This window comes from Poromitra crassiceps (genome assembly GCF_964638095.1).
Source record: "Poromitra crassiceps genome assembly, chromosome: 19".
Lineage (NCBI taxonomy): Eukaryota > Metazoa > Chordata > Actinopteri > Beryciformes > Melamphaidae > Poromitra > Poromitra crassiceps.
In genome coordinates, this window is record NC_139646.1 from 24631351 (window position 1) to 24703439 (window position 72089).

Consider the following 72089-nt stretch of genomic DNA (forward strand, 5'->3'; position numbering starts at 1 on the left):
TTATTGTTGCAACAGGCGACATTAGAAAAATCAACACAGCCTGAAGGGCTGAACGGAGAGAGACGCAGAAGCTTGAATTTTTTAAGTTACATAACGCTGCATTTACTCATTGGCAATAAAAAGAATATGGTTAATAGGCTCCATGACTGTTTGTATCTGTTCATCTTTTTATCATCTCTTTAGATTCTTTACATCTTATTTTGTCTATATCTCGTATATTTGTTCTAATCAATGTTACATGAGCACCAATCACACCAAGACAATTTCCTAGTTTGTGAAAACATACCTTGGCGTATAAAATTATTCTGATTCTGATGTTAATAGCTTCCAGATTCTTAAACATAGGACCTTTCCATGGCTGTCTTGTTCGTTGTTGTTTTTTAAGATTATTTTTGCCTTTATTTAGATAGGACAGTAGGCAGACAGGAAAGGTGGGGAGACAGAGGGGATGACATGCGGCAAAGGACCTCGGGTTGGATTCGAACCCTCGTCGGCCGTGCGAAGGACCGATCCTCCGTCAAACACGTGCTACCAGGTGAGCCACCTGGACGCACTTGTTGTTTGTTTTAAATGCTGCCATTTTGGCCAGGTCTTGCTCAAACTTGGCTTGTGCAGACCAAAGTGCCATTGCCACAGGAAGAAAAAAAAAATCTAAGAACTTCTACTGTTGCCAGCAGGGGCAAACGTGACTTACCATACACAGAGTTGAAATGATGTAGGAACACCTCTTCTAGGAGCAATTATATAAATCCCTGAGTATAATAATAATGATGATGATAGGACAGTACGTTCCGCAGTTCTATTTATTTACTAGATATTGCTCAATAAAAAAGTGATCTGTGCAAAATGGCACTTTCATATTGCTTAAGTTAGAGGGGAGGAATAACTTTATTTTGCGCTGGCTGAACTTGGCTTGTGCAGACAAAGGTGCCATTGCCACAGATTTCTTTTTTTACCCCAGAAATTCAAAGAACTTTGTCCTGTAACTTGCAAGCAGTAGCATGTGACTTACCATACACAGAGAGTTGAAATGTTGTAGAATGACCTCCTCTAGGATTAATTGTATAAATCCCTGAGTCATTTGGCTGTAGTCCTGTGATTGTAAAGAGTCCAGTGTTGCTGTCCCAGAGAAGTCTGTTCCTGTAACTTTCCTCCCATATCTCCATTATTCCCAAGCTACTCACCAGAGCAATAGTGTTTGGTTTATTTTTAGTATATACAAGTGGTCCCTCTCCCTTCATAGGGTCAGGTAGAGTGATGGATCCTCCCTCAGTGCATGGCAGGTTCTTCTTTACTTCCTGTGTCACAGCTGAGGTCATTACTGTGAAAATAATGAGTGATACAGTCAGGTCAAGGTCAAAACCATTGATGTGAAATCAAGAAAAGATCAGCTTGACTCGATATTATGATTTATTGTGATTTTCTTTTGTTTGCACAGGGGACAGGGGGTATGTTATTGCTGCCTTCCAAATTACCCAAGGGGAAACTACAATTACAACCCAAAAGAAGGTGACATATTGTTACTGATTGGCCCAAAGGGAAATAACATGTTTACTGTCTGATTACTGCCTTGTAATGTAATGTAACATTGTAAACCTCATGTGGAATGTCAGACCAGCGTCCCGCACGGAAAATAATTTGGTCAAGATGGAGCAAGCAGCAATAGAAAGGTAAAGTGGAACGTCACTTCCTGCTTCAGCACTGTACCAGAGATTTTCATCCGCCATTTATTTTCCCATAGACATTTCGTAAAATGCTTATAAAATAGTTTTACTTCGTCGAACCCAACTTTTCAGCTAACGCTATAATCGCGAGAGACCATAGAACATTTCACACATACCAAAACTTAAAAAAACAACATAGAAAAAATATGTTCTTTAAACCAGCATTTTTTTTATGTTTTGGTCCCAGTGAAATGTTATGCGATCTCTCCTGTTTCTAAATATATCTGTACCATTTGGTTTGAACCAGTCAAACTATTTTTATACGCATTTTACAGAATGTGTATGGGAAAATAAATGGCGGATGAAAATCTCTGGTACAGTGCTGAAGCAGGAAGTAGGCGGTCACTTTGCCTCTCTATAACACTCAGATATAAGAAAATAAGGCACCATGCAGTTATTCCTGCTCCATCAGCTGTTTAAACATTTTCCTTAACAGCACAGAGGCTTATTTAATGCTCAATATATTAAACATTTTGTTTTCTAAGAGCTTCTATTAAAATATCAAGATTATAATACTGGCAATATCAACATGAAATCTGTCTAAATCATTTTCATTTACTTCTCTTTATCAAACTGTTTCTTAGCAAGTTAGTCAAAACGAGAATCTAGTCCTACAAAGATTGATGACTTCGAATAAAATAAATGGCATTTTTTCAACATAAGTAGGATATGTGACATACTATTATTAGATAACCTACAACACAAATTAATTTGAGCACAGACTCTAAAGCCATAGAAGAGTTTTCAATGAGACACTTTCTAATCATGCAACAACAGCACACAAAGACACAATCAATTAAATAAGCAATGACATGTATAATATATACAAAATATGTAGCCTAGTTAAAAAGTTACCTAAAAAGATGATAATCTTCATCTCCGCCATTCAGTCTGCTTGAGATTGACAAGAGGAAGTGTTGTTGTTGTTACACTACAACACAAGACAAGGAGCTGTTGATCACTGATTGGGTCTTCCTCAGATTCCTGCCAGATGCTTTGTTTTCACATAACCATCTGGGCACAAGTCAGTTGGGAGACCGTTTGAAATAGCAGGCACTTTCAAAAAATACCTGGTAGCAGATGATTGGATGAACCATCTGCCTATCACATTTATCACAGGCTCGCTCTCGCTGGCCACACCAAAGCCCGCCCATAGCTGCCTCTGGACGCCGATTGGTGTGAACCACTGGTGATTTATTTGATTTGATTTGATTTAAGTTTATTTCAAATATGCAACAACAACAAACAATAAGTACAGATATAGCCTTAAGCCATTAAAATATATAAATATGAAAACTTGGACCAGGGACCTGGCCATGGAGGAAGGGGACATAAATTGGGATAATGTCTGTGAGAACATATTTCACTCATCAAAGAACCCCAACCATCAATTAATCCACTTTAAGCTGTGTCAGAGAGCCTACTATATACACCACTCGCAAGATTTCATATGAAACTGGTAGCCAGCCCTAATTGCCATTTGTGCTCTCTCAATACAGCTGGTACGTTTAAACACATGATATGGGAATGCCCAGAGGTCTATGACTTTTGGAAGAAAGTGACATCAATTCTATCTGATATGATTGACACGCCTATACCGCTCGAACCAATCTTTCTTTTACTCAATGATGATTCGCACATTGTATTGAGTGAGAGACAACGCAAGTTATGGCTCGCGGGGTTAACTGCAGCTAAAAAGCTGATAGTAGGCTACAGCATTGGTTAACGCCACACAAACTGTACATTAAGAAATGGTTGGGGTACTTTCAGGATGTGGTTATGCGGGTAAACAAGGCCAAGGATACCACTTTGCAAATGTGGAAGGAAGCTGCCTCTCTAATAACAGATCTATTGAGGAAATAGAATGCATCTGTACTACTGGTGTGACTACCGAGATCGGGGGGGGATGATAAGAATTCATACAATTTGTAAATTGTCTGATGGAGATTGTTGTTGACCTGCAATAAAACATAATTTATCACAAAAAATATAAATATGAAAGAAACACAAAGATCAAACCCAATTTTGTCAATACATATTTGAAAAGGAGTGGGAAGAAGTATACACTTATTTAATCCCACCCCTTTTCCTCTTTCTTCCTTTTACTAATTTCGAAACGACCTGTTCCCTTTATGGTCAGACTTATAATGAATAATAAAAATGAACTTAGTTAACAAAACATTTTTTATTAATTCCTTATTGGTATTTGCCACTTTGATGAACAAAACTGTAGGTTACCTTGTATAGTTAATCTAGCCATTTTATATACATATATACAACTACATACATACATATGCACATACTGTATATACATACATATATGTACATACATACATACATACACGTCACCACAGCAACACGATGACCTCCCCCAGACCAACAGGCCTACTATTTGCCAGCCATCTAGACTGCTCTTGTAAACAACTCATAGATATCAAACGCCTCTCCATCACTATACCTCTGAAAAAACCATTTGACTACATTTTATTTTAAACTGTTTTATGTTTGGACATTGCTTTAACTCCACAATCAGACCGTTCCATAATTTTACTCTGCAAATTGAAATACAAAAACTTTTCATGGTTGAATACTGCATCTTTTAAAATAAAAATGTCCCCTTAAATTGTAACCCCCATCTCGCTCATTGAACAATTTTTGAATATTTCATGGGAGTTTATTATTTTTGGCTTTATACATTATTTGTGCAGTTTGATACAGTACAATATCAGTAAATTTTAATAATTTTGACTGTAAGAAAAGTGTGAGAATGAGTATGGTCCAGATATCCAACCTTGTGAATAATGCGCAAGCTCTTTTCTGGAGGATAGTTAATGGGTATAATGAGCATTTGTAATTATTTCCCCAAACTTCAATGCAGTAGGTTAAATATGGTGAAACTAGTGAACAGTAGAGAATGTGGAGTGATTTGTGATCCAGGACCTGCTTTGCTTTGTTTATTACTGAAATGCTCCTTGCCAATTTGGTTTGAACATGTTTAATATGTGATTTCCAATTGATTCTTTCGCCAATCGTGACACCATTATTGATTGATTGATTGATTGACCAAGAAATTTTATTTCAGAAACTCTTTCAATATCCACCCCATCTATTTTTATTTGTACACATATATCCTTTTTACAATTTCCAAACAGCATTATTTTGGTCTTGGATAAGTTTAATGACAATTTGTTGTAATCAAAGCAACTTTTAAGTTTAATAATTCCCTTCATAATGTCCTCCAGCAATTGATTTAAATTATCCCCAGAACAGAAAATATTTGTATCATCAGCAAACAAAACTAATTTCAATAACTTGGACACTTTACATATGTCGTTGATATACATATGAACAATTTCGGCCCTAACACTGACCCCTGGGGGACACCACAAGCAATGTCCAAACACGATGAAGAGCAATCACCCAGTTTCACATACTGTTGTCTCTTATTTAAATAACTTTTAATTCAATCTAGCACCACTCCCCTGATGCCATACTTTTCCAATTTGTTAATTAATATATCATAGTTAATTGTGTCAAATGCTTTTTTAAATCAATAAATACTCCAATTGCATATTGTTTTTTGTCTATGGCATTTGTGATTTCCTCTATTGATTCTATTATTGCCAGTGATGTTGATCTGTTTGATCTGAACCCATAATGGCTGCGTTTCCCAAAAAAGAAGCTTCTTAAGGAGTTAAGAAGCTTCTTAAGGAGTTAAGAAGGCTCCAAAGAAGTGTTTCCCAAACGCCTTCTTAACAGCCTTCTTAACACATCGCTAAAGAAGGCTCTTAAGAAGCATCTTAACTGGAGCTATCCACCATCTCGATGTGAGAGGTCCTCTGCGGCCCACTAGATGGCACTCTGAGCCCACCAGTGGGCCACGACCCAGTGGTTGAGAAACACTGTTGTAGAATAACTAGGGGTGTCACGATACACTCAGTTCACGATACGATACGTATCACGATACTGGGTTCACGATAACGATACGATACGATACGATTTTAACAATTTTTTTTCTTAAACTTGAATAATGACAATATATGACTGGAAAAGTAGTATTTTATTTGAAATGCACAAATACAAAACATGCTGTTGTGGGAAATTGTTATTACAATAACAACTAGAAAAAACATGAGATTGGAGATAAGGCTTATCTTGAAATAGAATGAGTTACACCGTCACTTAGATTTACTTTGAACTAAAAGGTTTCTCAGCAGTATAAATTCTCATTATGCATCTTCAGTTTTTCTTCAAACTCAAACAACAAGACTTTTCTTAATCTATTTTTTATGCATCTTCAGTTTTTCCTGTCAAGTAAACAGTTTTGCCAGAAACTCAATTGAATGGTTTCTCTCCTGTATAACTTCTCATGTGTCTCTTCAGAGACTTGTTCAACTGAACTACTTTCCACACATTGAACTTCAACAAACAAAGACGTTTCTTAGTCTATTTAAATTTTTTTTTTTTTTTTTTTTTTTTTTTTTTTTTTTTGCGATATGAGATTTCATCTCAACGATGCATATCGTGACGTTTTACTATCGCGAAATTTCGTGGGACGATATATTGTGACACCCCTAAGAATAACCTAATCGTGGTCATGTTAAACAAGAACTTCTTCTATTAAACATTATTTATTTCAGACATGGACTGCAGTTCAAATTGCTTTATATACACAGCATACAACACAATTGCGAGAAACACTACAGAATTTAAGCGACCTTGGGTTCTGTGAAAGGTGCTATATAAATCCACAACATTCTTATTATAAAAGGAATCCATTCTGATTAGAGGAATATAGCCTACGGTAAAACATTTAAAACACAAGTAACCATACTGTACATAGAGGGGAGATTTTCAAGTGTTCCCCAATTTTAACACTAAAGGGTGCATGAAAGAAAGGAAAAAAGGAAAAAGGGAAAAACACAAGAGGAACAGTGGACACAAGTATCTCCTTTTGCCTGACGCGGCTGGATCTGCCAGTGTTTCGTCATTAAGAAGGTGTTAAGAATGCCCCAGACCCTTCTTACAAAACCTTCTTAACGAAAGATCATCTTAGCGCTAAGAAGTTTTTGGGAAAGGCAGCCTTCTTAACGAAAGATAATTTTAGGCTAAGAACCAATCAGGAAACGCGTTGGCTTCATTGGCTTCTTACGGGAACCTTAAGAAGGGTCAAAGAAGCTTCTTAGCGCTAAGAAGCTTTTGGGAAACGCATGCCTTCCTAACAAAAGATCATGTTAGGCTAAGAAGCAATTGGGAAACGCGTTTGCTTCTTAAGGGGGCCTTAAGAAGGGTTAAAGAAGCTTCTTAGCGCTAAGAAGCTTTTGGGAAACGCAGCCACTGAACTGGGATTTCTCTCCAACAATCCCTCAATTTTTTTTACCAGCTGTCCCAGGATCAGGAATTTTTTCTGCAAGATCGGGGCCAACGCTTACAAAGAATTTATTAAAGCTGTTGGCCACATCTTCTATATTATGATTCTCTTTGTCATCATCAATTAAATATTTTGGATAATTGTTAGCTGTGGTACTGTTTCTTATAATACTGTTTAATAACTTCCATATTCCTTAATATTGTTTTTATTTTCATCTAGTATTTTCTTATAATATTCTTTCTTATTTGACCTTATACTATGAGTTAACATATTTTTATATATTTTATATTTATTTTCCGCTTCTTTTGTTTTCAATTTTATAAATTCTCTATAAAAAAAATTTTTTTTTTTGTTTTTTTGCAGGCATTTTGTAATCCATGGGCAATTGGTAAATTTTCTTTTACTGCTCCACTCTTTTATTGGACATTCTTTATCATACAACGACCTAAACATTCCAAGGAAAGTGCTATAAGCACTATTTACAACACCATTTTGATAAATTACATCTCACTTCAGCGCCAGTAAGTCATTTGTAAATGAATTGCTGGATTCCTCTGACCTCATTTGTCTGTATTGTGTTTGCGTCTTTGGTCTATTTATCTTATAATTGCCATTGTATACCACAAAAACTGGCAAGTGGTCAGTGATATCGTTGATCAGTAACCCACTCACTGTCTTGTTCTCAATGTCATTAATGAATATATTGTCAATTAAGGTGGCAGAGTGGGATGTGATTCGGCTGGGTCTGGTGATTTTGGGGAATAGGCTCATACTGTACATTGTATCAATTAAATCATCTGTAGCTTTATGTTTACTGGGATTTAACAGGTCAATGTTGAAATCTCCACAGATAAAAACAACTTTGTTACTCTTCTTTGAAAACATACTTTCCATCCAGTCTGTGAAGGTTTAAATGCTTGCACCTGGTGTTCTACAGGTAATGATAAAGTTTTTACTCTTTTCCATGCAAATTTCAACTGTTAAGCAGTCAAGTAGGTTATCAACCACAGCTGTCATGTCCTCCAATACTTTAATTCTCAAGGTGTCATTCACATAAATCGCTACTCCTCCACCCCCCTTATTCTGTCTATTCAGGTTTCAGAAATTGCAATGATGTGGAATGGTTGTGAAAAGGTGTGTAAATAGTCCTTAATGGCTTTAAAGCTTTTATTCTTACTTCTGCTATTGAAATGGATAATGGATATCTATATCATGTTCCATATCTTGCAGATGGTGATCAGTGTATTCAGATGTTTTTAACTGTACATGGTCATATTCACTAATCAACTCAATTAAGTGGCTAGTGTCATCCGTGGATTGTTGAGTATTGTCAGTGTGTGTCATGGTCATGAATTCGGTCTTTTTTTTTACCTTACAGTCCAGTTTACACGTCGCTGTAGCTGGCCTGTAGCCTGGTGGTAGCTGGCCTGTAGCCTGGTGGTAGCTGGGCTGTAGCAGGGGCTGTAGCTGTGACCTGGTGGTAGCTGGGCTGTAGCCTGGTGGTAGCTGGGCTGCAGCCTGGTGGTAGCAGGGGCTGTAGCCTGGTGGTAGCAGGGGCTGTAGCTGTGACCTGGTGGTAGCTGGGCTGTAGCCTGGTGGTAGCTGGGCTGCAGCCTGGTGGTAGCAGGGGCTGTAGCCTGGTGGTAGCAGGGGCTGTAGCTGTGACCTGGTGGTAGCTGGGCTGTAGCCTGGTGGTAGCTGGGCTGTAGCCTGGTGGTAGCAGGGGCTGTAGAAGTGACTTGGTGGTAGCTGGGCTGTAGCCTGGTGGTAGCTGGGCTAGCCTGGTGGTAGCAGGGGATGTAGCTGTGACCTGGTGGTAGCTGGGCTGTAGCCTGGTGGTAGCAGGGGCTGTAGCTGTGACCTGGTGGTACTGTTGCTGGGCTGTAGCCTGGTGGTAGTAGCTGGGCCAGGAAGCTGGTAGCTATAGGCTGCTGCCACAGCAGAGGCAGTAGGCCGAGGTTTAGTGAATCCACCAGATATCAAACTTTACAAAGACCATCCAAAACATTTGTATTGTTTTTCCACTTAGCCTGTCAAACGATGTCCAGTAGCACACCAAATTGAATACTTTTAAGACTTAAAAGTGTAGAAACAAAGCTAAATTCCTGGAGTGCCAGGAGCCTCAGAGCAGAGCTCTCTCTCCTCAACCCCCTGTCTTCTTCTTCTTCTTCTTCTGTTTGGTTTTACGGCGGTTGGCATCCAAAATGTTGCATTACCGCCATCTACTGAACTAAACCTAAACTGATCTTAATTGAACTAAAATAAACAAAATAACCCCATATCCATATCCACCCAAAGTACTCCGATTCATAATTACTTTCCAGATGCAGACGCCTGAGTTTGCACAAATGCATCTCTCAGTATTTTATCTATCTCTGCTCCAGATACATCAACCACATCCAGAAATCTCTTTGCAGCGTCAACCACCATTTCACCAACCCCCTGTCCTCTGTCCATCTCTGCTCTATAGTGTACAGTAATAGTATTATATTATATAATCTGCTCTACTACAGAGGACAGTTCCAGAAAAAATGCAAGAGCGCTGTATAGCTGTGTCAATATACTGTTTTTCTAAGTTCTCACCAACACCTACCTCTTTGTGTGTTTTTGACATAAGTTATGTTGCTGTTGTTGTTGCTGTTGCTGTCATCCTCGCACATGGCCCATCCCCTAATCATGCTCGGGCATCGTTTTCAGAGAGAGAGAGAGAGAGAGAGAGAGAGAGAGAGAGAGAGAGAGAGAGAGAGAGAGAGAGAGAGAGAGAGAGAGAGAGAGAGAGAGAGAGAGAGAGAGAGAGAGAGAGAGAGAGAGAGAGAGAGAGAGAGAGAGAGAGAGAGAGAGAGAGAGAGAGAGAGAGAGAGAGAGAGAGAGAGAGAGAGAGAGAGAGAGAGAGAGAGAGAGAGAGAGAGAGAGAGAGAGAGAGAGAGAGGACAATTTGTTAGAGAGAGGGAGGTGAGGTGGGTGGCCACTGTCTGTGAATGGGAGGAACTTGGCTTCTTTACTTCCTCACGAGAACAGATAGGGACACATTTTTTGCTCGTGAAAAGTACATTATCTCTCCAAAATTTTCTGGATTTTTTTTTGAAAATTTCCTTTTATAGCCTATTTTCAATATATTTCCAACTTTACTGAACTGGAGCATGGATACAAGTCCTGATGGACCATGGGGTTACAGGAGATGAGGATTCTAATCTTTTTAGGTAACATTTTTTACTATACCTTTAATTTGCCAGCCCTATATGGTGAGCACAGGGAGGCCACTTTCATGTCAGAGTATATTATCTGATTTCAAATAAATTTGTGTTGTATTTTAAACCCCTGCTCCTGATGAGCAGTTGGCGCCTGCAGGGCTGCAGATGGCGTCGGTGTGTGAATGTGAGCATGAATGTAGACATACTGTAAACTTTACAATAGGCCTATGTCAAATGCTTTACAGTGTAAAGCATTTGAACGGTCGTCTGACTGGCAAAAAGTGCTCTAGTCTATAAATCCAGTCCATTTAGCATTTGGCCTGTATTCTTGTTTTGAATACCTTACTAAGAAAAGGTTTGATAGATAAAGAGAAGAAAGTGAATGAAAACTATTTAGACCTATTTCACATTGGTATTGCAAATATAATCTGATATTTTAATAGAAGCTCTTAGACGAATGTTTAACTTATTGAGAATTAAGAAAAAAAAAATTCAAAAGGAGCCTCAATGTGTTGTTAAGGATTTACAAGGAAAATGTTTTATTTGCATATAATATGACTATTCAAACAACTGCTGTAGCAGGAATGACTGGGGCTATGGTGCCTTATTTTCTCATCACATTTAATTAAATGTATGATTGTTATTGCTTTTTCCATCTTTACCAAAATCTTTCTGGTCTGACATTACATGAGATTTACAAGACAGTAAACATGTTATTTCCCCTTGAGCCAATCAGTAACAATATGTCACCTTCTTTTTGGTTGTAATAGGGTCATTTTGAATGCAGCAATGACATGCGTCATATCCCCAAGTTTTGTTTATTGCATCAGTGGTGTGGTGTCTGAGGTAGTCAAGTCAAGTCAAGTCAAGTCAAGTCAAGTTTATTTATATAGCCCTAATTCACAAGCATGTCTCAGAGGGCTTCACAGAAAATATGTCTAGCTAATTCTAGCTGACACAACAGTAGCAAATTACAGAATAAAGATAACATTTTGAACAATTGATAGAGAAATATAGAAAATATAGAAATGAAGGATGGAGCAGAATAGAGGTAGAGGTCTTCACGGGTCCAAAATGACGGACCTGGACCCTAGTGGACCCGGGAAATTTGTGTCTGTACTCGATTCGGCCCGTCTACACGACCGAACACATGATCATATCGATGCTTTCGCCTGGCGGAGATAACATCAATTCTGAATTCCTCTACCAAAAAAGTCCCAGAAACCATGTGCAGCATTGTAGGCCAAACCATTGAAACGATTATTTCCAACATGTAACTATTTATTTTCATAGGCCTACAAAAAATCAGTTTACAATGAGCATGAGAAACCCCTAGTTTGACCCCTCACAAGCTGCTTAACGCAGACTTAAAACGTCATGTATAATAATGATGAAATGGCATCTATAGCAGGACTTTAAAAAAAAAAGTCCCTTTAATGTCCTCGGTACGTTCCTCGAATGTCCCACAATGACATAGCACAGGGAAAAACAGAAAAAACAAGAAAGCAAGACTGTAAAAGCACCACAGGTGATTTTCTGCCATAATTTTCTCAAGCTTAATAAACTTCTTATGACGTTATATGATTTCTACCATTCATTGACAACATCCAGGTTGTACATCTCAATATAACATCACAGGTTTCTTGATTTGTGGCTTCTGACTTTGGCTGAAGTGCTCTAATGAAGAGAGAAATGTCATGAAAATTATCATATTAAGCTGTATCTGTCTTAAATTGATTCCATAGCTTCTCATTGACCTGCCTGTCCTCATTATTTTCACAGTAATGACCTCAGCTGTGACACAGGAAGTAAAGAAGAACCTGAAATGCACTGTGGGAGGAGCCATCACTCTACCTGACCCTATGAAGGGAATGGGATCACTTTTATATACTAAAAATAAACAAATGACTATTGCTATGGTGACTAGCTTGGGAATAATGGAGATATGGAAGGAAAGTTACAGGAACAGACTTCTCTGGGACAACAACACTGGGCTCTTTACAATCACAGGACTACAGACAAATGACTCAGGGATTTATACAATTGATCCTAAAGGAGGTGATTCTACATCATTTCAACTCTCTGTCTATGGTAAGTCACATTTCCTACTGCTGGCAAAAATAATCTGTGTCAATGACTCCATGATATGATGACGCTCTCCTGAGATGATGAGGGCGTCGTCAGTGAAGAATAGGATAGGAAATCCCCCATAGGGAATTCTTCAATCAGGAGTCATGACGATGGTGGTGGTCAGGGGAGGAGGTGGGGCAAAAACTGGTTCAGGATGATGATCAGCAACTGAGAATGACATATGGCACATACACAGCACATAGCAAACAGAGTACAAAACATGGACCCTGATATACTACACTGATTAGGTGATTGGGATCAGCTGGAGAGGAATGGTTTGGGCTGATTGGTTATTGCCACATGTGTGGCAAACTGTGAATGGGTGAGGAGACCGCATCAGAGAAAGGGGGCGAGCCCAACAATGAATGGGTTATACAACCTCAAAGAAAGGGGGCGTGCACTGTGATATGACGTGAACTGGGCGTTTAGCTGTTAAGTAGTCTTCATTATTGAAAATAGTCCAAGACATTATTTCTCTTCAGCACTATGAAAGTGCCATTTTGCACAGATCACTTCTTTTTTTATTGCACAGATCACTGTGCAATGCAGTAGAACTGTGGAAAGTACTGTCCTTTTGATGATGATTATCATGATACAGGTTGATGGTCTACCTGCCGGGCATTGCTGCCTGACGCACCTCCACCAGTGCCTTTTGTGCTGGTGTGCCCCTATGAACACCTCTGAGGGCCTATGCGGGTCATCAGCTGGGGACCACCAATCATGGATATTTCGCTCCTTTAACCCCAGTATATCTCATGGTGGCGGAGCGATGGCAGGGATCTCTCCCTGCCACGCCCTGCTGATGCCCTAGGTGTTGCGCGGCCCCCAACTCCTATGCTTCCTTCTTAGCCACAGCCAAAAACTGCCTTTCTCCGCCTCCTCGGCCAGCTCTCTTACGGCTTTCCGATGCCCCGATCCTGTGCATCCCATGTCGCGGAGTAGGCGAACAGTTGAGGAACCAACAAAGCAAAGATGATTACTATGCAGGGCCCGTAGTGCAGTGCCCATTCCCCTCATTCCCCTTCTCCCCATCCACCCCCCCCCCCCCCATGTGGGCCCCAGGTCCCCCAAGCACACTCTACTCCCCAAGTTTGAAGTTGATCCGACGAACGGTTCTCGAGAAGATACCTGAAGGACAGACATACATATAGACATACCGGTACATACATACATACATACATACAGTCAGTCCTGGAATTATTATTATTTTATCCTTGACAGGCGGTATATGCTTCTCCATGATAGCCTACTGTAGGCATTGCAAGGGTTTGGTTAGATTTTTATTAAATTGCACTACGTATTGTGAATTGATTCTGTAATTGTGTGTTTTTACCAGTTTATATTAAATCCTCTCTTTTTCATAAATGTACTTTGAACCAGTTTAAGTCACAGAAAACGTTCTCTTGGTTATCTTACCTCAGTTCATTCAAACCTCACTAGTGTCAGATCACTGCTAAATTGCAGATGCAATTGTTAGAAATTTGGTTAAAAGACACTACTCAGACTACAGTAGGGCTGTGCAATTAATGGAATTTTAATCTCAGTTACAATGTTGGCTTCCCACAATTATGAAAACAAGGTAATCAAGATAAAACGTTTTTTTTATATATTATTTATTTTAGGTTATTTATTAATCACAGTTTTCTACTTTTATTTTAATTTATTTCTTTGTTTTTCAGTTAAATTATATTTCAATTGAAAGAAAATCTGAATTAAAAAGAAGTTTCTTCTAGTTCAACAAATGTGTGATGTTGCCAAAGTCAATGAGTAATCCTCTTAAATAATCATGATCTCAATATCAGTCAAAATAATCATGATTATGATTTTTGCCATAATCGATCAGCCCTAACTCAGACTCTTTCTTGGTTCATCTTCCAGAACCTCATCGCCAGGGGTGGAAAGAGTACAGAAAGAATCTACTCAAGTAGAAGTACTTTTACTTGATGAAAGTAGAAGTAAAATTACTGGTTTAAAAATCTACTTGAGTAGAAGTAAAAAATAGCTAATTTAAAATGTACTCAGAGTAAAAGTTACTAAGTAACTTTTTTGGGGGGAGGGGGGGTATATAATCTCTTGCACGCAATAAAAAAGTATGGGAATATAAAGCTCAAACTAGGTTCTTTTTTCAAGTTCATCCTCAACTTCAACCAAATCCGATGGGGTTTCAGTTGGATTTAAGTCTGCACAAGTGTTTTCTAACTCATCCGTCTCCATCTCCTTTATGATTGAGCGACAACATTTCTCATTGCTGACTGTCTGTCTGTCTGATTGACTGCCTGTCTGTCTGTCTGTCTGTCTGACTGTCTGTCTGTCTGTCTGTCTGTCTGACTGTCTGTCTGTCTGTCTGTCTGTCTGTCTGTCTGTCTGTCTGTCTGACTGTCTGTCTGTCAGACTGTCTGGGCTCTATTCGCCCCCTGGCCTTAAATTTGCATTTATGGCTGGGCGCAGCGCTATTAGTGGGCATGGTCACGCGCATTCCCTAATTTTTCCTTGGCGCTAAATGCCAGAATGCATGGGTGCTAACCATTTAACCACGCCTTTTTAAGCATCGAATTATTCACAAGTGTTGGATTGGTGATCTCCAGTAGCCTAAACCAATCACATTCTTCCCTTCCCAGCTCCGATCCGCGGAGCGACTCCAGTCCGGTCAGAAAAGCCCTAGAAGCAAAAATCATGTAAGTCAGGAGGGGATGAGAAGATGCCTGGCAAAGATGTGAAAGAGAGAGTGAAAGAGAGCGAGAAAGAGTGAGAGAGAGACAGAGAGAGAGAGGGAGAGAGGGAGTGAGATAGAGAGGAGAGGGGGGAGAGAGTGAGATAGCGGCAGAGAGAGTGATTGAGAGTGAGAGGGAGTGAGAGAGTGCGAGTGAGAGAGAGAGAGAGAGAGAGAGAGAGAGAGAGAGAGAGAGGGGGAGAAGTCTGTATCAGACGAGCATGCAGACACAACTGAGAGTTGCTTTGGGAAGGCATGTCCACAAATTAGGGTAATACCGTTGGTGCATCCCTGGCGCACTGAATAAGGCCTGGTTTTGAAAAGCGTTAACCGCAAAATTAACACCCGTTGGGAGGTTCGCTTTAGCCTGGTATTTAAGGCCGAAACGCCCATTCTGGCCTATTCTGGCACTCTTCAGCGCAAAGCGCATTTCGGGGCTTAAAAACATGATGCTATCTTCCCGAGTCAGCGGTAGACAGGCGTAAAGCGTGTTTTTTTGCGTTTAAGGCCAGTTTAGCGCCTAAGGCCAGGGGGAGAATAGAGCCCTCTGTCTGTTTGACTGACTGACTGACTGACTGACTGTCTGTCTGTCTGTATGTCTGGCTGTCTGTCTGTCTGAAGCCGTTTTCCCACATGCGTACCGGAAAATTACCTGTAAGTCAATATCGGACATTTCCCTGAATTTCCCTTCACACCTTCACGCTCGCATGTGGGAATCTAGCAGCGAAATTGCCTGTATGTTGGGGGGCGGGGGGAGGGGGGAGCTTATTTGGGGGGTCGGCAAAACTCTGATGGTGAAATAAGTTCGCTTGTCACACAATAAATCACACTCGTTTGACTTAAGAGCAGCGTCAAGCCAGCGTAATAAACACAGCCGATTTCCCCCCTCCCCTCTCTGCTCGAGAGAGGCCAGTCCTTCTTCAGTCCTCCGCACTTCACAGCAGCCTGACACAGGACAGACACAGCGAGAATGGCAGCGGCTTGCAAGCTGCCCAACGCTTGTATGTATGTAGAGAAAGCAAATGCACGAAGCGAAATGTGGAAGTAGTTTGCTTTGATGTGCGCGAATGATTAGATGATGCACGCAGCACGCTGGAAGTGAACATTAAGCAACGTGTGTACACCTCGCCCATGATTGAAGGACCGGTGTCGCGGAAAATGACTGGACCCGTTTCTCACTTGTATCCGTTATCGCGCATACCGCTCTTCTGACTGGCTCGAAACTGGTGAAATGTCCGTGACGACGGGGTCGCGCTTATACCGGAACAACAACTTTCCCACATGAAGGCATTAGACCACGTTCCGGTCATTTAGCGGTACAAAGCGCATGTGGGAAAACGGCTAGACTGACTGACGTTCACCTCCTATAGATTGGATTGGACAGATTGGACAGTGTCGCGACCATGACGCTCTTAGCCCATGACAAAAAAGGGAAACACACGGTGGTAACGGTGTAAACAAAAGTAATTTATTTAGAATAATTCAAGTTTTAAAGATAAATAAACCAAAAATAACAATAGGATGTGTAAGTCAGTTGATCAGTGGTGTAAGTGAGTGAATGCGTGAGAAGTTATGTATGTGGTGTTGTAAATAGAAGGTTCAAAAGAATAACCAAACGGCCAAGCCAACAAAGGTCTGCTATCGAGCAGGGGAAAGCCTCCACTGACTGAGGAGCAGTCAGATGGTTAAGAGGCCTCTGGTGCAGTGATCAGGTGCACCCAGTAGTTGCCCTGATTGCTCCTCCTGTCAGGACCTGAGGGAAGACACACAGGGGGAGACAGACACAGGACCTGAGGGAAGACACACAGGGGGAGACAGACACAGGACCTGAGGGAAGACACACAGGGGGAGACAGACACAGGACCTGAGGGAAGACACACAGGGGGAGACAGACAAACATACAACACAGGCCCAGACAGCACATAGAGGGCCGTCACAGACAGTTTCTGGTCCGCAGTTCATAGAAAACTTGGGGAAACTTTGGATTTATTTTACTTTGTAACTGAAGCTATTTAAAATGTAAGAAAGTACTTTACTTCAAACAAACTTTACTACTGATTTTAAAACTTACTCTAAAAACTACAAGTACACAAAAAACGACTCAATTACAGTAGCCTAATGAGAATAAACAGAGTTACTGTCCACCTCTGCTCAGTGCCGTATGTGCACTGGATGGCGATACACTAGGAAAAAGTCAGTACCTACACAAATCGAGTTTATAAATTGCAGATGTGTAGTGGGAAGAAAAACATCAAGTTGTTCGGGACCTTGGTGTTCCAAAAAGAACAGATAAAGAACAGAAAATATTCATAAAATGACTCTTCAGCTCTTGCAGTAAATCCAAGTCTCCTGAAGCGTACGATCACACAGGGATCAGAGCTGTAATTTTACAGAGATTTTCTTCTTTTTCTGCTCTTTTTGGAACTCTAAAGATCTGTGCTTTAACGCCTTCAGGTTTTTTTAGAGAACACTGATACAAAGTTGTGCTTGGAAACTCCAGGGTTGGGTTATGAACTAAAACTTCACCAGAGTTTCTACTGGCATGGGAGTGAGTAGATAATGACTTGACTGAACATTAATTTTTGGGTGAACTATTTTAACTCTTTGTTTTGAATGTGAATGAAATCCCTCCAGAAGCTGCACCGTGGCCTGGTGTGAACAGATCCAGAGTGAGCGCTGACAGCTGCACCTTGGTGTGTTCTGTGGAGAAGCCTCATGAGACCACTCTGTCCTGGATCAAAGGAGAGGAGACACTGAACCAGACCAGCACTGCTCCCTCTCTGTCTCTCACTGTAGACAAGCAAGACATCAACTCCTCTTATAGCTGTGTGGCTGCCAACCCTGCTGATGACCAAAAGACTCTTCCAGTCAACGTCAAGGCATTATGCAGTGAGGACAACAATACAGACCAGACAGGTAATAAAGCAAATCACATCACTGCTTTTTAACTAAACTCTTATATTCACAAAGCTTATGGCATAATGTTTCAGTGTATTTAGCTGATGTTCATTGTAAATCTTTTTGACAGGTGAGAATAACCGAAAATACTGGTTATTCCCAATGCTGGTGGTTGTGGTTCCAAGTGTCATTGCCATTTTCATCACTGGAATATATCTTGAGAGAAAGAAGAGAAAGAGGGACAGACAATCACAAGGCATGTATTTATATATTTACTGGTGTAATTGTTCTACAAAATATTCAAGGACCAATTGTCAATTCATTTTGATAGAAAAGGCAGTTACAGGGATTCGATTAGCCCAAGATGCACCAGTGCTAACTTTGCAGAAAGGTTTGTCATGGGTCAAGGATGAAGTGATGAACTTTCCATGCCCACTGGCCAAAAGGAGGCGTGGCAATAGAGGTAGCCAATCATAAAAAGGCACCTGAGTTCCAAACGGATTCAGATAACACCACACGGTATGCACTCTAACAAGTGCCCTCTAGTTGTGTACATGTATGTGTATGTGTATGTGTATGTGTATGTGTAAGTCATAGTGTGGAGAAAGCATCAGACAACAGAACTTGACACTTCCCCCAGGCTGAGTTCTGCCTCACTGCTTGATCTTGGGCAGGGCTGGACTGGGACAAAAAAATTCGGCTTTGGCATTTTGGCCCCCAGACCGGCCCACCACAATCAACCACACGACACCACCCATCTTCGCGCTCCAGCCAACCGTGCCACTACCTAAGAACACTAAATCTACCTGTTTTATGGGCCGATCAGACAATTATTTCCCCCTTTTTTCTTTCTTTTTTGCCTGACCGGCCCACAGGGCATGTCGGCCGACTGGGCAAATGCCCTTTATGCCAGATGGCCAGTCCAGCCCTGGATCTGGGGAGAGTTGTTACTTCCCACATCAGATAAGTGTTCACATGACCTCAAACAGCTCACAAAAAGCTGACGGAAACACAGAATTTCCTGTTTTTGCAGTCCAGATTAAATAAAGCACTTATCATGGTGGAAAGCACCGACCGCACCCCCCCTTCCTTCCCCACATATACATGTGTTAATCTATTTTTTCAGTTAACCATTTACTGCACTCTAAACCTGCTGATTAAAGATAACATGAAGAGTTGGAATGTATGGCATGTAATTAGCGTTGTGCTAACAGGAGTGGTGTGTGAGTGTAACTTGCTGCACTAACATTTACTGTTTTTTATCTTATATAGAAGTGCCAGACGTTCTCTATACTGACGTGCGTATCTCTGATGTGAGGAACAGACAGGTATTCTGCACACAAACACACCTTAGGCAATAGTTAATTATTATGATTTGTCTCCCTAACCCACAGCTGTCATTAACCATGTTTGCTGAGTTGATCCTATCCTAAAGTAGCCTAAATAGATGTCAACTGTTTGCCTGCCTGGCCATGTTCTGGTAGCCTGGTAAACCATCTGGTCACGTGAACTCACCTTTGTGTTTTGTTCTGTGAGACCGGCTTGCCTCTGCCCTGGGGCGGGCATTTTCAGAATTCACAACGCAGACGGGCCAATCAGGGACCTGCCTCGTAGTTGACTTCGTAACCGGCCAATCAGGAACGCCACCGGCAAAACAGTAGTGGCTGCCTCCGTGGCTCTCCGGCTCGAGCAGTAAGGTCAACGTTCGTCAAGTTTACAGTACACAGCCATAAGTGCAGTTATTGCAGAAATCAACTCAATAACAACAATTAAACAAGAACAAGAGTATGCAACAGTGGAGTTTCTCGGCGGAAAATACGTTTTGCGAGTGGATTTGGTTTTGACTGGATTTAACCCTGATTGGCTGAACGACCGGCTACGTCCACCCACTGAAATGACTGTGCACAGCTCGGAGTCCAGACGGATCCACAGAACTAAACAGAATGTGAGTTCACAGATCCAGATGGTTTAGCAGGCTGACGTTCTGGTCTGCAGGATCTGTGTTCATTGTTCATATTTCACAAGGCCTTGTTGACCCCTTGTCGCAGCAGCGGTGTATTGTTCGGCGCTGGTGAGAAATAATTCATAATGATGGTTATGTATTGTTTGCAACCCTAGTTATATGATCACCAGTGGAGCCTAATGGCCAGACACCTGCGGCTCCCAGGTCGCTGACACTGACCAGAATGAGCTGCTGACGTTGGAGCGGCCATTTTATGCACTCTGGCCAGCAAGCGGCCTCATTGGCTGACGTGCATACAGAATTCACTGTGTAATCCTCTTCCTTGGAACTGAAAAGGCAATAGTGGCCACTATACTGCACTGGTGATCATATAACTAGGGTTACAATACATAACCATTGTTACATCTCCTAAAGGAAATCGCATACCCCCCCCCCCCCCCCCCCCCCCCACTCGTCTCTCTTCTTTTCTCCTATTATTGACTCATGCCTTTCCTCCCTGCTTCTGCTTCCTGCTTTCCTTCAGGCAGGAAATGTACCAGACTCCTCTCCAGCTGTAGACCGCTTAACGTCAGTCTATGACACACTGAAGGTCCATCGTATGGTGCTGCCGCTGACTGATACAGACACTGTTAATGTTTGAGAGCAAATGTGGTAACCCTTTCAAATTACATTCTACAGTAAATGCATTTATGCTGTATACGTTTTTCTTATTTTCTGTTTTTAATAGATTTTGGTGGTCAAAGGTCAAAGTTCAAGGTCACGGTGACCTCACGACCACCATTTTCTTACTCGTTAACATGATATCTCAGGAATGCCTTTATGATCTCATGATAGCCTGTTTCCTGCTCGTTAACATCATCTCCCAGGAGGGAAGTTCTTCAAATTAGGCTCAAACATCTACTTAGAGACTCAAGGATGAACTGGTTAGATTTTGGTGGACAAAGGTCAAAGTTCAAGGTCACTGTGGCCGCATCCATCAAGGAAGGGGGTGGAACTAGATAAAAGGGACCATTAGCTAGGCATAGGAAGGTTGTAGAGAGTTGGGATTCAAGGGGTGGCTAGGGGGAGTGACTAGGGAGTGTGGGTGGTGGTAGGGGGTGTGGTGAGGGAAAGGGGTGGGGTTAGGAAAAAGGGGCCATAGCTATTGATAGATCCTAGAGGGTCGGGGGTTCGAGGGGTAGCTAGAGAGTGGCTACGGAGATGTGGGTGGTGGGGTCAAGGAAGGGGGTCGGGGCTGGGGAAAAGGGGCTGTACATATGGATAGGAAGATCGTAGAGAGTTGGGATTGGAGGAATGGGTTGGGGGAATGTCTAGGGGGTTGTGGGTGGTGGGAGGCTGCATGATCAAAGGCTACGGAAATGGCCGTAGCTAGGCTGATGAAGGTCGTAGAGAGTCAGGGTTGGAGGGGTGGGTGGAGGGAGTGAATAGGGGGCTGTGGGTGGTGGGAAGGACTATGGTGAGGGAAGGTGGTGGGGCTAGGGGAAAGGGGTCGTAGCTAGGGATATGAAGGTCTTAGCCCTTGTTCACACAGGACGCCGAACGTGAGCAGAACTGAAGCTTGAGGCAGGCACAAGCTGATTTGACGCCTAACCGTTCACACAAGAAACCTTCTCTTTTCCTCTCAGCGCCTCCTCTGCGCACCTTGAACCCGCCCACAACTCCCATGCCCATGACTTCATGCCTGGCAGCTTCAAGCTTCATGCATCACGGTTGGAAAATAGGACTGAATCCTGAACGATCGCTCCAGTGCGGCTTCAGCGTGGCTTTGCCGTTGCTTCGGCGTGGCACTTGATGGCAGAGGCATACAATCCCGATGCAGTATTTGTACCGTAGTTCATTTTTGAGTGAAATGTTATAGAATTTCATACCGAGGCAGCACTTACAAAAGTAATGAATGACCACAGAGTGAGCGCAGATAATCAAAACATCTCAATACCATCGACCACAAAATTCTTCTAAACAGACTAAATAGCATTGGACTCTCTGGAACCATACTAAACTGGTTTAACACCTACCTTACTGACATAAGCTACTGTGTTAGTCTTGGTGACTTTATGTCCGACTGCTTGATTTTGTTTTTGGTGTTCCCCAGGGCTCAATCCTTGGCCCGATTTTGTTCTGGATTATATGCTTCCTATTAGAGAAATTATTTGTTCCCATGGTCTTAATTTTCATCGTTATGCTGATGACAACTTATATTTATCTGTGGCACCAGACGATAAGGCCTTAAATCCCTTGATAAATTGCCTCTAGCATTGCACAGTGGACGAGTGATAACTTCCTCAAATTAAATGAAGACAAAACAGAAGTCCTTATAATTGGTTCAGACGCACAGAGAGAATTTATTTTAGCAGGCTTTGTAACTCTGGCTCCACAGATCAAGCCACATGTAAAAAACCTGGGTGTCATCCTCTACTACTCTGAACTGAATTTTAAAACTCACATCAGCAACGTCACCTTTAGGGCCAAGCCCGGCCCATGTCCGAGACAATCAAGCCCTAGCCCTAATTGTTTATTTAAAAGCCAGGCCCTATCCAGCCATTGGGTCTCAGGTCCCGTCGGGTTCAGGTTGGGTAGCAGACCGCTAGTGTGTATCTGTGACAGAGCAGCAGACCTTCAGGAGGCGAGAGGGTGTGTGTCTCTGGTCTGCCTGGCAGCTACTGAGTTTGGAACATGCTTCCCCAACAAGCAGCTCAAAACACATTTTTATGTCCTTGCTTTTCAATAATTCACCATATTTAATAATGACTTTATATTGTTGTAATGTCTTTTTATTTAATTTTTTATTGCTCTTGTTTTAACGTTGCCCTTGTTTTGATGTTTGCTCTTGTTTTAATGTTTTGTATGTAAAGTACTTTGAGCTGCATTTATGAAAGGAACTATGCTAATAAAGTTTATTATTATTATTATATTACACCCTGCACTGTGCGACACATTGTGATTTCTCCTGTGCTTAAATTTGGCCATCTGCTGTGTAACCCTGTGAACAGGGCTATTCACTTACAGGTGTAGCAGCTGGCTTGAATGTAAATAACCGGTTGATATATTTGCTAAAGGGAGGAGGAACAGGCACACCAGGTGCATGTTGGCCTTTTGTTACCCCTTTCATGGATGAAATGTTGTGGGAAAGAGCAGAGTCATTGTCTGCACATCCAACCTATCTTTAGTCCAGGTCCTGGATACAAAAAACAATTTGTCGAAAAAAGAAGTATAGAAGATCCACACACCAGAATAGCTTCTTCATCAGGCAAAGGTGTGTATATATATACAGTATGAGAATAGCAAAACTTGCCCAGCACCACTGCTGCAAATTCACAAGTATGGACAACAAGTCTTTTTCGCCTCAGAAAGGGCAAAGACAGGAGTGAAGTGCAGTCTAGTGAACACTTGTCTAGTTTCTGATCTGCTTTCAGCTGCATCTGAAAGCTATAAACGGAAGCGTTAAACTTGGAGTTGGCCTACATTGTCTCACGTATCAGTTAGTTCCTTGATTAATAACAGGAAGTTGCATTGCTGTCTTTGTATTGTAATATAGCAGCTCTAAAATATACAGAGTGGAGGTGCAGACTAATGAAAATTCACAATAACATAAAGAAAGAAAGTCGCACACTCAAATTCTCCTCTGCTGTGTTTTAATAGCTACACCAACATGTTTCAGCGAATATGCCTTCCTCAGGGTATAGTGCAACATGAGTAGGTGTGACCCTTTTTATAGGGCAAACCAGGGTAGGAAATTAACTTTTTTAAACAAGGGCTATTTTTGTCCCTGTGAAATATATTTTGCAGGCATTTTGGATCATTTCCAGGGCAATTTGATCAAATGTTGAGAAATACTTTAGTTATACCTATGTAGCAACCTGTCTAAGCATATTTTATTTCTAAAAGTTCATAAACAATCACAGTTAACTATCCTCATTTCCTCTCTCAACAACACTGTTGATTGACTGGCATGTTATTAATGTACTTGGCAAAAACACGAGTGAACTACAAGGACCAGTTTACAGGACCAGTTTAACTGGGCTCATTATGCCTTCAGTCTTCATGAAAGCTGAAGGAATTAATGTTTGTGACAGATCTGCCACCAGCGATTTCCCTCTCACAATCTACCAGCTGAGGTTAAAACATACGTAAATGTACAAAATATACCCACAAAATAAACTGGCCCGGTTAATGTACTGTGTTTGTATATGGAACCGATGGTGTATGTAATCACAGTTAAAGATCCTAATTTCCTCTCTCAACAACACTGTTGATTGTCCAGCATGTTATGAATGTACTTGGCAAAAACATGAGTGAACTAGCTGGTCAGCTAGCTTGTGCTGCCTGTCACTGAGCTAAATAACGCTAGTAGGAGGAGGAGGGGCGGGGGTTGTACCTAGCTGGCCATTTTCGAGTCACGCTTTGCAAATGCAGAATAATGTTAAAATACAGAAAGTATTAAACTCTTTATTTTATGGGGGCATTTAAAAGCCCCCGTCACCCCACTTCCAAGGGCAATTCTAGTTTAATTTCACAATTAAAATACACAATCATTAATAAATTGAATACGGTAACAATCAAGGCACCTATTTAGGCAACGAATATGGCCTAATTGTCTCAGAATTTACACAGCAATCCGATAATTATTCAGAGGAACGACCTATGGTCATAATGCTTATTTAAACCATTAGGGGAAAGTGTATTTAGTTCATACATCCACTACGCTTCTCTTTGTAACAGGCTGCGTTCCAGATCTCCTCCTCTCCTAGAAAGACTGACTTTTTCATTCCCTGTAGAGCGAAGTGATGAAATAGACTGATTTGCTTCCATCAAGTGGACTGCAATAGGAGAGGTTTCTTCTTTAAGTCTAATGGCACTGTGATGCTCTGCAATTCTTTGTTTAAGTTGAAGTTTGGTTTGGCCCACATATCCTTTTCCACAGGAGCAAACCAATAGTTATACAGTATCACTCCCTTTGTAGTACATGAAGTGACTCCTTTCACAGGTATCATCTTGCCTAAATGGAAAGATGTGTGAGTAGGTGTGGCCTATAAAAAGGTCACAACTACTCATGTTGATGAAGGCATATTCACCTAAACAGGTTGGTGTAGCTCTTAAACACAGCAGAGGAGAATTTTAGCGTGTGACTTTCTTTATGTTAATATAGCAGGTCTAACCAACACACACACACACACACACACACACACACACACACACACACACACACACACACACACACACACACACACACACACACACACACACACACACAAAACAAATATGCACTATGCATAAACGGAACGCACACAACCTCTCTCTCAACTCTAAATGGCTAGAAGCTGACACGTCAGCATATGTTTGTTCTTGGGTAATACTATCTATGTATCTAAGCAGCAACTACCACTAAAGCGGTTATATGAGGTGAGCACAGCTTGGATTTCATGACGCCAAACAAACTGTGCTGATTGACATGAGATGTGCAGTCACCCTTAGTCACGCTGGAAAGTGTGATCATTTAACCAGATGCAATTTCAGGTTTCTATCCTTTGAAGCCATGAGTCCCAAAGTATTTTTCCATATTTAATGGCAAATTACCTGCTATAACTAATGCGTACCACGGAGGCTCGGTCCTTCGCACGGGGGGGTCACTTTACGAGTGGCAGGTTGACAGAGCTAAATCTACATAGTCGCCCAATGTTTGGCCCAGAGGACTTGAATAACACGTGGAAACACGACCAACACATCTTTTGTCTTCTTTGATAGTTTTCTACCCCCCCCCCCCCACACACACACACACACACCTGACCTCCATGTCAAATTTCACCCCCCTGGTAACCTGCATTTTGAAAGCCACCCCCCAATTGGCATGGAAACACACACACACACACACACATACACACACACACACACACACACACACACACACACACACACACACACACACACACACACACACACACACACACACACACACACACACACACACACAGACAATCTAGCCACATTTTGTCCAGTGAATTTGCTCTGATGCCCTCAGGCCGGCGCTAGAACTAACCGGTACTCCAAGTCTTTCTTCCCTTCAGCTGTCAGGCTGTTAAACACAGACAATAGTCATTTTAAATGAATGCCTTCACTTATACAGTGTGAGCGCACAACAGGCTGTACGTATCCTGTCTGTGACGAACAGGTTAGGCTTGTTCATACATATATAGATATATATATTTTATTTCTTATACATGTTCTCATGTCTTTACATATAGAAATACTTTTTATTTCTTGTTCATGTTTATATGAGGCTGATCTGTTATCTCTGACATTATTTGTTTGTTTATGTTATGTCATGCTGTTACATTACGTCCTGTCATGTCTGAAGTTTGTAGCTCACTGTGAGCTTTTGAAGGTGTTGGGTAGGCTGTGAAACTGAATTGCCCTTCTGGGATAAATAAAGTTGTCTGAATCTGAATCTGAATCTGAACACCTCCATGCCAAATTTCAGCCTCCCAGGGAAACCTGTGCCCGCTAAAAGGTGGTGACCGACCGACTGACCAACCTAAATGGTTTAAAGGGGTAATATTAAGATTTTATACAGTATAATTATGACTTAAAACTTTAGAAACCCTTCCTCGTCCCATGTGAATCCAGGATGGCTGCTCCTGAAGTTCTTGTTTAGTGAAATGCTGCCCTCTGCTGTTTAAGGGAGAAAGTCCTTACATTACATTTCTACTCGGACAGATCAGGTATTATGGGGCAGAAGGTAGTGCCAGCAGAAATAGAAGAATATTTTTTACGCTTGAATTCAATCATGGTATGAACAAATTAAAACTGGATTGGAGAATTTGAATTTCTATAGTCGAATCTGAATGTCATGGTTTGAATTTTAATTTAATCATTGTGGTTTTCAACTTTCAAATTTGATTCTTATGACTGAGAGCTTTGATCATTGTATGTGAAGCCAAGCACAAGTTGTTGACTGATTATTGTGTGTTTTCCAAGCATTTTTAATCAATAGTGTAATTACAGAAAAGGTCACGAGGTGGAGCCATAACTTCACAATTGAGGGACAAACTTGATAAAAGATCATCACGGCATATCAAATATAAAAAGATATAATCACATACAACACAACATCTTAAAAAAACATCCTGTATCATTTATACAGCCACATGTCAAAAAATTGTTCTGAGGCCTAGGATGTGAAGTATGAATGAAATGTGAAAATATAATGGAAGCAATGGAGGATGAACAAAGGTCTTGAATAAGGACATCATAAGGACCACAATGGAAATAAGTGTAATGACTTTAATGTGTTATCATGATCAGTTATTTTATACTGTATGCCTGTTGATTTATTGTATTTTTTAATTTGTCGAATAAATGTATTAATTCATCTGCCTCAATATGTAATTTCTCTGAAGTAATGGGCTGCAAATTAATATAATGCGACTGTGGTTTAAGTGGAGAGGAACAGGGTCTGGACTGGAATGGACTTGTAGTACCTTTTGTGGGCAAAGGACTGAGACGCAAACAGACCTGTGGATTTGATGATGGGTTGCCAAGGGGCAGAGGCTCTGGAAGACACCTTTCCTTAACCTTTTAGTTTTCTGTTGTTACTTCTTATGTCTTTATTGGAAGAAGAAAAGATGAAAAACAATCATACTATATCCTACTATATAGAATGAAGGGAATTATGTCTGTATGCGTCACATTTATCTCCCCAGCGAGTTGGCCAATCAATCTGAAACTGCACATGGGTATTAAGTATTGGTATACTTAAAATACAGTTCCGGCCTATAATACTTAATAATGGTAGATATAGGTAGATAGCTCCAGCTCCTCAGCCAGCTCCTGAAACGTTTAGCTGCCAGGTAGATAGCTCCAGCGCCGAGGAGGGCTGTGACAACTCTGATGGCACGTTTCCTCCACTCAATGATTCAATCAGGGCATTGAGCCTACCAGAAACAAGCTACAAGCAGAGAACCCACACTACACAAATATATACAGCAAATATATACAGCAAATATACACAGCATTACAATGCATATCATGTACAAACAACTGAACAGTATGAAGAGTAGTAAGAATATTAGAAACATCATGAGAAACATCATAAGAAACATGACAAGGATAATTCTTCATTGAGACCATCAGGGTGTAGTGTCTTCATATAGAAAATCAATTTGCACTCACATTTCAAAAGTTTCAGATCCATGTCACCTCCTCTACACGTTTTACAGATTCATTCAATCACACAGAATGAGAGTGTTGACACAGGATGATTGGCTTCATGAAAGGACGATTTGTTGTCATTTCTGCATATCGCACTTTTATGCTCAATGGCACGTGTCTTTATAGGTCTAATTGTTTTGCCTATGTACTGTAACTTGCAAGGGCATGAGAGGAGATAAATCACTCCAGCAGATGTGCATGTGAGACATTGCCTGATGTGATAGGTTTTCGAGGTCACCTGACTAGTGAAGGTGTGACACCTCTTGGAATTCTCACATGCTGCACAGTTGTGACAAGGAAAGAAGCCAGTCATCCCATCCAAACGTCTCTGTACAGGAGCAGATTGGACAGTGGTATCTTCCCGTACAAGGTGGTCTCTCATATTCTTGGCTCTGTAGTGAGAGAAGAGAGGAGGGTCACAAAACAGTTTTTTACAGACAGGATCTACAGAAAGGACATCCCAATGTTTTTTAATGACAGCCTTCATATCTCCACTTAAGGGAGAGTAGGTAGTGATACAGACACATGAATATTTCTTAGAGCCCCGATTCTTGGCCTGTCTGATATCCATGTGACGGACTTTCTCTAGGGCTGTATCCAGCCAGCTAGTAGGGTAGGCCCTCTTACAGAAGTTCACATATACCTTTTTTTGCTGCTCTTGTGTAAATGCAGCTTATCATGGCTGACTGAATAAAGGTGTAATCCATGACAGAGGACACAAGGGGGAGCTGCTACACCGCCAACTGACTCACTGTTAAGCTGGGGTAGGGTGGGTCTACGTGCAGACACTTGATGGCCAAGGTAACTAGGGGCTTGAAGTAGCCTGGGTAAACCCAGCCTCCACGTGACCTCTATGTGCTATCAGCCACGAAGACGTCACGTTGAAGGCTGAGTTTACCCAGGCTAGGCTTGAAGCGGTCAATAACTGGAAATGCTGTAGCACTTGATAAGGTGGATCTGCAGGGTTCTCCTGACTGCAACAGTTCCCACTGGGAACTGTGGAACAACTGTTGCAGTCAGGAGAAACTATGAACGAACTGCCGTGGGTCAGCAGAGCCAATTCTTATAGGGACATCACATTGCGTTATGACCTCATCAGTGACGCATGTCATAACGTGGAGTTGTTTGTGTCACATGGCAGAAATCTGATTTCTTTGATTTGATAAGTTTGCTTTATAAATCTTGATTTGTTTGTTTTTTGCATGTTTATTAGATGTGTTTTCATTAATTTGAATTATTTGTCTTAGTTGCATGTTGGATTCTGTCTTTATTGGTTTTGAGCTGTTTGGATTTTGTTGTAGTGTTGTGTTTCTGCCATGTCTCTCCTGTTGAATGAGGGCAATTAACCCAATTGAATGCAGCTTGAACAGTCAATCTGGAGCTGCTGGAGGAGTCAATCAGGAAGCTGCATGTGGAGGAGGGTGACTTGAAAAACCTGTGGAGCACAGTCACAAGAGAGGGAAAAAGGCCAGAGGACAGCAGAGGGCACACGGAGGAGAAGCGGCGGAGAGGGGAGCAGCTGATGGCCCTGCCTGTGATGAAGGTAAGGTGTGGGCAACTGAGCCGTTGCGGCTTTGGGCCCCTCTCTCTCCCAGCGTACCCATGGGTGCACCGTAGAGGACTGACGGGGGATGGGAGAGAGGGGTGGAGGCCCTAACGTTGCCACACCAAGGCTACTGAAAACCACAGGTGGGGTGCGGCTCCCCGGTCTCGCCAATGTGCCGTTCTCCTCCAGGCCTTGGAAGAGAGAGAGGGAAGCGCCGTTGGAAAGTAGAGGGGTGAAGTTGTGACTCACCCCCTTCCAGATAAGTACCTCTCCTCAAATATGATTCCAGAATGTGCTGGCGCTTTTGGCAATAGATGGAGCAAGGGAAGCCACCTGAGACGGTGTTGACTTTGTATTTTTGCACATGCAGGCTCTATGGACCCCTCAATGACGGAGCTGGGTGGATCATCACCGGCAGAGGCTCTTTTAAAGACCAGGACTTCCACCTCATGCTTGGATGGATTTTAATGACTAGGCCTGGACTTTTAACATTTTTATTCATTGTTTTTAATAAATTATTTTTGTAAACCCTCCAAGCTGTGTTGATGGCAGAAACCACCCCGGTCACATTTGTATGACATCAGTTCGGAGGGGACATCATCTCTGAGCGAGACAGACAGTCTAAAGTATTGAAGAAAAGAGGAACATAAGGGCAGTTACTTCCCTACAATAAATCCTGACATTAAAACATTAAAGTGATAAGACACAGTGATAAATGATGCAGTTAACAGTTTGCAAACAAACACCTGGAGCCAAATGAGCAAACATTCAGTCCAACAGCCATGCCCAATCCCCCATACAGCAGAGCTTGGTATTATTTAGGTCAGTGCTTGGTACAGTCATTTGACCTGAGGTTGGTTTTTCTTTGGGCCGACCAGAGTTGGCAGAAGGTTATTGCCCATTTGTCTGTTTGTCTTGGCAGGATGGTTGGTGATGGGCTCGCCTCAACACGAGACTCATCAGTCATTCTTCCTTAAGAGTCTCGGACGTGCGGGTCCTATATCCACTGGGATATACATGTTATCAATCACAATAAAACTGTACCTACCTCAGACACAATGTTGTTATCCAACCCTACGGGGCCAAGGTACTCCAAAGTATTCTGTAGTTTCCAATACCGAGACATTTGGTAATTGTTCAAAGGCCTGAATGAAGACTAAATGCCAAACCATTACAGAGCATGACTTAAAACAAACAAACATTACACAGAGATCTAATGCAACTTCAGCACCACAGACAAGGAAAGCTCCACATACCACCAAAGACAAGTTCACTAACTGTGTAGCAAGGTGTCACTTCAGGTGAGATGATGTGACAGTGGGACCTGCAGAAGGTGAAAGCAGCAGCACATTGAGTCAATGGGAGGAACCTGGGCTCCATCCGAATAGTCACTACTCCTATCTCCTTTTCCTACCTTTTCCTTGACCTCGCCGGAAGTAAAACACGCAATGTTTCTCCCCTCCACACGTAGGCTACATTAAGCTCCTCCTACTTGCTAACAAATGAATGTTTCGGTCACCAGTGGTGTATTGAGTCCAGCTTAATAATGTAGCCTACGTGTGGGGCAAAAACAAAACAAAACAAAAAAATACTGCATGTTTTAGTTCCGGTGAGGTCAAGGAAAAGGTAGGAAAAGGAGTTAGGAGTGACTATTCGCATTCAGCCCTGGCCTTTAGTCCAGACCAGCCCACCACATCAGCCGGACACCAGCCATCCTTGTTGATTATTACACAACACAATCGGTCAGCTCCATGGCTCAGACTAAACTTGCCCATTGGGTGGGCCACGTGTTTTTAAGCACTGTGATTGGCTCGAAGGTCCGAACACCGCCAGCCAGCAAAGTTGGTGTAAAAACTAACCAACTCAGTTGTTTAAGCCACCAAATTCTTACTGCTCTGTAATTTATTTTTTCAGACCGTCATCAGATAGCGCAGCCAACTGAATATATTGCAATGCATAGGCTATCCGTTAGGTTGTTATAAGCGGAAAAAAAGTAAGAGAAAAAAACCTTTTAAGTTGTGAAAACGATCTCTTATTAGTCTACAGAACTAGTGACAGGGTGAGAGACAGAGATCTTTAAATTGTGAAGATATCTCACCCACAGTAAACAGGCACGGTTAAGAAAAGCCTGACTGTGGTGAACACACTTGGGGAAGTAGTTTTCAGACTACCTTTTCTTAGCTTAGCAGTTCCTCTGGTGAACATGTTTTCTCTCACCAGGATGGAACTGCATACATTGAAATGTGCTGGAGGGGGGTGGGGGGGAGATGAGGGGGTCACCTACACACCAATCAGGATTCTTTCTCATTATGCATATATTCTTTTAGTATTGAAGATTAATTTAGGCTGCGGAGCAGGCCTAATATATTACGAAAATATGACAAAGCTTATAAAGAATTGAATTTGAATGTGTGGTGCCCCCCCAACAAGGCATCCCATCCCCTCTTCTCTTCTTCAAACCATTTCCCCTGATCTATCGCCCTTCTTCACTTCATTTATCAATTCCTCACTGTCCTCTGGCACCGTCCCTCCTCCTCTTAAAACTGCCATAGTCAAACCTCTCCTCAAAAAACCCTGCCTTGACCACTCCTCCGTCCAAAACTACCGTCCAGTATCTCTCCTTTCATTTATTTCCAAAACCCTTGAACGTACAGTTTCTGAACAACTCTCCCTCCATCTCTCTCAAAATAACCTCCTGGATCCCCTTCAATCTGGCTTTAAACCAGCTCACTCCACTGAGACCGCCCTCCTCTCCGTCACACATGCCCTTCACTCTGCTCAAGCTGCTTCCCTCTCCTCTGTTCTTGTCCTCCTTGATCTATCTGCTGCCTTTGATACTGTAAACCACCACATCCTTCTCTCCACTCTCTCTGATCTGGGTATTTCTGGTGCTGCACTCTCCTGGTTCACCTCTTATCTCTCCAATCGCACATTTCAAGTTCTTTGGCGGGGTTCCCTTTCTAAATCTTGCACTATGAACACGGGTGTCCCCCAGGGTTCAGTCCTCGGTCCCCTTCTTTTTCTGCTCTATATTAGGTCCCTGGGTCACGTAATCTCTTCTCACGGGTTCTCTTATCACTGCTACGCTGACGACACTCAGCTTTTTCTCTCTTTTCCCCCTTCCGACACACAGATTGAAACACGTCTTGCCGCTTGCCTCAAAGACATCCTCTCCTGGATGACAGACCATCATCTCAAACTGAACCTCAGCAAAACTGAATTACTTTTCATCCCCAGAAAAAACTGCCCCCTCACTGACCTCTCCATCACCATCGACAATACCACAGTTCTCCCCTCTCAATTTGTTAAAAACCTTGATGTACTTATTGACAACCAGCTATCCAACTCACCCTCAATTACAGCCATCGCCCGCTCCTGCAGATTCTCTTTATACAACATCAGAAAAATCCCTAAGTTCCTCACCACTGAGGCAACACAACTCTTGGTCCAGGCTCTTGTCCTCCCCCGCCTGGACTATTGTAATGTCCTCCTGGTGGGGTTACCCGCATCTGCCATCCAGCCCCTCCAACTCATTCAAAACTCTGCTGCCCGTCTGGTCTTCAACCTCCCTAAATTCTCCCATGTCACCCCTCTTTTCCGTCAACTTCATTGGCTCCCTGTCCTTGCACGCATCAAGTTCAAGACCTTGGTTTTGGCCTTCAGGGCAGTCCACCGGTCAGCCCCCCTTTATTTACAATCCCTCGTCACCTTCCAAACACCTCACCGTTCCCTCCGCTCCTTCACCTCCACCGCTCGCCTCGCCCCTCCACCACTTCTGACGCCTGGTAGTCGTCTGTCCCGTTCCCGCCTGTTCTCCTCTCTGGCTCCACAATGGTGGAATGAGCTTCCCCCTTCGGTCGTGCTGGCCGAAACCCTTCCTATTTTCCGCCGGAGGCTGAAAACCCACCTCTTTGGACTACACCTGGGTCCTCCTTAAGGGTTAATGCTACTGTTACATTTCACTGCTACATTTGTTGTTTTTAACTTATCTTAATGTTTACATTTGACTCTTACCTATGTTTCTCTCTTTAATTTGTTCTTATCTGATATGTTTATAAATTGTAATTGTGTAACTTGTAAGTCGCTTTGGATAAAAGCGTCTGCTAAATGAAATAAAGTAAAAGTAAAAGTAACAAGGCGAATTGGCTTGTGCCCCCGGGCACTCGCCTGATGTGATATATGGATAAACCTGGCCCAGAGTCGTAGTTATTATTCTGCCCTTAATTGTGTGCATGTGCGCTATGAGGGGGGCCCTTTATGTATCCAGGCCCAGGGGCCCGTCATGTCATAATCTGCCTATAGTAACATGCTGTGGCAGGGGTATGCACTCTACAGAGTGGCCTCTAGTTTTGTACTGTTTTGTAACTGGAATCCAGGTAGAATCCAGCGAAGAAGTGCCGAGTATCAAAATCATTATTTTGAAAGATGTATATACACTCACACATACGTAGATACAGCGTTTCTGGCCTAACATGTCATTCGTGCCTCCAGATATTTTTGAGGGAACTTTGGCTCACCCAGTTGAATCTCTAAGGGGTCATTTGTTTCAAGTTTCAAAACGTGATCACCCCCACGCCACTTTGAAGAATCACTACTAAGATTACAGCGTGCTTTGTCATCCATCTTTGTTCTGGGAACTTGAAGGGTAATGTATACTGTACTTCTGCTTTGAAGTACCACTGTAGCTGTAGGTCTTTGTGATGCCACCAGCATAGCTCACCACAGAGGCTGCTGCTTGTTATCAGCTGTCTCTGGATTGTCCACCAATAGTAAAGACAATAGATCAGATGAGCTGAGGAGGTTCACAGATATATTGACTTGTAGGACATCTCTGTGAATTCTAAAGATTACCAGATGTGATTATGATCAGCCCACCCCCCCCCCCCCCCCACCCCCCATCCGCATGCAGTTTCTCAGAATATGATCGCTTAAACCACAAGACCCAGGTCTGACTCACACAGATCCTGTACAGACCACGTGTGAAGAGTGAAATCTAACCCTTCTCACGCCTGTTTCACCACCAATGATTTCATGAAAACCTTGTGGGCTACAAAATAGAAGACATTACTTTATACTTTTACTTTTCCATCAACAAATATATAAATGCCATGTACTTTTTATTCATTATTATTTACATATAATTTCTAATCCTAACCCTAACCCTTCTATTTGTAGCTATTTTATACTTGAAAGCATGGCTTTACCAATATTTATTTTTATTTTCATGTGCACATCCACGGAGAATGCATTAAGAGCCTTAATGAGCCTTAATGACTTGCAGCTGGCAGGAGTGGAGTTTCTGCAGGCAGAGAAAGGGAGGATTTTTCTCTGTGAGGTAAACAGAGAGAAAAGGTAAACACTGCTCATGTGCTTATATTACCGGTAAAGACATCCTTTAAGAATATTGTGCTCTGTAGTTTTTGGGGGCAGCACAGCTTTTGGCTAATATTGAGCATATGACAATGTTCTCACGCCAAGTCACATGTTACTCTGAATGCTGCCAACCAATATGACTTATTCTCATTCAAGCTTATTATTTGAGACATAATTGTTGCAAAGTTAAATAATGATTTACTGATGTGAAAAATGATAGGCAACTTCCTTCTGCAGGATGTGGAGAAAGAACTCAGCTCAAACCGTTCTCTGTGGTCCAGTTGACTTCTTCTATATAGAACAGCGAGTGGTTTTAGGGGGTGGATGCAGTCAACTGACTTTGACGCATACAAGACATGTGGTCAGACAGACTTTAGCTTCTCTCTCATCTCTCACCACCTATCTGACAGACCACAACATCGCAGACAGATTCCAATCCGGGTTCCGAAAACACCATTCCACCGAAACTGCCCTTCTCAGAGTATCCAATGACATCATGATGGCCTCTGACTCAGGGAAATGCACTGTCCTGGTTCTGTTAGATCTCAGTGCAGCGTTTGACACGGTGGACCACGGAATCTTGCTCGGCAGACTAAAAGAGTGGGTCGGCATCTCGGGCAGTGCCCTAAAATGGTTTGCCTCCTACCTTAAGGAGAGGTGTTTCTCCGTGGCTGTCGGCCCTTACAAATCTGACTTCGTCCCCCTCTCGTGCGGCGTTCCCCAGGGATCTGTGCTTGCGCCGTTCCTCTTCGCTCTTTACTTGCTCCCCCTAGGCTTCCTCATCAGTCAGTTTAAGGGTGTTTCTTATCACTGCTTTGCTGACGATATCCAGCTTTATTTTTCGTTTAAGCCCGATAAAATTGAGGAACTGAGCACCCTATTGGAGTGTCTGTCCGCCATTCAAAACTGGATGAGCAGCAACTTCCTACAATTAAATGAGACAAAAACGGAAGTGCTGATTGTAGCTGCCGAAAACATCTCCAAAAAAATAGCCTCACACTTAGGGTCCCTTAAGGACAACGTGCGCCCTCACCTGAGGAACCTGGGTGTCATATTTGACCAGTCCATGCACCTAGACAAGCACATAAAATCCGTGACCCGCACCTGCTTCTTCCACCTTAGAAATATTGCCAAACTCCGGACCATTGTTTCACATGCCGAACTGGAAATATCCATCCATGCATTCATTTCATCTAGACTAGACTACTGTAACTCCCTTTATTCATATCTCAATAAATCATCCGTGGCCAAACTCCAGCTGATCCAAAATGCTGCTGCCAGACTCCTCACCAGATCAAAAAAGTCATGCCACATCACCCCCATCCTAGCCTCACTGCACTGGCTCCCGGTACAGCACAGGATCAATTTCAAAATCCTTGTACTTGCATTCAGATCCCTCCATGGCCAAGCCCCCGCCTATATCTCTGACCTCATCCACCCCTATGCAGCCAGCCGGTCTCTGAGGTCATCCAACCAAGAGCTCCTGGTCGTGCCCAGGACCAGGCTAAAAACAAAAGGCGACAGAGCCTTCGAAGTGACAGCCCCGAAGCTCTGGAATGCCCTCCCCCCTGATCTGAGAGCCGCTCGCTCTGAGCTCTCGTTTAAAAAACTATTGAAGACCCACCTGTTTAGACAGGCCTTTTAGTCATTCATAGCCATTGTTTTTACCTGTTCATGCTCTGTGTATGTTTTTTATGTTTTTGCCTTTTTCTTGTATTATTCCTGCATTTATATTTCTGTGTTGCTATTTTAATGTGTAAAGCACTCTGTGCATTCGTGCTGGGAAGGGTGCTATATAAATAAAATTTTACTTACTTACTTACTTACTATCTACTGCATGTTAACGTGGGACAGGAAGAGTGTTTCGACCTTTAGCAAAGCATGAGAAACAGTCCAACACAGAAACTGTGAACAAGTAGGCTAATGACCACACTCTGCAGCACACATAATACTGTAGTATAAAGAAAACAATGAGCATTACATTAGGTTTGTTGGTTTTCATAGAAAATGGTACTTTACCTTTTTATCTTATTTTTGTGTTGTATTTTATGCTTATGTACTGGAATGGTATATCGAACTGTAATTCTGTTTGAATGTATTTTTTACTGTCCTTGTGGGACTCAGGGACTGCAAATGAAATTTAGCTTCCTAGCTACTTCTGGGACAGTTTCCGATTGTCCATTGTCCCTGTCCAATAAATAAATAAATAAAATAAATACTCTCATCATGGATAAGAACATTATGTACAACTTGAAAAACCATCGACCCACAATGAATGGTTTACTGTTCAGGTGTATCACCTGCCATGGTTTTTTTATTTTTTATTTTATTTCACCTTTGTTTATACAGGGAAAAAGTCCCTTGAGAGCAAGCTCTCATTTTCAAGGGAGCCCTGTTACAGTAAAACATTTACAGTAAACACATGTTACCAGACAGACAGTTACAAACAAAGCAGAGGAATACATCAAGTAAAACAAGAGCATACATTCTGTAGGGTACCCTCAAGGAGTAGTCTAAAAGAATTAAAGGAAATAAATTGGTCAAGTTTTAAAATGTTCTGGAGCTTGTTCCATCTGTCAGGGGCATAAAAAGAGAAAGCAGTCCTTCCTAGGTCTGTCCTTACTCGCGGAACAAACAATCTGATGTGCGATTGTGAACGTGTTCTATAACATGTGTTACTCAGATTGATGAGCGATGACAGGTAGGAAGGAAGCTTCCCTATCAGAGCTTTATAAATAAATAAGAGACAGTGTTGCTCCCTTCGAACTGACAGAGCGGGCCAACCCACTTTCTCATATAAAATACATCGATGCGTGAGAAATCTATCACCCCTTATAAAACGCAGGGCGCTGTGATACACCGCATCAAGTGGCTTTAAGATAGCGGGTGTGGCATGAGCATATACAACATCACCATAATCAAATACAGACAGAATTAAAGATTGAACAACGGTCTTTCTAGAATCAAATGAAAAACAGGCTTTATTCCTGTATAAAAACCAGATTTTTCTCCTCAATTTCTTGGTAAGGTGTTCCACATGGGTCTGGAAGGTTAATTTAGAATCCAGCCATAGGCCCAGATATTTATAAGTGTCAACAGTTTCAATTTGAAAACCTTGAAGTGTTCGAATACAAACGTCACTATCAACACCAGAGGACCGTGAAAACAGCATCGCTTTGGTCTTGTTGGAATTTAAGACAAGTTTAAGATCAAGAAGAGACCGCTGGAAAGTGTCAAACGCGGTCTGTAGGCTCGCGGCAGACTGCGCCGGGGTGCGGCCGAAACTATACATGATTGTATCATGTAGTTTGGGTTCAACTGTAACCGGTGATTTCCATACATATCGGAAATGCACATCAGCTGCAATCCTCTCCGTGGAAAGGCCAGCAACTGCCTAGTCACTAGGCAGTTGCTGGCCCACAACCAAAACGTTTGGCCGCCCTGCTAGATCCTCAAATGATAGCTTGCAGATTTGTGAGGTTCCCATGCAGGCTAGGAAATAGCACTGGCACCATACTAATGTGGAGGATTCCAAATGCTGCAAACCTCCACTGTACGCCTACTTCACAATTACATAATTTAGGTTTAGGTCAATCGTATTTTACACAGACATTTTAACTGTTAACATTTTCACACACACACACACACACACACACACACACACACACACACACACACACACACACGCACACACGCTAGAGACAGACAGGCACACACATGCACACACAAACACACACACAAGAGACAGACACACACACCATCAGTGACATCACTGATGATCACAAATGATGGTGATCACAAATGCCTAGTTATTTAAAACTGAATGACATCACAACAGTCTAATCCTATAATGTAAAATGAGATATTCCTCTGAATCTGGCTTCAAGCGGCCAAAATAAAAATGAAAAAGTAAAAAAAACTAATCACTGGCGACTGAATTTTGGGTCCATGGCTACTGCTGTGTTGTGCCCCCTCAGAATTTTGGCTTCCATCGTGCCCCTGTGTGTGTGCGTGTGTGTGTGTGTGTGTGTGTGTGGGTGTGGGTGTGGGTGTGTGTGTGTGTGTGTGTGTGTGTGTGTTTGTTTTATACCTTCTGCTTTTTCCAGCCAAACAAACAAAGATGCAACTTCCCTTTAATTAAGGCGCTGAAGTGTGACAACACAGACCTTAAAAACTTCAAAACCAAACAACTTAATGCAGCTGAAAGCAAGATCAGACACCTGACTAGTCCACCTGTTATTTAGGCTCTGTGTGGTTTTCTGTCTGATGCCACTCTGGGAACCCATCGGTTAAACAAACAAAATTCCCCCCTCCCCCCTCTAACCTCTGGGGTCAGGCTCATTTCATGTCTGTGTTAACGGAACTCAAGGGGCTCCGTCGGCAGCGGAAGAAAAGCCCTTTCCGCTCCCTGCAAGCTATACAACAACAACTCCATTTTGATCGGGGAAAGCGCAGCATGCGAGCCTGCCCCCTGCGAGCCTGCCCCCTGCGAGCGCTGTTAGTGGCCATTCACACCATACGCCAAAGCAACGCCAAAGTCACGCTGAAGCCACGCTGAAACCACGCAGTTTCATTTCGGTGTCCTTGTTAACAAGTGAGACCGTTCACTAGGGGTGTCACGATACACTCAGTTCACGATACGATACGTATCACGATACTGGGTTCACGATAACGATACGATACGATACGATTTTAACAATATTTTTTTAAACTTGAATAATGACAATATATGACTGGAAAAGTAGTATTTTATTTGAAATGCACAAATACAAAACATGCTGTTGTGGGAAATTGTTATTACAATAACAACTAGAAAAAACATGAGATTGGAGATAAGGCTTATCTTGAAATAGAATGAGTTACACCGTCACTTAGATTTACTTTGAACTAAAAGGTTTCTCAGCAGTATAAATTCTCATTATGCATCTTCAGTTTTTCTTCAAACTCAAACAACAAGACTTTTCTTAGTCTATTTTTTATGCATCTTCAGTTTTTCCTGTCAAGTAAACAGTTTTGCCAGAAACTCAATTGAATGGTTTCTCTCCTGTATAACTTCTCATGTGTCTCTTCAGAGACTTGTTCAACTGAACTACTTTCCACACATTGAACTTCAACAAACAAAGACGTTTCTTTGTCTACTTTTGGAAAAAAAAAAAAAAAAAAAAAAAAAAATTCACGATATGAGATTTCATCTCAACGATACATATCGTGACGTTTTACTATCGCGAAATTTCGTGGGACGATATATTGTGACACCCCTACCGTTCACACCAGCCGCACGCCACGCCACGCTGAAGCCACACCAAAGCCGCGCTGAAGCGATCGTTCAGGATTCAGTCCTATTTTCCAGGCGTGATGCGTGAAGCTGCCAGGCATGGCCTACTTACGTTCGGCGTCCTGTGTGCGAAACGTAGTAGAGCTGAAGCTTGAGGCAGGCACAAGCTGACCTGATGCCTAACCGTTCACACAAGAAGCCTTCTCTTTTCCTCTCAGCGCCTCCTCAGCGTGCCTTGAACCTGCCCACAACTTAGCCTAGGTAAACCCAGCCACCACGTGACCTGCTCTCTCAGTTCCCAGTCACTATCATAGTGACTGAGAACAGGTCTGAGAGCAGGTCACGTGGGGGATGGGTTTACCCAGGCTACCCACAACTCCCATTGACTTCATGCCTTGCAGCTTCAAGCTTCACGCGTCACGCTTGGAAAATAGGACAGAATCCTGAACGATTGCTTGAGCAAGGCGTGAGTGTGGCTTCAGCGTGATACATGTGCGGGTGGTGTGAACGGCGTCGCCTGTTAACAAGGATAGTCCATGGCATGGGCCACAGCTCAAAATTTCACTTGTCGGTACCACTCAAGGTGGCAAAACTTGCTTATGATTTTTGATAAGATACATGTCTGTAGATGATATTTTGGTATGCCATTCCTGAGTGGTACACAGTTACCAGCTCGTGAAGTGAACCACCCCTAAAGGAAATTGCATTTTAGACGCTGGTGCATATCCTGGTTTAGGTGCATGATCAGGACATTTTTCAAACTTTTGCACTATTGTCTTTCGTCCTTTTTTAAAGGGGACCTTCTTAGCTTTCATTTAAGGCCAGTTGTGAATTTATCTGACAAATATAGAGGTCACATGAGCTCTTCAAACCATCAATGACACAAATGTTTTATTATTATACTAAATTGTATAATTTCTTTTAGCCCTGTGGTATCAAGGAACAGACACGAAACACAAAAACTGGAATGCTCACAGCATTCGGAGGGGCGTGATTGGGATGGCTTCCCTGATCTGAACCTGAGTGTTCTGTTATTGGACTTCTGTGCTTTAAACATGGATTGGCCATAACAAACACCATGGTCAAGCATAAGGAAGCTCATAGGTCTTAGGGCATTCACAGACTAGTCGACTAGTAAAACCACTAGTCGACACTGTGCTTAGTAGTCGACTAGTCGTTTTAGCAATTTTTTTTTTTTTTTTTTTATCTTTAAGAAAGAACATGAGGTATTTACACGACATATATGGACTATCATATCCCATATCCCATATCCCCCACAAAGAACATCAAAACACAACGAAACAAAACAAGAAAACTGCATAAGATACACAATAATCCAAGAACAAACAAGACTATTGGACAAACAACCAAACAAAAACAATGCATTCAAAGTAAATACATAGATCTTGCCCTGTTGGCAGCTAGGAAATGCATAGCTTTAAATTGGAAAGCATCCAATCCCCCAGCTGTAGTTCACTGGTGGAATGAACTCTCAAGCTACCATACGTTGGATAACATTTACTACAAGAGCAAAGGCAGATTCTTAGACATCCCCAAAATATGGCAACCACATACAGACTTTGACTTTAAGAACTTTTTACCCCAGTGTCATTAGGCTTATCAGGATAGGAGCTGAATGCATTGTTTTTGTTTGGTTGTTTGTCCAATAGTCTTGTTTGTTCTTCGATTATTGTGTATCTTATGCAGTTTTCTTGTTTTGTTTTGTTGTGTTTTGATGTTCTTTGTGGGGGATATGGGATATGGGATATGATAGTCAATGTATGTCGTGTAAATACCTCATGTTCTTTCTTATTAAGAAAGAACATGAAAAAATATAATATATATATTTTTTTATCTTTAAAAGATAAAAAAATATATATATTATATTTTTTTTAAACGACTAGTCGACTACCTTTAGGGACGACAGGCTCCAAAATTAACTTTTTTGTCCACCAGTCAAATGGCTCGTGAATGTTACAATTTTACCAGCCACTCAATAGATATAAGGACCATTGTGGGGTTTTTTTGGATGGTGAGTGAAGCAAATCTACCAGATACTTGCATATATTACCAGCTGGTGGCTGGTGCTAATTTTGGACGCTGTCTCAATAACACAGGATTTATAGCATAGGTACATTCAATTAAAGCCAAAAGCACAATAACCCTCTAATTGCCCATAAACATATGGAACATTTAGTCAAAATAAGTCTGGGCAAGAGAGGTGGTGGGTTTCATTTCAGAGCTCCGGTTTGTCGGATTTAACATCAAACGTGTCTGTTGTTGACCTAATTGAGGTGTAATTACACCTGCATGCAACATGTGTTTATTGTTTATCATTTATTTCACTCGAATGGTTGAATATTTTACCAATGCTGGCGTTGCGTGTGGTTACTATGGCTGAACAAACTAACTGACGTATGCAACTCACACCATAACCGACTTTGACCGCGGCACGGTATGGTTGTTGGTGCAACCCTTCTGAAACTGCTGATCTCACAACAGTCTCAAGAATTTACACAGAAATGGTGCAAAAACAACAACTTTGGTCAGCGGAAAAGTATCTCAGAATGCAACACGTCAAACCTTAAGGCGGATGTCACTTTGCTAGCCGGTTGACACAGAGCTGAAAGCTGATGCCTACCCAGTATGGCGTCCGCGTTCCAGTAAAGTGCACAGTGAGTGTTCTTGTTGAGTGCAAAGTGGGGGTGTGAAAAGGGCAGAGGTGACATCACACACACACACACACACACACACACACACACACACACACACACACACACACACACACACACACACACACACACACACACACACACACACATCACACATCACACACACACATGATGAGCCCTGGGCCTGGGCACAAACAGCCCCCCCCCCCCTCACAGCGCACATTATGCAGAATAAGTAGTCCCAGAAAGCCAGAAAGGGCCCTCAGATTTCGAGATACCCCAAACGGAGGTAGAACAAAACACAACAATGATTTTTCTTATCTTTAGGGTTTCCCATTAATGAAATTGATTGTTGTCTAAATTTATTTTGGGGGAAAAAATGTTTTTTTGGCTGTTCTTTAGAACTACCCCAATCCCTGAAAAAGAGCCAAATTAGGCCAGTCTGGATAGGGGAAAGGTGACAAAAAAGCCCATAACTTGAGAATGCTCACTCTTTTCCTCATCAGATTTGCTGAGGTATGAACCATGTGGCTGCCCTACCTCACCAAATAGTCAGAAAATGATTTACCTAAAAATATCATGAATTATAGTCCTGTAAACATACATAGCTTTAGTTTAGGCGGAAATTGTTCTTTGTGGTGACAGGAACATAGGACTCCATCACTTTTCTCTCATTTATCAGAAAAACAGAAATCCCTAAACAGACGCTGTTGCTGGTGCTATTGAACACTGACCAGTAGTTGTATGGAGATATCTGGTACCGTTCTATTGCAAATGAGATTTCTTTAGACATAGGCCTACTACTAGCCTGGGTAAACCCAGCCCCCAGTGACCTGCTCTCAGGCTCACCCTGCTTACAGTCTCAAGGACAGCTAGTGACTGGGAACTGAGAGAGCAGGTCACAAGGGGGCTGGGTTTACCTAGGCTAGCCTACTACCTCTTCTCTGAAACAGTCAAATGAGGTCATTCCGAATGGGGGATAAGTGGCATAATACTACTACTACTACTACTACTACTAATAATAATACATTTTATTTGGTGACACCTTTCAAAACACCAAGGTCATTGTACAGTGCATAAAAGAGACATAACATTCTAAAAGATCATACATAAAAACAACAAGCATGGCAAACACCAGCATAATTAAAATACGACGAGCGTAGATAAAAGAAAAGACAGGAGATACACACGGCAGGCGAATAACATAGATTGAGTGCTGTATATGATTAAAGTGAGTATAGGCCAGTTTGAACAGGTGGGTTTTGATGTGAGATTTGAATGTGGTGATGGAGTCAGACTGTTGGATGCAAGGAGTTCCAGAGTCTGGGTACAGAGCAGCTGAAGGCCCTAGCACCCATGGTACTGAGGCAAGAGGGGGGGACGTTCAGAAGGCCAGCTGCGGAAGAACGAGTGGGAAGGGGTATATTCCTGGAGGAGGTCAGAGAGATAGGTGGGGGGTAGGTTGTGTAGGGCTTTGTAAGTGAGTAGAAGATTTTTGAAGTCGATCCGGTAGTGAATGGGGAACCAGTGGAGTTGAATGAGGACAGGGGTGATGTGTTCAGATGATTTAATGCAGGTGATGATCCAGGCATTTGGAGTCTGTTGAGCAATTTGGTGGGTAGGCCAGAGAGAAGAGAGTTGCAGTAATCAATCTGGGATGTAACAAATGTGTGGATGAGGACTTTGGTGCTGTATTGGGACAGGGATGGGCGGAGTCTGGAGATGTTGCGGATGTGGAAGAAAGCAGACCGGGTGATGTTTTTTATGTGGGCTGCAAAGGAGAGGGTGCTGTCCAGAATGACGCTGAGGCTCTTGACTTGGGTGGAGAAGGGAACAGGGAAGCTGTCAATGATGATGTTTGGGGCAGTGGTGTTTTGAGCTTTGGACAGGATGTTTTTGGAGCCGATGGGCAAGGCCTCGGTTTTACTGGTGTTTAACTTCAGGAAGTTCCTGCTCATCCAGCTCCTGATGTCCTGGAGGCAGGCGGTGAGGGAGGTGGGAGGAAGAGCGGTGGTGGGTTTGGTGGAGATATAGACCTGGGTATCATCGGCGTAGCAGTGAAACTGAACACCATGGTGATGGAGGATTTTACCCAGGGGGAGGAGGTAGGTGATGAATAGGAGTGGACCCAATACTGACCCCTGGGTCAAACGGCAGAACACCCGGACGTGTGGTTCCCTAGTTGGACAAACTGTTGTCTGTCGGTGAGGTAGGATGCAAACCAGGAAAGTGCAACACCAGTGATTCCAATGTTCGCCAGGTGCTCCAGAAGTAGTGGGTGGGAGATGGTATCGAAAGCAGCGGAGAGGTCAAGGAGGATGAGGATGGTGAGGAGTCCAGAGTCAGGGCACGGAGGAAGTCGTTAGTGATTTTTACCAGGGCTGTTTCAGTGCTGTGATTCGGGCGGAAACCATATTGAAATGGTTCGTGGAGGTTGTTTGAGTCGAGGTGGGACTGGAGTTGGGCGGCAATCACCCTCTCAAGAGTTTTGGAGATGAAGGGGAGGTTGGAGATGGGACGGTAGTGGTTCAGGTCAGATGGGTACTGTAGGTTAAGTTATATATATATACTGTATATATATATATATATATATATATATATATATATAAAACATATATTTTTTTAGGCCTAGAATAATAAGATAAGATAATCTTTTTTTTGTCCCACAAGGGGAAATTACAGTGCTACAGCAGCAAGTGGACAGGGTTAAAAAAGAGTCGGCAACATAATAGCACGTATAGTCAACAAAAGTAAAAACAGAATATAACAATTACACAAGTAAAAATTGCATTCAAAAGTAAAAAAAATTACATTAAAATTACATTCAAAAGTGCTGGATAAAAGTGCATTTAGTAGCCAATTGAGCCAAATGAGAGCAGCAATTTAAACCATTCTTCACTCAGGAGTGTACAGAATTAAAAAGTCTGACAGCCGCTGGGAGGAAAGAACTCTGAAAATGTGTTTGCAACTTGTAATTTTAATTTTGTAATCTTTTCTCTCCCATAAGTGCAATTAAAAAAAGAAAAGAAAAAAAGCATAGCAACATGCAATAAGGTCATTCATTTGTTAGAAGTGAAGTGACTTAAGAGTAGTCAAAAAGTATTGCCAGATAGCCTAAGTGTTTTTCTAACATGCTGTGACTATGTACATTCTGAGCTGTAAATAGACTTGAGATTTAGGTGATGGGCTCATACGAGCCTGTGTTTGTTGCAAACATTTCCTGTTGTGGTCACAGGGGTGCTGGAGATCTTTGTATCTGGCCGAGGGGTACGTCATCTCATAGTCCCCCTATGCGTGCTGCAGAAAGCCATCAGATGGAAAGTTAAACTGCTTTTTGTTTGGTTGTGGTTAACACCTCTCTCTGTGTATGTGAGTGTAAATGTGTTAAATGTCAGTGTTTATTTTAGGTTAAGTTCTGAAGAACAAACTCAACCGCAGTCTGCAGGGACTTTCAATGCTCAAAGTTTTTTGAATCAAGATTTTATTTTATTTTATTCGACAATAGACAAAGCAACAGTACAATAAATACATCATAGCTTTAAAAACTGACAAGGATGACACAACAAAGTCACAGACTTATTTCCATTGTGGTTCTTGATCTTATGGCAGCGAAGATGATGAAAATCTGAATGGCTTGGCCGACTCAAACAATAAAACTGACAACTAAACAGGAGATGAAGAATTCATCAGATTTCAATAACAGTGAAAAACAAAAATGTAGCAGGCTACCATTCTTATGCATTTAAGTTGTCCGAAAGCCAGGTTTTGACCTTTTTTTTTTTAAAGATGCTGGTTTCCGGTACTTTTTATAAGTAAAGGTAGCTTGTTCTAATGCACCGCACCAGAAAATTTAAACATGTTGGTTTTAAACCTCGGCAGGCACAGGTCAGCAATGCTGGCTGGGGTGTGTCGCACATGAGCATCACCGCTCCTCAGGAAGTGGTCTTTGAGGTACTCGGGAGCTCGGCTGTTATAAATATTGTGGACCACAAGGACCCCTAAACTGACTTAAATTAGACCACGGACCCCCATCTGATAATATTTTGTCCCAGGGTTCCCCTTCTGATAAGATGTTTGCCTTTTAGATGTTTTATTACAGACAGTGTATGAAACCCATGACCAAAACAGTTATTAGTCAAGCATGGGGGCAAGTATAATAGTAATCATAATACATTTGTTACAACATTCATCCAGAATCCTTCCTGGGCATCTCGAGGCTGATCTGACCGATAAATTGTCCAGGTTGCCGTTTTCAAGTGACTTTTATGAGTTAATGTTACAAAGCAACGAACAGCTCTGCTGTTGCCAGGCAACTGCTTGTGCGCGTGCGAGTATGGTGCCCGCGCGTCAGCTCGTTCACACGCTGCCTGCAGTTACACTAACGGCCACCGGCGTCAGTAATAGTGAGTATTGATGGATTGGGCCTTTAAATGAAAGCTAAGAAGGTTCCCTTTAAAATAGGTCCAAACACAATATTATAAGACATTGAAAACACAGACTACAGACATGTAGCAAAAAAAAGTACAGTTACTTTATAATATATTTATATATTATAAATATATACATGTTATAACATGTGATAACATGTTTTCCACACGTGAAAACGTTCCAAAAACCACACGCTTCCCATGGGTTTCACATGTGTCCACATGTTCACCACATGTGAAATTTAACATGTGTTTTTTCTGTAAGGGTTGTGCCATTAAAGACAGATACTCCTCAATTTGATCATTTTCATGATCTCCCTCTGCATTAGAGCAGTTCAGCCAAAGTCAGAAGCCACATAACCAAGAAGGACTACGGTGATGTTATTGAGATGTAGGCTACTGTACAACCTGGAGCTGGTCCATGGACATTGAAACCCTCACCTGTGTTTATCCTGCCTTTTTGAAACAAAATGGCCCATCCCATAATCAGGCTCAGATGATATAACACACCTGTGGGCATTGTTTTCCCTCTTAGACAGGGCCGTATCCAGGGTTTCGAAATAGGGGAGGTCCAGCAAGTTTGAGGTTTTTTTCCCCCCTTTTTTAGCCATATTTAGAGTAATATATCATTTTAAATATATATATATTTTTAACCTTTTTGAGCCATATTTAGAGGAATATATCATTCTAAATCAACATTAGGATTATACTGTTGTGATGTCAGTATATTCTCTTTCATGTCACCACCTGCTCAGCTCTCCTGTCAACATAATTGTAACTAACAAACACAAACTGTTTTAGCCAAATTCATATCAAAATGACACCTACAAACACAGGTACACAACCCAAGCCGTACACAACACACAAAGTCATCATCGATAATAAAAAAACATACAGAGGGACCTGTTGGCTGGCAAGAACATGTATTTATTGTCATTGATCATCCTCTCTGTCCTCACTGTCACATGGCACAGTTTTTCTTTTAACAAATGAATCTAATGTTTTCTGCTGCAGAGGTTTTTTTCTTTTGGGCATTTTTCTGATTCACTCTTCTGTCACTTTCTGACTTGTTGTTGATTTTCTGTAGGGGGTATCAAGGAGGTGGATTAGACATTATTGATTACCGGTACATTACATTATAATGCTTGAAAATAATTTGGAATGAAGGGTTCTGCCACCTGCCACCTGCCACCTGCATACCTGACTTCGAGCGCTTGGCAATTGGCATCATGCATGATTAGCCAGTAGCTTCCCAACGTGTCACACAGGTAACGTTACTTAAGAGACAGACTAGACACTAACTTTCTTGGTTGTTGCTAAAAAATCTGTCAGTGTCACTCACTCACCTCATCTGTCGTTCACTCGCTCACTGTCTCGCAGCTCGCTCACCTTCAATTATCTCGCCAGGCAGACAGACAGTCATCACCACCATGCTGCTGCTCTCTCGGAATCAAGTTACCGCGGACGCGGCGTCAGATTACTTCCTGCCTGACCTGCCTTTCGTTTCAAAATAAAAGCGATCCCGTGTTTTTCGTGCTTTTCCATGCAGCTTTTTTTATTTTTTTCTCTGAAATATTAGGGGAGGTCCGGACCTCCCCGTTCTCATAGCTAGATACGGCCATGCTCTTAGAGAGAGAGAGACAGAGAGAGACAAAGAGAGAGAGAGAGAGAGACAGAGAGAGAGAGACCATTTGACATGAGAGATTAACATTGGTAGTTGATTTAGCAGTAGATAAAGTGAAATAGATTGATAAACACAATTATCAAGGAGATTACATTATGTTTGACAAGTTTGTTAGAGAGAGAGGGACAGAGGGAGAGAGAGAGAGGGGGGCGAGGCTGTCTGTGAATGGGAGGAGGCTCTTGGTGTGACATTTTTGGCTCATGAAAAGTAAGCTACATTATCCGTCCCAAATATTTCATCATCTGAGTATTCAGCTCAACACTAACTTTTGTTTAGATTATACTGTATATGTGTCAATATATTTCCAACTTTACTGAACTGGAGCATGGATACAAGTCCTGATGGACCATGGGGTTACAGCAGATGAGGATTATAATCTTTTTAGGTAAATTTTTTTACTATCCTTTAACTCACCAGCCACGGCGTAGCACGGCAAGGCCACTTTAACACGTCAGAGTATAAATTATGCTATAGTTTTAGAGTCTGTTTTCAAAGGAATTTGTGTTGTATTTTAAACCCCTGCTCCTGATGAGCAGTTGGCGCCTGCAGGGCTGCAGACTCGTTGGTGTATGAATGTAGACATACTGTAAACTTTACAGTAGGCTATGTCAAATGCTTTACAGTGTAAAGCATTTGAACGGGCGTCAGACTGGCAAAAAGTGCTATATAAATTCAGTCCATTTACCATTTAGCCTACATTCCCGTTTTGAATAACTTAGCCTACTACAAAAAGGTTTGATAGATAAAGAGAAGAATGTGAATGAAAACTATTTAGGCATATTTTACATTGGTATAATCTGATATTTTAATAGAAGCTCTTAGAAGAATGTTTAATTTATTGAGAATTAATTAAAAAAAAACATATGTTTCAAAGGAGCCGCTCATGTGCTGTTAAGGATTTACAAGGGGGAAAAATGATTTGCATATAATATGACTATTCAAACAACTGCTGTAGCAGGAATGACTGGGGCTATGGTTATTTCCCTATGTTATTTCCCCTTCAGCCAATCAGTAACAATATGTCACCTTCTTTTCGGTTGTAGTAGTTAATTCCCCTTGGGTAATTTTGAATACAGCAATGACGTGCGTCATTTCTCCAAGTTTTGTAATTGCATCAGTGGTGTCTGAGGTAGAGGTCTTCATTAAATCCATTTTCAAATTCCGACTAAAGACCTACCTGTTCTCCCTAGCTTACAACCTGCCCTACCCTTAACCACCTCCTCCACCCTCCCCACCTCCATCTCTCCTTCCCTCTATCCCCTGTCCCTCCCTCCCTCACGCTCCCTCCCTCCCCTCTGTTTTCCATATATCCTTGACTAGACATCTTAATTGTTGTTTTGTAGGCCAAATCTGTTGCCTGTTGCTCGTTCATTACATTACATTACATTATATTACATTATATTACATTATATTACATTACGTCATTTAGCAGACGCTTTTGTCCAAAGCGACTTACAATATCACATTTTGTCAACAGTACAGGAAACAACTATGCAACACAATTAATGACAGGTTAGGCTACTTTTGCTATCGTTACTTGTATCTGTTGCCTGTTGCTTGTTTCTATTTTGTTTCTTATCTTTTTTCTGTCGACTCTTACTGTAAGCGGCTTTGGGTCATTGAAAAGCGGTATATAAAATAAATGAATTATTATTTTTATTCATGGGTCCAAAATGACAGACCTGGATCCTAGTGGACCCAGGAAAGTTGTGCCTGGACTTGATTCGGCCCTTCTACACGACTGAACACATTATGATCTCATCGAGGCTTTCGCCTGGCGGAGATAACATCAATTCTGAATTCCTCGACCCAAAAAGTCGAGAAACCATACTGTGCAGCATTGTAGGCCAAACCATTGAAACAATTATTTCCAACATGTTACTATTTATTTTCATACAAAAAATGCGTTTACGACGAGCGGGAAAGTGGGTGGCCTTTTCTTAAGAAGGGTTTTGGTGCAAAACAAATGCTTGCAATTGGTTCAGAAGCATGAGAAAGCTACGCTCTATAGTTTGACCCCTCACAAGCTGCTTAGAGACTTAAAAAGTCAATAATGATGAAATGGCATCTATAAGACTTTCCAAAAAATTTCCCTTTAACGTCCTTGGTACGTTCTTCGAATGTCCCACAATAACATCCTGGGAACCTTTAGGGAACTCCACACAATGACATTTAGCGAACATTCAGAGGGGATGTCCTGGGGATGATTTTTTTTATTAGTAGGGTGAGTACCCGTAGCTGTGTGTCTGCACTAAGAGTGGTTTGAGAAAGCATTTTTTTCCCCTTTAATTATACAGGTGAATCACCTTGAGACCTGGATCTCATTTTCAAGTGCGACCTGTTCAAGCAGCATCCAGACAGAAGTTACAGTAACAAAAGTTGACAGACAGTATGACAACAGTAATCAGTACCAGTACAGACAATAAATAAAATAACCAAAAGGCTAACAGAGACAGTTTCTAGAAATAAGTGAGAAGAGTTAGCCACACCCTCAAATCTATTATGCGTTATCAATGTACAATTCAACTGAGAAAAAACACATAGGATAAAACAGAAAAAACAAGAAAGCAAGACTGTAAAATGTTCTGCCATATTTTCTCAAGCTTAATAAACTTCTTATGAAGTTATATGATTTCTACCATTCATTGACAATGTCCAGGTTGTACATCTCAATATAATATACAATATATAATATACAGGTTTCTTGGTTTGTGGCTTTTGACTTTGGCTGAAGTGCTCTAATGAAGAGAAAAATGTCATGAAAATGATCATATTAAGCTGTATCTGTCTTAAATTGTGTCATGTTGCTCTCTTGATTCCATAGCTTCTCATCATTGGCTTTGATCTGATTGTTGTATCACTCATTATTTTCACAGTAATGACCTCAGCTGTGACACAGAAAGTCAAGAAGAACCTGACATGCACTGTGGGAGGAGCTATCACTCTACCTGACCCTATGAAGGGAAAGGGATCACTTTTATATACTAAAAATGAACAAAACCCTATTACTATTGCTATAGTGAGTAGCTCGGGAATATTGGAGATATGGGAGGAAAGTTACAGGGACAGACTTCTCTGGGACAGCAACACTGGACTCTTTACAATCACAGGACTACAGCCAAGTGACTCAGGGATTTATGCAATTAATCCTAGAGGAGGTGGTTCTACATCATGTCAACTCTCTGTGTATGGTAAGTCACATGCTACTGCTGGCAACTTACAGGACAAAGTTCTTAGAATTTCTGGGATAAAAAAAGAAATCTGTGGCAATGGCACCTTTGTCTGCACAAGCCAAGTTCAGCCAGTGCAAATTAAAGTTATTCCTCCACTCTAACTTAAGCACTATGAAAGTGCCATTTTGCACAGATCACTTTTTTATTGAGCAATATCTAGTAAATAAATAGAACTGCGGAACGTACTGTCCTATCATCATCATTATTATTATTACTAGTGCAGTGCCCATTCCCCTCCCTCCCCTTCTCCGCACCCCCCCCCCCCCTGGTGGTGCCTCCCCCCCCCCCCCACTGCACTCCATCAGGTCCCCCTAAGCGCACTCCCCAAGTTTGAAGTCGATCCAACTAACGATTCTCATGATACGCGATGGACAGGCATACATACAGACATACCTACAGTACATACATACAGTCCTGGAATTATTATTTTATCCTTGACAGGCGGTCATATGCTTCTCCATGATAGCCTACTGTAGGCAGAAGTTGCAAGGGTTTGGTTAGATTTTTTTACCAAATTGCACTATTGTGAATTAATTCTGTAATTGTGTGTTTTTACCGGTTTATATTAAATCCCATATTTTTTCATAAATGTACTTTGAACCAGTCTAAGGGCTCATTTATACTCAATTTTCATGTTAAGCAATACATTCACCAGTGGCCAGTAGAGAATGTGTGAGTGTGTGTGTGGTTCTTATGCTGGGTTTCATACATATCCGTAAGCTTTCAGATGACGGACAGAAATATGCATGAAATGAACGCAGACAGTACAGACAGAAGGCTCTGTCCGTCTCTGTCTCTAATGTAGAGTATGATTGGGCCTTAAGTCACAGAAAATGTTCTCTTGGTTATTTTACTTCAGTTCAAACCTCACTGTCAGATCACTGCTAAATTGCAGATGCGATTGTTAGAAATGTGGTTCAAAGACTTGGTTCATCTTCCAGAACCTCAGTGCCGTATGTGTGCTGGATGGCGATACAGGAAAAAGTCAGTACCCAAAAAAAACGAGTTTATAAATTGCAGATGTGTAGCAGGAAGAAAAAGTTGTTCGGGACCTTGGAGTTCCAAAAACAACAGATATATCCATAAAATGACTCTACAGCTCTTGCAGCATAACCAAAGTCACAGAGATCAGAGCTGTAATTTTATTTTATTTATTTTATCTTTTTTCTGCTCTTTTCGGAACTCTAAAGATCGGTGCCTAACGACTTCAGTTGTTTTTTTAGAGAACACCGATACGAAGTTGTGCTTGGGAGCTCCAGGGTTGGGTTATGAACTAACAAACTTCACCAGAGTTTCAAATGTCAACATTATAATGAGTTGACTGAACATTAATTTTTGTGTGAACTATTCCTTTAACTCTTTGTTTTGAATGTGAATGAAATCCCTCCAGAAGCTGCACCGTGGCCTGGTGTGATCAGATCCAGAGTGAGCGCTGACAGCTGCACCTTGCTGTGTTCTGTGGAGAAGCCTCATGAGACCACTCTGTCCTGGATCAAAGGAGAGGAGACACTGAACCAGACCAGCACTGCTCCCTCTCTGTCTCTCACTGTAGACAAGCAAGACTTCAACTCTTCTTATAGCTGTGTGGCTGCCAACCCTGCTGATGACCAAAAGACTCTTCCAGTCAACGTCAAGGCATTATGCAGTGAGGACAACAATACAGACCAGACTACAATAGAGACAGGTAATAAAGCAAATCACATCACTGCTTTTTAACTAAACTCTTATATTCTCAAAGCTTATGGCATAATGTTTCAGTGTATTTTGTTGATGCTCATTGTAAATCTTTCTGACAGGTGAGAATAACAGAGAACGCTGGTTATTCCCAATGCTGGGGGTCGTGATTCCAAGTGTCATTGCCATTTTCATCACTGGAATATATCTTGAGAGAAAGAGGAGAAAGAGGGACAGACAATCACAAGGCAGGTATTTATATATTTACTGGTGTAATTGTTCTACAAAATATTCAAGGACCAATTGTCAATTCATTTTGATAGAGAAGGCAGTTACAGTGATTCGATTAGCCCAAGATGCACCAGTGCTAACTTTGCAGAATGGGCCAAGGATGAAGTGATGAACTTTCCATGCCCACTGGCCAAAAGGAGGCATGGCAATGGAGGTAGCCAATCATAAAAAGGCACCTGAGTTCCAAACGGATTCAGATAACACCACACGGTATGCACTCTACCGAGTGCCCTCTAGTTGTGTACATGTATGTGTATGTGTATGTGTATGTGTATGTGTATGTGTATGTGTATGTGTATGTGTATGTGTATGTGTGTGTGTATGTGTATGTGTATGTGTATGTGTAAGTCATAGTGTGGAGAAAGCATCAGACAACAGAACTTGACACTTCCCCAGGCTGAGTTCTGCCTCACTGCTTGATCTGGGCAGGGCTGGACTGGGACAAAAAAAATCGGCCCTGGCATTTTGGCCCCCAGACCAGCCCACCACAATCGACCACACACACGACACCACCCATCTTCGCGTTCCAACCAACCATGTCACTACCTAAAAACACTAAATCTACCTGTTTTATGGGCCGATCAGACAATTATTTCACCCTTTTTTCTTTCTTTTTTGCCTGACCGGCCCACAGGGCATGTCGGCCCACCGGGCAAATGCCCTGTATGCCAGATGGCCAGTCCAGCCCTGGATCTGGGGAGAGTTGTTACTTCCCACATCAGATAAGTGTTCACATGAACTCAAACAGCTCACAAAAAGCTGACGTAAACACAGAACTTCCTGATTTTGCAGTCCAGATTAAATAAAGCACTTAAGGCCCCCCCCCCCCCCCCTTCCTTCCCCACACATACATGTGTTAATCTATTTTTTCAGTTAACCATTTACTGCACTCTAAACCTGCTGGTTAAAGATAACACGAAGAGTTGGAATGTATGGCATGTAATTAGCGTTGTGCTAGTGGTGTGTGAGTGTAACTTGCTGCACTAACATTTACTGTTTTTTATCTTATATAGAAGTGCCAGACGTTCTCTATACTGACGTGCTTATCTCTGATGAGAGAAACAAACAGGTATTCTGCACACAAACACACCTTAGGGAATAGTTAATTATTATGATTTGTCTCACTAACCCACAGCTGTCATTAACCATGTTTGCTGAGTTGATCCTATCCTAAAGTTGCCTAAATAGATGTCAACTGTTTGCCTGCCTGGCTATGTTCTGGTAGCCTGGTAAACCATCTGGTCACGTGAACTCACCTTTGTGTTTTGTTCTGTGAGACCGGCTTGCCTCTGCCCTGGGGCGGGCATTTTCAGAATTCACAACGCAGACGGGCCAATCAGGGACCTGCCTCGTAGTTGACTTCGTAACCGGCCAATCAGGAACGCCACCGGAAAAACAGTAGGGGCTGCCTCTGTGGCTCTCCGGATCGAGCAGTAACATTAACGTTCGTCAAGTTTACACAGCCATAAGTGCAGTTATTGCAGAAATCAACTCAATAACAACAATTAAACAAGAACAGGAGTATGCAACAGTGGAGTTTCTCGGCGGAAAAGACGTTTTTGCGAGTGGATTTGGTTTTGACTGGATCCAACCCTGATTGGCTGAAGGACCGGCTACGTCCACCCACTGAAATGACTGTGCACAGCTCGGAGTCCAGACGGATCCACAGAACCAAACAGAATGTGAGTTCACAGATCCAGATGGTTTCATCCAGGCTGACGTTCTGGTCTGCAGGATCTGTGTTCATTGTTCATATTTCAAAAGGCCTTGTTGACCCCTTGTCGCAGCAGGGGTGTATTGTTCGGCGCTGGTGAGAAATAATTCCTAATGATGGTTATGTATTGTTTGCAACCCTAGTTATATGATCACCAGTGGAGCCTAATGGCCAGACACCTGCGGCTCCCAGGTCGCTGACACTGACCAGAATGAGCTGCTGACGTTGGAGCTGCCATTTTATGCACTCTGGCCAGCAAGAGGCCTCATTGGCTGACGTGCATACAGAATTCAGTGTGTAATCCTCTTCCTTGGAACTGAAAATGCAATAGTGGTCACTATACTGCACTGGTGATCATATAAGTAGGGTTACAATACATAACCATTGTTACATCTCCTAAAGGAAATCACATATCCCCCCCCCCCCCCCCCCACTCGTCTCTCTTCTTTTCTCCTATTATTGACTCATGCCTTTCCTCCCTGCTTCTATTTTTCCTTCAGGCAGGAAATGTACCAGACTCCTCTCCAGCTGTAGACCGCTCCAATCTGATGACAATCTATGACAACCTGGAGCTCCATCGTATGGCGCTGCCGCTGACTGATACAGACACTGTTAATGTTTGAGAGCAAATGTGCTAATCCTTTCAAATTACATTCTACAGTAAATGCATTTATGCTGTATACGTTTTTCTTATTTTCTGTTTTTAATAGATTTTGGTGGTCAAAGGTCAAAGTTCAAGGTCACGGTAACCTCACGACCACTATTTTCATACTCGTTGACATGATATCTCAGGAATGCCTTGATGATCTCATGATAGCCTGTTTCCTGCTCGTTAACGTCATCTCCCAGGAGGGAATTTCTTCAAATTAGGCTCAAACATCTACTTAGAGACTCAAGGATGAACTGGTTAGATTTTGGTGGACAAAGGTCAACGTTAGATTTTGGTGGACAAAGGTCAAAGTTCAAGGTCACTGTGGCCGCATCCATCAAGGAAGGGGGTGGAGTTAGATAAAAGGGACCATTAGCTAGGCATAGTGTCCTCTAGAGAGAGAGTGGCATCAGCGGAGGACCAATATGCGAGACTCATTAGCCAATGAACAGCCAGGAATGGGTCTCGCGCTACTTTTGCATGCTGAAATAAAGCTGATAGGGCCCTATCGTTGCATCGGCGCAGTTTCTAGGCCGAGCGGCAGGCGCAGATCAAAGCAGTGGGCGTGGACAGGCGCACTTGATATCGTCGTGCTGGCGCTAGATGCAGCCCAAAGCATTACAACCACGCCTTTTAGGCGTAAAATTATGCACTGTCATGCTCATTGGATAAGTGCAATAAACGAATGGCACGCTTGCCTTTTTAGCTCCAATTCCACTGGTCCCGCAAAACCAGATGAAACCCAAGCCTCTGATCCCCCCCCCCCCACCTCCCTTCATCCCGTCTGTCTCCATATATCGGCTATTATTCCATATTATGATGCTTCTCAAACCAATCTAACTGCAGTTTAAATACTGCAAGCATGTAAATACGCTACACTATAGCAATATCAAAGTGAAAATAATGTTCTATGCATCAGCTAGAAAAATATAGCCTATTAGATTGGTGAAAGTTTGTCCAGAAAGATATCATTTTCTCTCGCCTGCTGCAGGAAGGATGATGCACATAAATATAGCCTACATTATGTCAAGTCATTGCATAAATGTGTTTTTATTGTAAAACTAAATGTGAAATAGGGCCAAGTTATTGGAGGGACATCAGTATAGCAGATGCCATTAGAAGCGCGTTCCGAAGCGCATTCCGCTGTTACTTCTCTAAATCACGTTAACTCGACAAGGGGTATATATAGGCCCAGGAGGACATATATGTTTCACATAGGGTGGTGTTTTCATTTCGATGTTTTATTTGGTCCAATATTGAAATGTTGACAATGGCAGGCTGTGTTACCATTACACATTAATTTAGAACTACCTTTTATATCTATTTTGGCTCATTTGGTTGCTATTTAGTAGCGAAATGGAGAAACACAATGCATGCTGGGAACTCAGAGAGAGAGAGAGAGAGAAGGGTGACAGAGAAGAGGCAGTGAAGGCACAGAATAGGCCTGCTTTTCAAAAGCGCAAAGCGCTAAATGTACGCCAGGTCCCAAGATATCACTAGGCTGGTATTTAGCGCCGACACGCCCACTTTGGGACTGCGCCACGCCCATTCGGCCTAAAGCGCATTTGGCAGCCTAAAGCCTATTGCTATCTTGCCGAAACAGGCGCAAGGCACGTTTTTTTTGCGGTTAAGGCCCGTAATAGCGCCGATGGCCTGTGGGAGAATAGAGCCCATTATGTACAATTTGATTCAAGGGATGAAAAACCCTTTCAAAGTACAACACAAACTGTCTATTTTGCTGCAACTCGACAGTGCTGCTTTTTTACTCAAGAGTTCCACTTTCTACTTCCTGGAAAAAAACTGGTCCATTGGAGTGAATGGAGATGTCGGAACTCTTCTATTATACGGCTATAATCAATCAATGTATGAGTCTGGACAGACATGGAGACTGCTCACTTGATGGCAGAGGCATACAACCGCGATGCAGTATTTGTAGTTCATTTTTGAGTGAAATGTTATAGAATTTCATACTGAGGCAGCACTTACAAAAGTAATTAATGACCACAGAGTGAGCACAGATAATCAAAACATCTCAATACTATCGACCACAAAATTCTTCTAAACAGACTAAATAGCATTGGACTCTCTGGAACCATACTAAACTGGTTTAACACCTACCTTACTGACAGAAGCTACTGTGTTAGTCTTGGTGACTTTATGTCCGACTGCTTGATTTTGTTTTTGGTGTTCCCCAGGGCTCAATCCTTGGCCCGATTTTGTTCTGGATTATATGCTTCCTATTAGAGAAATTATTTGTTCCCATGGTCTTAATTTTCATCGTTATGCTGATGACAACTTATATTATCTGTGGCACCAGACGATAAGGCCTAAAATCCCTTGATAAATTGCCTCTAGCATTGCACAGTGGACGAGTGATAACTTCCTCAAATTAAATTAAGACAAAACAGAAGTCCTTATAATTGGTTCAGACGCACAGAGAGAATTTCTTTAAGCAGGCTTTGTAACTCTGGCTCCACAGATCAAGCCACATGTAAAAAACCTGGGTGTCATCCTCTACTCTGAACTGAATTTTAAAACTCACATCAGCAATGTCACCTTTTATCATTTAAGAAACATTGCAAGAGTCAAACCCTACCTTAGGAGATGCTAAGAAACTGACTCATGCCTTTGTATTCTCTTAGTTAGACTCCTGCGACGTAGAGCCCTGGACGGGCCTAAAACTTAGGGCCAAGGGACAATCAAGCCCTACCCGACCCAAGCCCTAATTATTTATTTAAAAACCAGGCCCTATCCAGCAATTGGGTCTCGGGTCCCGTCGGGTTCAGGTTGGGTAGCAGACCTCTAGTGTGTGTCTGTGACAGAGCAGCTGCCCGGCAGCCACTGAGTTTGGAACATGCTTCCCCAACAAGCAGCTCAAAACACATTTTTATGTCCTTGCTTTTCAATAATTCACCATATTTAATAATTAATTTATATTGTCTTTTTGTTTTTGTTTTTATTGCTCTTGTTTTAATGTTGCCCTTGTTTTGATGTTTGCTCTTGTTTTATTGTTTTGTATGTAAAGCACTTTGAGCTGCATTAATGAAAGGAGCTATGACCAAAGGAGCTATGACCAATTTCCAAGCTGTGTAGTTTAGCTAAAGTCCTCGAATCACTAGCGAATGAACAACTACGGGCCTTTCTAGACACACACAACATCCTCCAATCACATCAATCTGGGTTTAGGCCCAGACACAGCACTGTCTATGCTACCTCTCTAGTTGTAAACAATATACTAAACTGCCTTGACACCCGCCAGCATTGTGCGGCCCTCTTTGTCGATCTGTCAAAGGCGTTTGATACTGTTGACCATAACATTCTGTTGAACAAAATGGCCTCCATTGGTCTGGACGACCACTCACTCAAGTGGTTCGCAAACTATCTTTCCGATAGAAAACAATCTATTGTCGTTGACAACATAAGATCCAGCTCCCTATCTATTGGTAAGGGGGTCCCCCAAGGATCCATTTCTGGATCAATACTGTTCACCCTTTACATCAACAATATTTTTTTTCCTATAGAGCATTGTAGCGTACATTTCTACATGGATGACACAATCCTATATTGTGTCGGGGACACCCCTGCTCAGGCTGTTGAGAGGTTACAAGCCGCATTCAATACTCTACAGCGGTCCTTGTTTGACCTTAAATTGGTCCTAAATTCAAATAAAACTAAATGGATGCTTTTCTCGAGATCTCCTCTTGTCAACGACAGTTTAAGTGTAATTACTTTGCAGAATGACCCAATTGAATGTGTTAATTCATATAAATATCTAGGCATCTGGCTAGATGCCAAACTGTCCTTTACCGTGCATATAGATCACCTTGTAAAGAAACTAAGGAGGAAAATAGGTTTCTTGTATAGAAATAGATCTTGTTTTTCATTCTGCACTAGAAGATCGATTGTTCAATCTCTAATATTGTCTGTTTTTGATTATGGAGATATTGTGTACATGCATGCCTCATCAACTGCTTTGAAGTCGCTCGACACTGTGTATCACAGCGCCCTGCGCTTCATAACAGGTGATTGTTTTCTTACTCATCATTGTATTTTGTATGAAAAGGTGAGCTGGCCCTCTCTGACAGCTAGAAGAGAACAGCACTGTCTCTTATTTATTTACAAAGCCTTGATTGGACAGCTTCCACTGTATCTGTCTTCACTTTTTACTCACATCAACACCAGTTATTGTACACGCTCGCAATCTCACCTCAGGCACGAGTGAGATCCGAACAAAGAAAGACTGCTTTTTCATTTTATTCCCCTAACAAGTGGAATATACTCCAGGACACTCTAAAGCTGGAGAAATTGATCTCTCTGGACTCATTTAGAGTACTCCTCGAGAGCACACTGCACAAGGAATGCACATGTTTTAGTTGATTATCATTTGTTCTTATTGCTCTTATCTTGTCTGTCTGTAAACCCTTGTATATGTTCATTGTAACAGGGCGCTCTTGAAAATGAGAGCTTTCTCTCAAGAGCCTTCCCTGTATAAATAAAGGCAAAATAAAAAATAAAATAAAAAATGCTAATGAAGTTTATTATTATTATTATATTATTATTATTATATTACACCCTGCACTGTGCGACACATTGTGATTTCTCCTGTGCTTAAATTTGGCCATCTGCTGTGTAACCCTGTGAACAGGGCTATTCACTTACCTGTGCAGCAGCTGGCTTGACTGTAAATAACCGGTTGATATATTTGCTAAAGGGAGGAGGAACAGGCACACCAGGTGCATGTTGACCTTTTGTTACCCCTTTCATGGATGAAATGTTATGGGAAAGAGCAGAGTCATTGTCTGCACATCCAACCTATCTTTAGTCCAGGTCCTGGATACAAAAAACAATTTGTCGAAAAAATAAGTATAGAAGATCCACACACCAGAATAGCTTCTTCATCAGGCAAAGGTGTGTATATATATACAGTATGAGAATAGCAAAACTTGCCCAGCACCACTGCTGCAATTTCGGAAGTATGGACAACAAGTCTTTTTCGCCTCAGAAAGGGCAAAGACAGGAGTGAAGGTCTAGTGAACACTTGTCTAGTTTCTGACCTGCTTTCAGCTGCATCTGAAAGCTATAAACAGAAGCGTTAAACTTGGAGTTGGCCTACATTGTCTCACGTATCAGTTAGTTCCTTTATTAATAACAGGAAGTTGCATTGCTGTCTTTGTATTGTAATATAGCAGCTCTAAAATATACAGAGTGGAGGTGCAGACTAATGAAAATTCACAATAACATAAAGAAAGAAAGTCGCACATTCAAATTCTCCTCTGCTGTGTTTTAATAGCTACACCAACATGTTTCAGCGAATATGCCTTCCTCAGGGTATAGTGCAACATGAGTAGGTGTGACCCTTTTTATAGGGCAAACCAGGGTAGGAAATTAACTTTTTTAAACAAGGGCTATTTTTGTCCCTGTGAAATATATTTTGCAGGCATTTTGGATCATTTCCAGGGCAATTTGATCAAATGTTGAGAAATACTTTAGTTATACCTATGTAGCAACCTGTCTAACCCTAGAACACTAACGTCGGGTGATTTTCACCCGGACAATTGAATTCACGTGATTTTCATTGTCTTGCTGCTGTCTGAGGTGGGCGGGTCCTTAGGTACCTTCAGGATGCTCACTGACGTCATTGAATGTAGGTTTGTTTCCCTGCTCCCTTCATGGTTTTTTCTACCGGCTACGTGTTCGGGTGATTTTCACCCGACGTTAGTGATAGAGGGTAAAATATCTTCAGGTTAGTTACAATGGTATTGTGGTGACTTTTTTTTTTTTCACCACACAAGTCCCATGAATGGGTGACCGAAGGAGAAGTTGGGAGCTCCTGTTTTTTTTTTGGGGGGGGGGGGATTTTTTTATAACGATTACCTCATTTTTCCCGAATTTGACATATTTTTTATAGTGTCCCCCATAATAAACTTTTTTGTGTTTTTTGTGATATTTCACATTTAAAAACAAAAGAAGAGTACCTCAATTTGCCATGTATTGTTGTACTTTAAGATATTTTGATGAGAAGTATGTTTTATGGGGTATATTGCATCGGGTGAAATACACCCGACGTTAGTGATGGTGTGACTTTAAATCACGTTAGTGTTCTAGGGCTAAGCATATTTTATTTCTAAAAGTTCATAAACAATCACAGTTAAAGATCCTCATTTCCTCTCTCAACAACACTGTTGATTGACTGGCATGTTATTAATGTACTTGGCAAAAACACGAGTTTACTACAAGGACCAGTTTACAGGACCAGTTTAACTGGGCTCATTATGCCTTCAGTCTTCATGAAAGCTGAAGGAATTAATGTTTGTGACAGATCTGCCACCAGCGATTTCCCTCTCACAATCTACCAGCTGAGGTTCAAACATACGTAAATGTACAAAATATACCCACAAAATAAACTGGCCAGGTTAATGTGCTGTGTTTGTATGTGGAACCGATGCTGTATTCTTTATGACCTTTTTACCATTTAGGCCTACCGAATGTTCACCAGATGAATTGGAGTCAAAGCAGCTCATGTTAGGGTTTTGTTTGTTGGACTCAAGGGCAGAGACAGACAGAGACAGAATATCAAGTTGTAACACAGTTTGTTTATTTAAATGTTAATGGTTGAGTCCGGATGGACGAGATACCCAGGTTGCAGGATGGTAGGCTAGAGTCCAGGTAGGTGAACGAGCAGGCATCCAGAAGTCCGGGCTGGCAGAGAGCAAGCAGGCTGAAGTCCAGGCGGGCAGAGAGCAGGTAGGCTGAAGTCCAGGCGAGCAGAGAGCAGGTAGGCTGAAGTCCAGGCAGATGGCGAGCAGACAGACAGGGGAGGATTGGCCCAGGTGGTCAGAGTTAGGGCAGCAGACGTTCCTCTCCATGCAGGTGAGAAGATAATCTGACAGTGTCTTGACGTCTGGGCTGGGTATATGAAGCCTGCTGATTGGTGATGCTTGGCAGCTGCGATAGCTGGAGATCAGCTCCACACACCTGGCTCCAATCCTGTAATCACAACAGAAAGGAGGGGGCGAGAGAGACTAGGAGGCAGAGGTTGAGGGCATGACAGAGGCAGAGGTTGAGGGCATGACAGTACCCCCCCCTCTACGGGCGCCACCTGGCGCACGCCTGGCTCCGTCAGGGTGCTGGCGACGGAAGTCCCGGATGAGCGTGGGGTCCAGTATGTTCCGCCGAGGGACCCAGCAGCGCTCCTCCGGACCATATCCCTCCCAGTCGACCAAATACTGGAATCCGCGGCCCCGGCGACGGACATCCAGGATACGCCTCACGGTGTAGACTGGACCACCCTCCACCATCCGAGGAGGAGGAGGGGCGGCTGTGGGAGGGACAAGAGCACTGGACTGCACCGGCTTTAACAGAGACACATGAAATGTGGGATGGATCCTTTTAAGGGAGGAAGGGAGCTTAAGCCGAACAGCACATGGGTTAATGATGGTTTCAATTTCATACGGCCCAACGTAGCGAGGTGCAAGCTTTCGAGAATCCACCTTGAGAGGCAGATCTCTCGAAAGAAGCCATACCTTCTGCCCTGGAGCGTAGGCTGGAGCTGGCACACGGCGACGGTCGGCCTGGACCCGTGACCTGGAGGCAGCTCGAAGTAAGGCGGCGCGGGCTCTTTTCCAGGTAGCGCGGCAGCGGCGCATCTGGGCCTGAACTGAAGGCACTGCAATCTCCTCCTCCTGGCCTGACAACAGAGGAGGTTGATAGCCCAAAGAACATACAAACGGAGACATACCCGAGGAGGCGTTGGGAAGTGTATTGTGGGCGTACTCCACCCAGGGCAGCTGTGAGCTCCAAGAGGAGGGGTTCGCCGCGGTGATACAGCGAAGAGCTGCTTCCATCTCCTGGTTCGCTCGCTCAGTCTGTCCGTTGGTCTGAGGATGGTACCCCGAAGATAAGCTGACGGTGGCTCCCATGGCCGTGCAGAATGCCCTCCAGACCTGTGAGGTGAATTGAGGCCCCCTGTCGGAGACAATGTCTGCAGGCAGCCCATGTACCCGAAACACATGTTGCACTAATAGATCGGCTGTCTCCCTAGCGGAAGGCAGCTTGGGCAGGGCAATGAAGTGTACTGCCTTAGAAAAACGGTCTATGACAGTAAGAACTGTGGTGTTACCTCCAGATGGGGGAAGGCCAGTGACGAAGTCCACTGCTATGTGTGACCATGGCCGGCTGGGTACAGGCAGTGGACGGAGCAGGCCAGAGCTGGGCTTTGTGGAGGTCTTGCTGCGCGCGCAGACAGAGCAAGCTGCAACATATGACCGTGTATCCTGGTCCATGGTGGGCCACCAGAAACTCTGCCGGAGGAAGGCCATTGTCCGACGAACCCCCGGGTGACAGGTAAGGCGGGATGAGTGAGCCCATTGCAGAACCTGGGAGCGGACAGAATCAGGTACAAACAGACGGTTAGGAGGACCATTACCTGGGTCGGGCTGGGCCCTCTGGGCTTGGCGGACCTTAGATTCGATCTCCCAGGTAACGGCAGCGATGACACATGAAGATGGAAGAATGGGCTCTGGGTCCATGTTTGCCTCCTCCACCGCAAACTGGCGTGACAGCGCATCAGGCTTCACGTTCCTCGAACCGGGGCGGTAGGTGAGTGTGAAATTAAACCTGCCAAAAAACAGAGCCCACCCTGCTTGGCGTGAGTTAAGCCGCTTCGCCTCCTTGATGTAGGTGAGGTTTTTGTGGTCTGTCCACACGACGAATGGATGCTCGGCCCCCTCTAGCCAGTGTCGCCACTCCTCCAGCGCCACCTTCACAGCCAGAAGCTCTCTATTGCCGACGTCGTAGTTTCTTTCTGCGGGGGAAAGTTTATAGGACAGAAAGGCACATGGATGCAATTTGTCATCAGCCAGTGTGCGCTGAGAGAGGATTGCACCTACCCCCACATTAGAAGCCTCCACCTCCACAATGAACTGCCGGGTCCGGTCTGCCTGGATGAGCACTGGAGCGGAGACAAACCTGCGCTTGAGCTCCCCAAAGGCGGTCTCCGCCTCCGGTGTCTATCGAAACGAAATGGAGGTGGAAGTGAGTGCAGTCAGGGGGGCTGCTATGGTGCTGTAATTACGGACAAATCTTCGATAGAAGTTGGCAAATCCTAGAAACATTTGTAACTGTTTGCGGCTAGTAGGCACAGGCCAATCCAGAACTGCTGTCACTTTCGCCGGCTCCATCTCCATTTTCCCCGGGGAGATGACGAAACCCAGGAAGTGCAGCGTGGAAGCATGAAATTCACACTTTTCTGCCTTAGCAAACAGTCTGTTTTCTAGGAGACGCTGCAGCACTGCCCGCACATGTTTCTGGTGTTCCTGGAGAGACTGGGAGTAAATCAGAATGTCATCAAGGTAAACAAATGCAAAATGACCAATCATGTCCCTGAGTACATCGTTGACGAGTGCCTGGAAGACTGCGGGCGCATTAGTGAGGCCGAAAGGCATCACCAGGTACTCAAAATGGCCCAGGTGAGTGTTGAAAGCAGTCTTCCATTCATCTCCATCTTTGATGCGCACCAGGTGGTACGCGTTCCGGAGGTCCAGTTTTGAAAACACTGTGGCGTCATGAAGGGGCACAAAAGCAGAGTCAATCAGAGGCAGGCAGTACTTGTTTTTAACTGTGATGTCATTTAGTTTTTTATAGTCAATACATGGTCTCAAAGACCCATCCTTCTTGCCCACGAAGAAGGCACCTGCACCCACCGGAGAGGATGAAGGTCGGATGATCCCCGCTGCCAAGGAGTCCTGGATGTATTTCCCCATGGCTTGCTGTTCCGGCAGAGAGAGGTTGTAGAGCCTGCTAGAGGGTAGAGGAGCTCCGGGCAAAAGCTTTACCTCACAATCGTATGGTCTGTGCGGAGGGAGTGTTAATGCCTGTTGTTTACTGAATGCAGGAGCGAGGTCATGATATTCTTTTGGAACCGATGACAGATCTGGAGGTTCTGGTACTGGTAGCGGTTCAGAGGAAGGTGTCTGGGCGGAACGGAGGCAGTTGGCATGGCAGAAGGAGCTCCATGACCCCACCGTGCCGGTGGTCCAGTTGATCTGGGGGTTATGGAGTTTCAACCAGGGGAATCCCAACACTAGAGGAACATTGGGAGAATGAATGACGTGAAACTGAATTTTTTCTTGATGATTCCCAAACATGTGAAGGGACAGGGGAATGGTTTTTCTGTCCACTTGGGCCAGCAGTACCCCGTTAAGGGCTGTAGTATTTAGTGGGACATCGAGGGGCTCAGTCTCGATGCCCCACTGCTGGCACGTACCACTATGAATGAAATTCTCATCGGCTCCAGAGTCTATGAGTGCAGAGAGTGTAATGGTTTGCTGGCACCACACGATGGCGGCATCGAGCTGTGGACGGATAGGGAGAGAGGCAGTGGTTGCTCGACTCGACAATATCTCTCTAACTATTGCCGAGCCGGCCCTTTTGCTGGACGGACGGGGCAATCCGAAATACGGTGGCTGGGGTTTCCACAGTAGAAACAGGCCTGTGTGGCAGCCCGACGACGAGCCCTTTCCTCCGGGGACAGACGGACCCGGTCGAGTTGCATGAGTTCTGGTTCGGGAAAGTTTGGAGTATCGGGACGTGGTGAGAACAGAGAGACGGGGGTGTCAGTACGCCACAGGGCGATTTGATCCGCAATCTTAATGGCCAGACTAATGGCGGCGTCTAAGGAATTTAGTTCCCCCCGTAGTGCTATTTCCCTTCCAATCTCTCTATTCAGACCACTCTGAAATGCTGCAATGAGGGCCACATTATCCCACCCCGACTCAACCGCCAAACTGTAGAACTGGCTTATAAACTCACGGACTGGGAGTCTTCCTTGGCGAAGAGTCAACAGACGCTGCCCCGCCTGTTGCCCTCGTATTGGATGGTCGTACACTCGTTTGAGCTCGACAGCAAATCCCGCAAAGGACTGGGTGAGCGGAGAGCCCTGTTCAAAGAGAGCATTGAAAAAGTTAAGCGGGGGTCCCTCCAGTAGGTTAACCAGGTATGCAATTTTGGCAGCTTCCGTAAAGAAGCGGCTGGGCTGAGCGTTGAATGACAATTGACACTGTGTGAGAAATTGACGACAGCTGTGTGGATCACCTGAGTATTTTGCTGGAGGTGGAATGTGAGGCTCCGGAGCCGTGTTTTTCATGCTTTTCCATGCAGATTGTTTTATTTTTTTCTCTGAAATATTAGGGGAGGTCCGGACCTCCCCGTCCTCATAGCTAGTTACGGCCATGTGTGTGTGTGTGTGTGTGTGTGTGTGTGTGCGCGCGCGCGCGCGCGCGTGTGTGCGCGTGCGTGCGTGCGTGCGTGTGTGTGTGGTGGTGGTGGTGTGGGGGGGGGGTCACTTTACGAGTGGCAGGTTGACAGAGCTAAATCTACATACTAGTCGCCCAATGTTTGGCCCAGAGGACTTGAATAACACGTGGAAACACGACCAACACATCTTTTGTCTTCTTTGATAGTTTTCTACCCCCCCCCCCCCACACACACACACACCTGACCTCCATGTCAAATTTCACCCCCCTGCTAACCTGCATTTTGAAAGCCACCCCCCAATTGGCATGGAAACACACACACACACACACACACACACACACACACACACACACACACACACACACACACACACACACACACACACACACACACACACAATCTAGCCACATTTTGTCCAGTGAATTTGCTCTGATGCCCTCAGGCCGGCGCTAGAACTAACCGGTACTCCAAGTCTTTCTTCCCTTCAGCTGTCAGGCTGTTAAACACAGACAGTAGTCATTTTAAATGAATGCCTTCACTTATACAGTATGAGCGCACAACAGGCTGTACGTATCCTGTCTGTGACGAACAGGTTAGGCTTGTTCATACATATATAGATATATATATTTTATTTCTTCTACATGTTCTCATGTCTTTACATATAGAAATATATGTATACTTTTTATTTCTTGTTCATGTTTATATGAGGCTGATCTGTTATCTCTGACATGATTTGTTTGTTTATGTTATGTCATGCTGTTACGTTACGTCCTGTCATGTCTGAAGTTTGTAGCTCACTGTGAGCTTTTGAAGGTGTTGGGTAGGCTGTGAAACTGAATTGCCCTTCTGGGATAAATAAAGTTGTCTGAATCTGAATCTGAATCTGAACACCTCCATGCCAAATTTCAGCCTCCCAGGGAAACCTGTGCCCGCTAAAAGGTGGTGACCGACCGACTGACCAACCTAAATGGTTTAAAGGGGTAATATTAAGATTTTATACAGTATAATTATGACTTAAAACTTTAGAAACCCTTCCTCGAGTCGTCCCATGTGAATCCAGGATGGCTGCTCCTGAAGTTCTTGTTTAGTGAAATGCTGCCCTCTGCTGTTTAAGGGAGAAAGTCCTTATTACATTTCTACTCGGACAGATCAGGTATTATGGGGCAGAAGGTAGTGCCAGCAGAAATTGAAGAATATTTTTTATGGTATGCAAAAATTAAAACTGGATTGGAGAATTTGAATTTCTATTGTCGAATCTGAATGTCATGGTTTGAATTTTAATTTAATCATTGTGGTTTTCAACTTTCAACTTTGATTCTTATGACTGAGAGCTTTGATCATTGTATGTGAAGCCAAGCACACAGACAGGCTCTACCTGTTGTTGACTGATTATTGTGTGTTTTCCAAGCATTTTTAATCAATAGTGTAATTACAGAAAAGGTCACGAGGTGGAGCCATAACTTCACAATTGATGGACAAACTTGATAAAAGATCATCACGGCATATCAAATATAAAAAGATATAATCACATACAACACATCTGAAAAAACATCCTGTATCATTTATACAGCCACATGTCAAAAAATTGTTCTGAGGCCTAGGATGTGAAGTATTAATGAAATGTGAAAATATAATGGAAGCAATGGAGGATGAACAAAGGTCTTGAATAGACATCATAAGGACCACAATGGAAATAAGTTTAATGACTGTATTGTGATATCCTGATCAGTTATTTTATACTGTATGCCTGTTGGTGTATTGTATTTTTTAATTTGTCGAATAAATGTATTAATTAATCTGCCTCAATATGTAATTTCTCTGAAATAAAGGGCTGCAAATTAATATGATGTGACTGTGGTTTAAGTGGAGAGGAACAGGGTCTGGACTGGAATGGACTTGTAGTACCTTTTGTGGGCAAAGGACTGAGAATGTGGACTCAATGCAAACAGACCTGTGGATTTGATGATGGGTTGCCAAGGGGCAGAGGCTCTGGAAGACACCTTTCCTTAAAGGAACACTCCGCCCATTTTCAACCAGCTTTGTATCATTAGAATTTTACATTCTCAAATACACTACTACCGCATGCGCTAGGACGTGTCATCAGTGATGTTATCTGGGGTCGTAAGGTGTTTCGGGTCTGTCAACATCATACACCCTCGCCCAGTAGACCCAGCCGAGGCCAATTAAGACCCCGACTCACGTCCCAGAAGCCGCTACGGATCAGCCTTACTACTCTATCTGCAACGTTGCCCGCGGGAGGGGTAAAAGAGAACCCAATCCGCTGCAATAGAGCTAGTGCTACGCCGCAGTATTGGCCCTTCGGTGCATGGAGGATCTAGGCTCTGTGGGTTTCTCCCGGCCGTGCTCCTCCTTCGTCTCACCAGACCCCCCTCATGACAAAGGCAATCCAGAGGCTGAAGGGATGCCTCAAGGACGCCTCAAGAGGGCCTGTGCGCTGCACGTCATTTACCTGCGTCGAGCACCTCGCTCTAGCCTGGAGGACCCCAGGCCGCGCCGATCTTGCGCAGATTTTCATGAGGCTAATCCGTAGCGTTTGTGGATTTCTCCCTCACGAGAGAGCCAAGATGGGGTGCTAATCCCATCCCGTACCGGGTTGCCGTCTCTCCGGCCGTCAACTGTCTCTCCAGCTCGTCACCAAACTATACTTGGTTGTCACCTAGTCTTTCCTAAGTGTCACTGGCCAGAGGCAAGCCAGGATTCTACATTCTCAAATACACTACTACCGCATGCGCTAGGACGTGTCATCAGTGATGTTATCTGGGGTCGTAAGGTGTTTCGGGTCTGTCAACATCATACACCCTCGCCCAGTAGACCCAGCCGAGGCCAATTAAGACCCCGACTCACGTCCCAGAAGCCGCTACGGATCAGCCTTACTACTCTATCTGCAACGTTGCCCGCGGGAGGGGTAAAAGAGAACCCAATCCGCTGCAATAGAGCTAGTGCTACGCCGCAGTATTGGCCCTTCGGTGCATGGAGGATCTAGGCTCTGTGGGTTTCTCCCGGCCGTGCTCCTCCTTCGTCTCACCAGACCCCCCTCATGACAAAGGCAATCCAGAGGCTGAAGGGATGCCTCAAGGACGCCTCAAGAGGGCCTGTGCGCTGCACGTCATTTACCTGCGTCGAGCACCTCGCTCTAGCCTGGAGGACCCCAGGCCGCGCCGATCTTGCGCAGATTTTCATGAGGCTAATCCGTAGCGTTTGTGGATTTCTCCCTCACGAGAGAGCCAAGATGGGGTGCTAATCCCATCCCGTACCGGGTTGCCGTCTCTCCGGCCGTCAACTGTCTCTCCAGCTCGTCACCAAACTATACTTGGTTGTCACCTAGTCTTTCCTAAGTGTCACTGGCCAGAGGCAAGCCAGGATTCTACATTCTCAAATACACTACTACCGCATGCGCTAGGACGTGTCATCAGTGATGTTATCTGGGGTCGTAAGGTGTTTCGGGTCTGTCAACATCATACACCCTCGCCCAGTAGACCCAGCCGAGGCCAATTAAGACCCCGACTCACGTCCCAGAAGCCGCTACGGATCAGCCTTACTACTCTATCTGCAACGTTGCCCGCGGGAGGGGTAAAAGAGAACCCAATCCGCTGCAATAGAGCTAGTGCTACGCCGCAGTATTGGCCCTTCGGTGCATGGAGGATCTAGGCTCTGTGGGTTTCTCCCGGCCGTGCTCCTCCTTCGTCTCACCAGACCCCCCTCATGACAAAGGCAATCCAGAGGCTGAAGGGATGCCTCAAGGACGCCTCAAGAGGGCCTGTGCGCTGCACGTCATTTACCTGCGTCGAGCACCTCGCTCTAGCCTGGAGGACCCCAGGCCGCGCCGATCTTGCGCAGATTTTCATGAGGCTAATCCGTAGCGTTTGTGGATTTCTCCCTCACGAGAGAGCCAAGATGGGGTGCTAATCCCATCCCGTACCGGGTTGCCGTCTCTCCGGCCGTCAACTGTCTCTCCAGCTCGTCACCAAACTATACTTGGTTGTCACCTAGTCTTTCCTAAGTGTCACTGGCCAGAGGCAAGCCAGGATTCTACATTCTCAAATACACTACTACCGCATGCGCTAGGACGTGTCATCAGTGATGTT

The 72089-nt window shown here is 43.1% G+C and overlaps 1 protein-coding gene across 3 annotated transcripts; it reads left to right on the plus strand.

The window, feature by feature from the left end:
• Positions 1–10153: 10153 nt before the first annotated feature.
• Positions 10154–56724, plus strand: LOC310794155 (CD48 antigen-like). 3 transcript variants are annotated; one of them, XM_083656064.1, is made up of 7 exons: positions 10154–10295; positions 12069–12377; positions 17761–18042; positions 18155–18280; positions 19297–19352; positions 20511–20638; positions 21613–23443. In XM_083656064.1, the coding sequence occupies exons 1-6, from the start codon at positions 10259–10261 to the stop codon at positions 20625–20627; spliced, it is 927 nt and encodes a 308-aa protein (XP_083512190.1). In that variant the 5' UTR covers positions 10154–10258; the 3' UTR covers positions 20628–20638; positions 21613–23443. The 3 variants fall into 3 exon arrangements, with proteins under 3 accessions (XP_083512190.1, XP_083512189.1, XP_083512191.1); XM_083656063.1 differs by lacking the exons at positions 20511–20638; positions 21613–23443 and adding an exon at positions 56582–56724; XM_083656065.1 differs by lacking the exons at positions 20511–20638; positions 21613–23443 and adding an exon at positions 56582–56724 and having other exon boundaries at positions 17761–18015.
• Positions 56725–72089: the final 15365 nt, after the last annotated feature.

Excerpts from the sequence above, each read along its gene's own strand:
- LOC310794155 (XM_083656063.1), top strand. The coding sequence starts at position 10,259 with ATGGGGTTACAGGAGATGAGGATTCTAATCTTTTTAG. Across the intron at positions 10,296-12,068 it reads GAGGATTCTAATCTTTTTAG|TAATGACCTCAGCTGTGACA; the intron begins GTAACATTTTTT and ends TTATTTTCACAG. Across the intron at positions 18,281-19,296 it reads GAGGGACAGACAATCACAAG|AAGTGCCAGACGTTCTCTAT; the intron begins GCATGTATTTAT and ends TATCTTATATAG.